Raw genomic sequence first — 56,626 nt, 5'->3', positions numbered from 1 at the left:
GGATATAACTTTAGCCGTACTACTTATAGATTATCCCGTAAAAATATATAATATAGATATGTACACACGTAGATAGTTGTATTCGTTTTGTTCTTAAGCATATCTTAGAATAATGATGCATTTTTTTCTGAAAAATTAATGTGTCATGTTGTGTGTTGATTGTATAATATTACCATAAAACCACGTTGAGGGCCGCACTACACGCGTGCGTGATCATCAATAGAATATGAGTGAAGACAAAGAAATCATTTTTTTTTTGGAAATAATTGAGTGATGTAATTATGGATTTAATAGGTAAATACTAAACATATGTGAAAAGAGAGTGTTGGTTAATTTTAATTTTTGTGTAATTTGATGCAAGATTAACAGTGGAAAATCCGAAAAATGGGGCAACTGAGGTTTTGACTTAAAATATATGGAAGATATGAAATTAATTTGTGCTTCTGAGTTTGGCTTCGGATATCGCGGTGCGCTCCAACACTTTACATTTGGCAGAATAATTGACCGCAACAATTTCGTTTAGCCATCTCAATCACATGGAAATGTAAAGGGATTACACGGTTAAAAATTCACCTTGGAGCAAAAGACTCGTTTTGCAATGACGTTTTAAAGAATGGTTAAGAGAGCTCCAAAATAAGGGAAAATTGTTGAGAAAGTCTTAAACCTTTTATATTTTTGTCAATTCAGTCCTAAACTTTTTAAGTTTGCCGCTTTAGTCCCAAACCTTTTCACCTTTTGTCGATTCAATCCTATTGGCCTGAAACCGCTTACGTGGATGCAGGTTGTTCTACGTGAATAATTTTTTATAATATTTCAATTTATTTTTAATTTTTAAAAAAATTTCCTATTTTTCTGTTTTTTCCTTCTTCTTTTTTTCCTCTGGCATGGTCGCCTTCACCGGCGCTAGGCAAGGGTTGCCCACTTGCCCGACACCGGTGGGGACGGCCCTCTCTCAACTCCAACGAGGGATGCCCTTGCCAAGGGTTTGCGGGGACGGCCCTCCTCGATGCCAACAAGGGCAGCCATGCCAAAGGAAAAAAAGCAGAAGGAAAAAAGAGAAAAAAGTTTTAAAAATTAAAAATATATCAAAATATTATTAAAAATTATACACGTCAACATCGGCGGTACCATGTAGAATGACCGGTGTCCACGTCGGCGATTTTCAGTCCTATGCCAATAGGACTGAAAATGTGAAAAGTTTAAAACTTTTTTGACAATTTTCCTCAAAAAAACACAAGCAAAGGAATGACATATCATTATATAAAATGATTATAATATCCATATAAATGGATTTATTATTGCGTTAATGATTTTTTTATTTTACATATTCACCATTGGATGGGTGAAATGTGTATGTGTTATTTAACCAGTCATTTAAAGGTATAACTCAATGCCGGCGTAGAGCTTCCGAGGCAGGCCAGAGGTCGAGCACTCCAAAGCTGGAGTTGCCCCCAAAGCACAGGGTAAGAACGAGAAGAAAATAGTGGCAACAGCGGTGGGCTGTGGCGTAGCTTGACAAGCGGTGGTGGCCCGGTCCGAAGAGGATTTTGCAGATGGAAACGATGGGGTAGGGCGGCGGTCAAGCATGAGGCGGCTGAGGGGCTAAGAGGAGGAGGAGGAGAGAGAAGGGATTTGCGTGCTAGGGTTTTGAATTAGCAAATATAACAACGGCGACGCATCGCATGAACCCATCAAGAACTCCGTTGTCCCCAAAGCACAAGGTAAAGACGAGAAGAAGATAGTGGCAACAGCGGTGGTGGCACGGTTCGAACCGGATTTTGCAGATGGAAACGATGGGGAAGGGCGTCGGTCAATCATGAGGCGGCTGAGGGCCAAAGAGGAGGAGGAGAGAGAGAAGGGATTTGCCTGCTAGGGTTTTCAATTAGCAAATATAACGGCAACGCATCGCATGAACTCATCAAGAACTCCTTTCATCAAAATAAGATGAACATTCTGGTGCTAAAGAAGACGACGTACGTACGATGACAGCCGTCGCTACAGATACACCTATGTAACTATGTTATGTTAACTCTATCTACACACACTATACGTAAAAAGATCAACAAAAATAAGGCGTTTCCAAAAAAATTTGCCATCTCTATTTTCTTGACGATCGCCGCGAAGAATGCAACTGAGAAGTGAGATCGATGAAGGCCTCCTCTTTACAGGGAATGGTGAGCGCGCCAGGAGGTTGGTCAAACCCGAACTCCTCCTCGGCCCTTCTGAGCAATTCCCGGAACGAGGGGTGGTTCAGGAACGTCACTGGGACCAGGAAACGCCTCCTCTGGACATCCCCGATGTAGACGGCAACGTGCCCGTTCGGCACGTTGGAGCGAGATCGACGGTGGTGGTGGTCGTGATGGTTGTTCCCAGCGAAAAGAGACTGCAACTTCATGGCTTGTTTCGTGTTGGCAATAACGGATGGCAAGCGAAGAAGACCCATGGCTCAACTGATGTAACAATCAATCTCCAAGTTCTGCATGCGCGTACGTGTGGAAAAAGTTTTTTGAAAGGCGACGGTCCGACCTCTTCTCGGTGGTTCTCCTTTCAAGGCTGAAAGTGTGGAGTCCCTAGGTTTTGCATATATAGGAGAAGAGAAGTTCTCCATCATGCCGACGGTGTGCCCGATGAAAAGATCAACGGCAGGGATGAGTGGAGGTCCCACCTCATCAAGAGTCTCACATGGCTTCGCTCGACCGCTCTCTCTCTCTCTCTCTCCCCGAGTCATACGTGATGGACACGCGCAAGTTTCCATGCAAATTGTCAGGCCCAAGTTGTCTGGCCTGGGAAAGGACGGTGGTGGGTCAAAACCGAGGGCCGTGCGCCGGTAATGAAGATGTCTGGTTTTCCGACACGACACACAAGCGGGAGTTCCTGAATGTTGACGATAGATTGTGTTTTTGCGGGCACGATTGGTGTCAGTTCCAGGTTTTGTGCGACACCAATGACGCAGAGTCTCGGACATCTCGTGATTTTCTGCCCCATCTCTCGCTAGCTAGCTGGCTTGCTACGGGCTAGTCCCTACATGCATCCCATGCAGATACAGATGTATCCATATGAATTAGACGAGACCCCGAAGGTGTTGGCTCGAGCAAGTTGTGCATTTTGATGCGAAGATTCATCGTAGGATGTCATGAGAAGCGCTTTCTCTCGACTTGACTTATGTTTCTTTCCCATGAGGAAAAGTGCCATTGCTTTCGATGGGATATTCATGGACCTAGAGATATCATGATATGATCAAGTACTCGGTCACATGTTGGAAACGACAAATGCCCAATTGTCGAAAAAAGGTAGCATTAGTTTAGAGAGAAAGTTTAGCGCAAAACCGTCTTTTTCTAAAAGATTAGACTATCAAAGTGTGATGCATAATATTTTAAGATTTTCTCCCTAGTACGAAGGCCGATTTGATGACGATAGCCTTAATTGTTCAAGCCCGCCGAGCGAGTGGGTGAAAGGACTCCTAGAGCACATCGCACGTTATTAGGAGAAAGAAAATTCATATGTAGAGAATAGATGTGTGGTACGAATAAAGTTGAGTGTGCAGTCTTCTCTAAAATGTTAAAATGTCAAATTAGCACGATATGATATGATGTGAGATATACCTTGAATCTTTAACAATTGTGATTCAATCCCCTTACGGTGATTGAACCAACGTTCGATTTATCCCTATATAAATATAAAGTGTAATATTTGGCCCTTGTTTGACCAAGTCAACCAAGGTGGTGGACTCACCATTAAAAAAAAAGGAAGAAGAAAAAAGTAAAAGAGGGCAGTCGGCCACCCCTTTTAAGATGCACGACAAGAATAGAAAAAGGAAAGGAAGAAAAGAAGAGAAAGGGAAAGGAGAGAGGAAAAAGGGAAAAAGAAAGAAAAAAAGAAGTCACGTGCGTGTCACCCGCCACGAACACCTCCCCGAATTCGTTCCACTACGTGTTGCAACGCTAGGTAAGGGCTCGCACCTCTCGTCGCTCCTATTGAAGTGATTTTTTGGATTTAGGGCAAAATTCGGATTTTTGGGGAAACCGAGCTGCTGTGTCTGATCTCATGGGCAATTGGCTGCGTTTTTGCTTGAAAAAGAAACTTTAGGATGTTATGGACCCGTAGTATTCGACGAATCTTAATTTGACACTACGGTTTGCCCGGAACAAGATTTTTAATTCTGGTGCGCTACAGTACAGCTCGAACTGTAAACTTCGAGGCCTGATTTCGTTAGTTTCCAGTTATCAGCTGAGGTTGGCTATGTTGAGACTTTTGTAGTACGTTGAACAAGCTTCGCGTGGACAGTGGCTTGAAATGGAGTTCGATGGAGGAAGTTATGGCCTTAACGGTTTTGGTGCGCAAGCTGTCCATAGCAGACATCATTGAATTTCTGTTAGGGACAAGTTTCCGTTGGTGCGTAGTCGTTGTTTTGTCACTAATAAGTGTAGTTTAGCTAAGTCGTACGCTAGGATGACTTGTTACTCGATTTGATCCGTTTTTCTATATGTTGGATAGGGATTCGGATGAGTTGGTTCGAGTGACCAACGCAGTTGCATTTTGGCTTTATCGGGTGAGTAGTACTTTTCTTCTTTGAATTTGTAAACTCATGTTTCGAGACTTAAAAAAAAAATAATACTAGATATGTTATGAAATAAGAAAAGAGCATATTTCTCGCATAATCGGATCGAACCTTTACTACCTTTTGTCGTTGACCGACAAAGCTTTGAAAGGTATTGTTTGTAGTAGTTTTGGAAAGAAAATCGTTTGAAATGCCTTGAATAAATGCTTTGCGAAGGGAATATCCGAAAGCTCTATATATATATATACAGTTTATGAAATGCATTTTGTCGATAAATGCTATTATGGAGTTTGTTTGAGTTGTTATGAGATGGTTCTGATTTTGATTAGATTATTGGAGATTGTGCTTTATGTGCCATGCTCATATCGCTATGTTAAGAACCCATTCGGTGGGAGAGGTATCCATACTATTAGGACGTCCTTCTGGACCGCATCACCGGCTAATATAGGTGGTAGATCTAGCTAAGAGGGGTAAACTTGGCCGCCTTTGTCACGGCGCTAAACGTGACCATAGTCTGATATGGAGCATTCTAGTAGTCATTGGAGTGGACCATTGTCTTTTTCTTTGATTGAGATTAATCAATGGATAGACCATTGATATTTGGTTTGAGATTACTCAATGGATTGACCATTGATTGTTGATATATGATTGTAAGTTATTAGTGTTGTTAACCCTATATGTAAAAAGATTTGCTGGAAGTATATTATTTTTTATAAAGGTGCATAGTGATTATTCGATCCGCTTAGAAGAAATGTATTACTCATCGAGCCGTGTTAGCTCACTCCTTTCATCTTACTTGTTTTTCGGGTTCTTCAGTGATGCACAAGTAGGAGAGCGCTTCGTTAGCAAGGGGGACTTTTGATAGGGGATTTTTTTGTATAAGTTTTATGTATAGCTGATGAGCTTCTAAAATCTTTGCTGACTACGCGTATCTTTTTGTTGGTTTATAGAAAGCTCAGTTACAGTAACCGCATGACCTTTTTATATATATCTGAACATATGTGTATGTGTTTGTGTGTGTGTGTATGTATATATATATATATATATATATATATATATCAGGTTAAACGGGTTACATTTTGAGGCTACATCCTTTGAGTGAAAAGATGGCAGTGTCATTACCCTATTCTCGTAGGAATTGGGGTGTGACATAAAGTATCAATATTATTCTTACCTTCATTTAGTAAACTGACTAATAGAGCAAAAAATATAGCAACTTACGAGCTTAATAGTCATCGAGTTCGGTTCTATTGTTAGCAGTTGGGCTTAGCCTCGCTAAATGGTGATTTAACATACATTTTACAAAAGTATTGTCACGACATCTTACATTGAATTCCTATGTAATTTCAATGGATTTTATATTCATGTGGTTTCATCCGTTTAGTGATTTAAATTTGTGGATTGGATTTTCTAACAACTATGATGAATCTAATTACCAAAGCCAACCTTAGAAGAGATGAGCCGATAATTTATTTTCTCTAAGTCATGTAAACCGACCAAAATCCAACCTGTTAGTTGCACGGGTTATGACAATCACCCAAGCTACTTTATACATGCCTTATTTATAATAATTGTGCTTTTTATTTTATCATATTATTATACGCATTGCATGTGTGATGAAATAACATGAAATATAACGGATCTTACAATTTAAATTAAATGCGAGAGCAGAAACTATCAGAGTAATTAAAGATAAAAAAAAATAAAGAATACCAAAGATCTACATGGTTCAATCCGAATGTCGGTATTTAACCACAAGTATTATCTCATAATCTCTCATGAAGAATCCACTAAGATAACTTACAGATAGAAAACGCTAACACTCATCTTGTTTGCTCTAATGTCTAATTAATGAACAGAACTCAATTTTCATATGTTCTTATGTGAACGGCGAACTCAATCTAGAAAACCTTGATTTTCTTTTTTTGTTTTTGTCATTTTAATGCAAGATCAAACTCTACCATTGTTGACGCCTAAATTTTGATTAATCTATTTTTTGCATAAAAATTATAAAAAATCATCTCACATATTTATTTTTAGCGTACATTGCATTGGCATATAATCGGGCAAGCAGAACACTTAATTTAGCATGCGTCTAGACTAGGCACGGGATGGAAAAATACACCGAGAAGATTTGAAACTTCAAGGACTGTATTGCAAATACTTAAAATTTCGGGGATCGTATGTGCAAATACTTGGAACTTCGGGGACTGTATGTGCAAATACCAAAAGAAGATGAAGAAGGGAAGATGATGAAGGGAAGATAATGAAAAGAAGATAAAGAAGGGAAGATGATGAAGGGAAGATAATGAAGGGAAGATGAAAATGGAAGGTGAAGAAATGAAGATGAAGAAGGGAAGATGAAAATGGAAGGTGAAGAAATGAAGATGAAGAAGAGAAGATGAAGATGGAAGGTGAAGAAATGAAGGTGAAGAATGAAGGATGAAGAACTTTGCCTATAAAAGAGAGAGCTCTTGAGAAGAGTTTTAGAAGGGGGAAGTGGAAGAGAATTGAGAGAGAGAGTAGAAGAGAATTGAGAGAGTTTTTTAGGAAGAGTGGAAGAGAATTGAGAGAGTTTTGAGAGAGTTTTTGAGAGGAATTTTTAGAGAGGAAAAAGAGAGTTCTTGAGAAAAATCAGAAGGGAAAATTCGAGAGTGAAGAAAAGTGTTTTAGTCGAGCATCATCTTCGACGAGTCCCGACACATATTTCGCCCCTCGCAACCTAACAAGGCCATTGCTTGCCATTTTCGACGACAGCCGCGTTCTTCCAAACTCCGAGATCTTGAAGGGAACTATAACGTGTATGTGAGTAAGATTTTGTGTAATAGAAGGTAATCCTTTCCATCTCGATCTACAAAAATGTAATCGTTTGGTTTGAATATTTGTTTGTTTATTTTAGACATGCCACGTGTTTCAAATTTTAGCATTATTACATGTTAATTTATTTTTATAAATACTCGTGATTGGCTGCATTTTCTTTCTTTCTAAATCACCCATGGTGTATATCGTACAAAGTTCAATGTTTTACATCCCCATAAAAAAGAAGAAAAAACCAAAAAAATTGCATCTTTGAATTTCAAGCAAAATCCATCAAAATTGCCAAATCAAATATTTTTCATGAAAATGGTACCGAAAGGGCGTTAGAGAAATCCGACGTAACCAAATCCCCGAATTCAAAATCTCCGGTTCGCGGAAATAAGATAGTTTCTCCCGCTATTTTATTTAGGTTTCTAATCAACCTACCGAAAATGATTAGTGGCGACTCCAAATTCAAAACACGTTGCATGTTAATTATTTGAACCTTAAGTTGCGATTTGGTATGGACTTGGGAGAGTCCGAGTTAGGTTAGTTAATTAATTAACCCGATAATCCATTAGCCCGAAAATCAACTTGTCTATTTTTTGAAGGTCGCGACAGCTTGGCGACTCCGCTGGGGATCCAAAGAGGACTTAGGCCGGATAATTTCATGAAAAAGAAATCACTTGATTTGGTAAACTTTGGTTGAATTCTCATTCTTAGGTGTTAAATATTTTTGCAGATTGGGAGTTATAAGGGAAGGAGTGATCGGCTAACCCTTTGTTTTGCAGGCTTGGTGAATTGGAATTGTGATTTAACTTTTGAATCATTGAAGCGGTGTTTGCCTTTAATTGTTGTGCATGATTTATCGTATTTGCACTACATCGCACACAACCAGTGACCGGACCTGGGTCACACTAATAGTTTTAAGATGGTATTTAGATGGTTCTTTAACCTTGGCAGTAAGGTTTCGCTAAAGGTTATCCCATTTGGATCCCGAAAATTTTTCTAAAAAATGGCTCAAGGATCGTTCTCATACACGTGAGGCTACGATGCATGAGAATTGCCCTTGTCGACCGAACCAAGCCGAAGTGATTGGACCCGACTAGTCATGACTATTGTACGCGAGGTTGCGACTAGTCATGATGACTGTGCGCGAGGCTGCGACATGTCGTTTCGTTCATCATTTCACTTTGCAAAAGCCTTTTGGATAGATATAATAAGATTTAAACTCACAATTCATGCGCATGTCTTTGTGATTGGCATTTTCTTCGTATGAGAGGTAATTTCTTGTCTCTTGTACCCTGTTATCTCATTTTTATTTTGGGCCGGTCCATGGTTTAGGTTGATTGTTTAGAAGTTTCATTGTCTTATTTCCAATTTCGCACTTTGCTTCCGCAGCTTTTACAATTCCATCGGTTGTCCTCAATTCTGATTTGGCTTATTCCTGTTGTGCGATTTTTACTAAATTCTACGATCGAGCTTTGAGTAAGTGACAAACATGAAAGTTGTAGACCTATGTTTCAACTAATATCTTACAAAATTTCAGAATTAAATTCATAATTTAATATGGCCCTTCGTTTTTTCAACAACATGCGGTTATAACAGTTTTCTGAACGTGATTGTTTTGGAGAGACACATTAAACTGATTTGATCCGTGCATTTCTAGTCTGATTGGCCAACATAAAAGTTGTTCATCACCTTCTCAACCATAAGCTCGTAAAATTTGGACATGTTTTGATCAACGTACGGATTAATACGAATTTTTTTCGTAAAGCGGACAAACTGAAAATTACATGTTTCAATCCTTTGGCCATAAACACTTTGTTCGTTTGAGTCTAGAGGGATGTCATGGGCCGGCTCGCTATTCTTGCTCCCTATACTCATTTTGGGTTTGTTACTGCGTACAGGTAATTTGTCACGGATCCTCTACACATTACTCGATCGATCGCAAAGAGGATGGCCGACATCAACGCTATCGTCGGTCTTTGCCCTAGACGAGAAACTTGGCTCCTTGATCGAGCGCTTTGAAGGGATGATGTCCCGAAAGATGGAAGAAATTATGGCCGCCTTCACCGCCAAACTTCAATCATCCGCCGCCATCCCGCCGCTTCCTGCTCTAGTTCCTCTTACGGACAATTTCGGTAAAGCCCCGGAAGCTACTCCCTATCCGACAATGCCGGTAGAGGATGTGATCATCACGGGCGTGAGCTCGAGCACGCCGCCCGTAGTCCCAATCCCTCAAGCCAGCCCCGTGGCCCCGGATTGAATGGTTATACGGCCAAGCTATTGGCCCAAATGGAACGAGAGGATCCGAGAGGTCGAGGGGACTCACAACATACCCCGGTCGACACGTCTGTCTTTTCAAAGATCATTGTGCGAGAAAAGTTCAAGATGCCCGACTTCGAAAAGTATGATGGAACTTCCAACCCGGTTCAGCATGTCCGAAGTTGTCACAAATGTCAGATTCATGGTGACAAGATTAATGTCTCTCCGAACGAGTTGCATCAGTTATCCGAACCATGGCCGTTTTCTATGTGGGACATTGATGTTATCAGCCCTATCAATCCTAAAGCATCCAATGGGCATCGATTCATCTTGGTAGCAATTGACTATTTCTCTAAATGAATCGAAGCCGCATCTTATTTAGCGGTCACAAGCACGAAATATCGTGAAATTTATCCGTCGAGATATCATCGCTCGATATGGTTCACCCGAAGCCATAATCACCGACAATGGCTCAAACTTGAACAACAAGCTAATGGACGAATTGTTCAAAGAATTCAAGATCAAGCATCCGAACTCTTCCCCATATCGTCCTCGATGAATGGAGCAAGTAGAAGCCGCCAATAAGAATATTAAGAAAATCTTAGCGAAGACGGCCGAGAATTATCGCGATTGGCATGAGAGGTTGCCATTTGCACTTATGGCGTATCGGACCTCGATCCGGACATCTACGGGGGCAACCCCGTATTCTCTTGTATATGGAATGGAGGCTGTTCTACCGGTTGAAGTGGAAATTCCTTCCCTTACGTATCTTGTCTCAAGCTATCTTGACGGAAGCTGAATGGATCCAGCAGAGAGGGCAAGCCAATTGAATCGATCGATGAAAAGAGAATTAAGGCTATATGTCATGGCCGAGTGTTATCGTGCAGAGGGTTGCTAATTCATTCAACAAAAAAGTTCGGCCTCGATATTTTCGGATCAATGACCTGGTCTTGCGAAAATTGTTGCCAATAGTCCCACTCCCGTAAGGGAAGTTTGCTCCAAACTATGGTGGTCCATATATAGTAAAGAAGGTGCTCCCTGGTGGTGCTTTGATTCGGCCGAGATGGATGGTCGTGTATTTACCAACCCAGTGAATTCGACTCAGTAAAGAAATATTATACTTGATTTACTCGATGTTTTCATAATCGAGTTATAATATTAATACGGATTCACAAGTTGTTCACATTTGGGCATTCGTTTGTTTCATCGCTACCAATTTTTTTCGAGAGATCGTTTCGAATGGGGGGTCTCTCTGGCCCAATTGAATCAGCCATCGGTAGCGTGAGATTTACATATTCACAGAGTAAAAGGGGTTATCTTGCCAAAAAATATGACGACCAAGATGAAATCAGTAAAAACTTGCATTCGTTTCATCCATCGGAGAGCCTTACAAACGGATCATCGGGGTGGGAACGTAAAGCCAAACCGAGCCCTAATGAGCATCACAAAGGAGTTCAACTGACTCTCCATACGGTTGATGCTCCGCCTACACCGATCGCTTCGAGAATCGAGATCCGCCGACTTAAAGAGGAGGAGCTCACATTTCTCTTTAAGCTTGGCCACCCCGTCCTCGTGATACTCGACGCCAGATTCCAAGTCATGGATCAGCATTCTCCCGCGGGCTATATCCAGGGTCAGATCGTCCATCCTTTCTTCCAGCCATGAGCATTGAAATTTCAAAACAATATCGAGCGGATCGCGCTCGAAGATGGTCCGGGACATGGCCAAGCGTTCCACCAAGTTCCCCCTCTCACGAATCGGCGAGTGAGACTTGATCATTACCGTAGTCAAGGGCCTTCTTATAATTGTCGGCTACAAGATCGGCCAACATCAAGTTATCCGTCCGATCCCGATAGCGTGCCCTCACAAGATAGGCCAAAGTAACATCTTGATAAGCATGATTGTAAGCCTCCCGGGAAGTTAGTAAAGAGGGTAGGGAAGATCCTATATTCCTCTTCTAACTTGGTACCTTGAATAGAAACGGTGTCCATATCCGTAAACATGAGACGGATTTCGGTTTCGACCTCCGGATGGTTGGCTATATAAGAGTAGCCCCGGCCTAAGAGATTATAAAGTTTCTCCCATTTGGCCAAAACTTCAGCCGAGAAGATGCGTGCGGGGAGGGAGGCCATTGTTGCTGAAGTTCTTTGAAACAGTGGATGCGAAAGAGTGCTTAGAAGGTTGGAGATGAGGATATGGAAGCGATAATCGTCTCGGCGTTAAATCCTAATTTAAAGGGCAGAAAAAGTCATAGCAATAATTATTGTGGGGGCCGAGTTAATTATCTGCAGGTAAAACTACGGACGTTTCGTCCGTGAATCACGGATCTACCATCTCGAGGCTCACGAAATTCGAAAAGTTGCGAAATGACTTAAAGGTTCCGCCATATTAAAAGAGGGACAAGCATACTTGCAGAAAAAGATTTGAGGGTCCCACCATGTTAGAAGGAAATGAAGAAGACAGAGCGGGAAACACGAAATCTTGGGAGAAGCACCGGCTTAGTGGTTTTCATCCACGTTAAAAGGGAGGCTGCGGAACATGCATGTTTACTCGAAGAATTTGGAGAGAGTAAGCATACGACGGAGAGTAGAGTGAACAAAAGGCGTAAGAAGTATTTCAATCCAACATGTTTGGAGGCTACCAAGACTTACCTGGAGGCAACCAACCTAGACATCCCCGAGAATGAACCGCTGAATTTCGAGGCGGATCCAGCCGAAGCCGTAAAACCCAACTCCCTTGGCGGTGAAGTTCAAGATCTCGATAACAAGCATAACAATAGCAATAGCAGCAGCAGCAGCCGTAGTCAACCCCGAAAAGAAAACATCAAATCAAAGAGCTCGAAGCTGCCTTTAAGGAGTGCCCTTACGTGAACGGGAAACGAAAAAATGAGTTGAGCCGGAAGCTAGGAATGGAGCCCTTGAAGGTCGGGTTTTGGTTTCAAAACAAGCGGGCCCGAGTGAAGGTTCGAAGTGAAAGTCATGAACTTGCGTCTCTAAAGGAAGAAAATGAAGAGCTTCGAGCGAGAGATCAAGAGGTATAGGGATGCTCTTAACATCGCTATTTGCCATGTCTCGCAGCAACCCCATCACCTTTGGTGGCATGTTCCTTGATGAGCCACATCCGAGCATTGAAAATGCTCATTTATCGATTCATCCTCCCGAGCAAGTTCTCGCACAATCGGATTTCGTTGGGGATACATCCCGAAAAGTCGGCCTTGCGGAGGCGTAACCGATGCCCTTCGAGGGAAGTGACATGCATCACTACAATTGGAGTTTCCACGATGTCACGATCGGCCAATTCAACACCGATGAAACTCCGAATCAGAGCCTACATGAAGCTTGAGTTTTTATTATGGGCTTTCAAAATATCACTCTTTTGAGCATTACTAGCTAGCCCTTATGAATTCTCAAGAGAAGTAGAGACATGCGTGAATGAATGTACTGTTTGTTACAAAGTCCCCATGTGAGACATTCTTCCTTTTACGCCTAGAGTTAATCAAGGGGCAAAGAACGATACTATCCGCAAATATCATCATGCTTAAATGCGTGAATTCTTTGTCAGATTTGACCGAACGCCGAAAGGAAAAGCATTAAAAGCCTTCACATAGATAGATGCAAAAAGATTTGAGAAAAAAATAGCTGCCTCGTTATTAGAGAAAGCAAAAAGATTCGAGGAAATAACCGCCTCGGGAGGAAGTGAAAAGATTTGAGGAGGGAAATAACTGTCTCGCTCGTAGGAGGGAGCGAAAAGATTTGAGGAGGGAAGTAACTGCCTCGTTTGTAGAGAAAGTGAAAAGATTTGAGGGCTCCTCCATATCGGAAAAGGAAGAAGATGATAGATGGAGTGAGAGATGAGAGTTATTACGAAACGGATCCAAGGCACTAAGACCGAAAAGGAGAGAAAAAGCTGTCCTCTTTCGTAGAGAAAGCGAAAACCCGTCTGCAAGACTAATAAAAAAAAAGAGAGAGGAAGTTTATAAAGAACTTGAAGTCTCCATACACCTAGCGACCTTCAGAATCCGTCACGAAAGGCCATCATCGCTTTTGTGATTTTCGGGCAATTTGTTTTTGCAAGTCCAAGAACATCTAAAGCTCATTCTCTAGTCGAAACAGCCATTTTCGGTCTACATATGGAAGGTTTTAAAAGAAAAACACGTTCATTCCAAGCGGAAGTATGGGAACCTTCCTATCCCGAGGATCTCACGAGTCATGGCCATTGATGGCAACCCCGTTTCCCTCTCAATCCTCGTTGCTATCTTGAGAAGTTGCATGTACGGGGTTTTTGCTTATGCGAAGGCAACGGATGCCTTAGAAGTGCTGAGGCGAGACAAAGAAGAGTTTGACATCGTCGTCACAGCCGTGGTAGGGATCAATATGGACGGTTTCGAGTCTCTTAAAGATCATTGATTCCGAGTTAGACATACAGGTCATCGTAGTATCGGCAAGTAATGATCGCCAGTTCATAACGAGGGCCACATTGCATGGTGCTCGAGACGTCCTACTGAAGCCGATCTGCGTTCGAATGCTCCAAAACATTTGGCAGCATGCTGTAAGGAAGCAATTACTCGAACAAAAAAACTACGACCAAGCTGATGACGACGATTTTGTCCAAAAGAAAAGGCCCCTTTGGTCCGCCAAGCTTCATTCTATATTCATTGAGGCGGTTCGACGGCTAGGAATCAATTCAAAGACGACCAATGGCTGTACACGAATAATGAATATAGACGGACTCACCATGCAAAGTGTCACGAATCACCTTCAAAGGGTTAGAGATAAGTCGAGGAAGCACGATGCGAGGTTGGGACCAACACGACAGGACCAAAGTTGATTGGAAGATCAATACCGGGAAAATCTACCGAGCAAAAGGTACTCGGCCACTTCCCAATCAAGAATACATGTCATACCAACCTTCCGCTGGTGGTTCTAGCAGCAGACCAGTTGATCATCCCTACAAGTTTCCGAGCAACGGCGGAAGCTCAAGCTCAAGGGGTCAGATCGCTCACGGTGAAAACAAAGTGGGAAATCCGTCGCTAGTATTAGCAAGTAACACTACCCAATTCGAGTATCAATCGAAGATTACTTTGATGATGAGCTCACCACCTTGATCGCCCGGTTCGGAGTGAAGGACCTCCCGAGTTGTGATCCGAAGCAAGTGATTATGGATCCTTGAACAACGATCGTTGGTGTATGATCCAAGACAAAATCGATCGATCATTGGAATGGCCAGCCAAGAGAGGTGGAACCAATCTCGCATGAATACTTCTTTGATTCCATGTATAGTTCCCCCGCGTGGGATATTTTTTTTACTTTCTAGCTGTCTAGAATTTGCCTAGAGATAAAGGGCGAATTTTCTCCTCCCTTATCAAATGCGTGAGTTCCTTGTTAAGCTAGGCCTGTAGAAAATCAATTTGTGGACGACGCCCCTGAACGCCCGTAAAGAGAGATTCCGAATAGCCTTACTTGGGAGAATACGAGTAAAAGGCCAAGCGGACTCAAAGATGGGTAACTCCGTATCGTCCCAATTGGCTCTCAATCATTTCAAACTCGATTTAAGCTTATTTCATTCTCGACGGGAGATTGCCAACTGTTTTGAGAACAATATAGCAAAAAGCGAACCAACCGTGGACGCCAACATCACTACAGCCTAGTGGTTGGGGGAATGACAGTGGTCCGAGGCGTCCCAGGTTCGATCCCGGGATTTGGCATCAATGTACAAAGATTAATAAAACCCTTTTTGCTTCGCAGTTCAATGCCGATTGAAACTCAGCCCGGATGGTTACAAGACCGGAGAGATAACATCCCGGACATACAATCCAATCCAGATGAGTTGATCCTTTCAATTCAAAGTTCACAAGAAATTCGTACAAGGGTAAAGCGGTATCGTTTCAACTCGTTTAGAACGTGAGAACGTACATTGACGCTTTCCCTTTTGATTTTTACGAAGGTCACCGCCTTTCCGGATAGGGAAGTATCCCTTCTCCCGAAAAATTAATGAAATGAGAAATTCCTGGAGCCTTTGACAATCTCATGTCTCAAACTAGATAATGAAGTTTTGCAACTCATTTGCATGAGCAGGGGCAACTCACAATTCACGCCCTTAAGAATTTTCTTACGTGCTTGCACCAAGATAAAAAGTTGCTACATTTTATATGCTCGAAAACACTCATACATTGCATAGTTTGTGCATGACTGTTCCTCGTATTTAATTTACCAACTCTGAATAAGGAACATGAACTACATAAGATACATCAAATGTATGGAATGGGGCATGACAGGATGATGAAAGGCAATCATTTCCCAAACACGTCCAATTTTTTCAGGCGAGATGAATGGTGGCAAAATTCCGCATTCCCCGAGGTAAAGAGTTTTCTCGCGAAAGGTACGATAACCGAAGTGACGGAGGCGTTCATTTCTCTATCTAAACACTACATGTGATCCATTGATTACCCCTTTTGAGCGATGGTTTCATTTCTTTACCCCTGTCAAGAACCACTCCACATCGGGGTCCAGACGGGTTAATTCTAGCAGCAACACGAGGTAAATGGTTAGAAATTTTCTTGCTCGGACTAACATTAATCTTCGGGTGTTTCTTTGCATTTATACTCGAATTTTAGTTCAAGTGCCTTAGGATGATGAAGAGCATTCACTTCTCTATCTATACACTTCATTCTTTGCATAGCCCACTTGAGCCTGCAAATTCATTTCTTAAACCCCTGTTGGTGATCATTTGCTCATTCCAAAGACGAAGATAGCATTTTCCCAAGGATTAGAATTGGAGATGGTCGGGTCAACAGAGAATTCCCGAATGGACTCATTTATTGTATGCTATATTTTTTATGTTTACATAATTTTTCTTTGTAAATGTTTATGTTTGTTGTACTTCCCGGTTCAAAATCATGGGATTGTAAAAAAAAAGGAGAGGCAAACTCAGCTTAAAGGAGAAGGGCCCACTCTCGAAAAAAAAAAAAAAAAAAAAAAAAAAAAAAAAAAACAAAAAAAAAAGCAAAATAAAGAGATGTCGAAGAGCTCTCAAAGAAAAAGGAAAAGAAATCTCTTCTCGAAAAAAAAAAGAAAAAAAAGAAAAATGAGAGTCGGGAGTAAAAAAAAGCAAAGGCTGATCTCATATGAAAATTTCAAGCATAGGAAAAGCAAAGTGCCTACCAAAAGTAAGGCCAATGCACATTCATTTGTAAAGTACTTCTGAATTTTGAATGTACATTTTTGCATGTTAAGTTGTAAATTCCATGTACATGTTTGCATTGTGTCTCTTGCAAATCCTTGACAGACACTTGTTGTGAAGAAGACTCCCCAAGAAGTCGGTTTGCAAAGTGCAATTTTCAGTAGAAAACTACCATCCCTCATTCAATGATGGAATTCTTTCCGAAGACATTTCCGGAAGACCAAGATCGGTGGCTAGTCGACGATGATCACCAACGTCAAGCCCCTTCTCATTTAATTTCGAGCCAAAATGAGCCTTTTCGTTCCTCGGCCCCAATCCTAGCCTACGTTATAACCCTCCAAAGTCTCTTCGATTAGGGCACTTGAGTTAACGTAGAGTTAAATGATTTTAAGCATCACTCGAAGAAGTTCGAGCAAGATTATTTCTCTCTCATTTTTGCGGGGCTCTTGACTTGTAAATCGGAGCGGATGATGAAGAAATTCATTTCAGCGGCCTTGACTCAATTAGAGTCCCCTTTGTAAACCTTTGACCTAGCCCTCATTACGGTCCTAATCAAGACCTCCGGATCGGCTCGATCGTATCAATTGCGAGATTACTTGGATCCTTATCGAATGCGATGATGGAAAGATTGAGTGATTTCTCTTGAATCCTGCAGACAGGATAAATAGCTTTTCTCGAGAGTGAGAGAAAGCCCTTTCGGACCGAAGTCCCCCATTCAGCTCACATTCGAGGTATTCGTCATGTGAGAACCTCTCTGGACAAAATTGGTAATGCAAACTTGACGGAATGGTTGTGCATGAACCATAGTATGAGTGATTGCATTATACTCATTGTTGAATATGTTTGTGTGTGTTACCTCGACATTCTATGATACGTAATACATTCCCGATGTTCGAGTTCCCTCCCAAGGTCTCGAAATTCATCCAAGGATTATTGAATGAGCAAGTTTTGCTGGCAAATGCCTACCAGGTACGATACTGAGCAATCTGTTTCGTTCCTTGATTAATCGTTTGGAGAACCCGGGTAAGTTTTCCGAACCCCTTTTCAAATTAACAACTCTTCGATGATAGTTGTTATGATTCAATTCGAGCAATATGCCCCTTTTGTACTTATCGATTCCATTCAATGGTGCTCCTATCAAACATTGTTCAATTCGGGCAAGATGCCTCTTCCGTCAGTCGTGAAGACATATGCACCGGGCGATCTTGACATCTTATCAAATCATAACGACGTAGCTCTTATGATTTCGGTCTCGAATCACGAAGACATATGCACTGGTGATCTTGACCTTTAGTCGGCTCATAATGACATAGATCTTATGATTTTCGGCTCCTTTATCAAATCATGAAGACATAAGCACCCATATTTTTGATCCAAACCAAATCATAACGACGTAGCTCTTATGATTTTGGTTCCCCCTTTATCGAATCGTGAAGACATATGCACTTGGCGATTTCGACATTTAATCAACTCACAACGACGTAGCTCTTGTGAACTTGATCCCACTTCTTTCGACTCACAACGACGTAGCTCTTGTGATCTCAAACGACACACATATCTTGCGCCTGTCTTGCATTAGGGAGAAGTCTCCGATAACGAGATAGGCCAAATACCTTAAAATCCTTGCATCCGCAAAAAGAAGCTTGGAAATTAAGAGAACCATTAGCTTACGAGAAATTTGGTAAAACAGGTATTCTTGTATGCGATCCATGTGCGGGTTTCTCTAACATGAAAAAGGGAAATTATGACACGTGTTATTTACGAGTCTTGCATATCATGCATCACTTCATTACATAAAAAATGGGATTAAAACTCCCGCCAAAAAGTTCATCCATAATTTGCACTTGTCAAAATTTAGGATTCAATTTTGTCTTTGAGCGGAACCTCTACGAGCCTCCACTCAAAGAGGGGCAGCTGTTGACGCCTAAATTTTGATTAATCTATTTTTTGCATAAAAATTATAAAAAATCATCTCACATATTTATTTTTAGCGTACATTGCATTGGCATATAATCGGGCAAGCAGAACACTTAATTTAGCATGCGTCTAGACTAGGCACGGGATGGAAAAATACACCGAGAAGATTTGAAACTTCAAGGACTGTATTGCAAATACTTAAAATTTCAGGGACCGTATTGCAAATACTTGGAACTTCAGGGACCGTATTGCAAATACCAAAAGAAGATGAAGAAGGGAAGATGATGAAGGGAAGATAATGAAAAGAAGATAAAGAAGGGAAGATGATGAAGGGAAGATAATGAAGGGAAGATGAAAATGGAAGGTGAAGAAATGAAGATGAAGAAGGGAAGATGAAAATGGAAGGTGAAGAAATGAAGATGAAGAAGAGAAGATGAAGATGGAAGGTGAAGAAATGAAGGTGAAGAATGAAGGATGAAGAACTTTGCCTATAAAAGAGAGAGCTCTTGAGAAGAGTTTTAGAAGGGGGAAGTGGAAGAGAATTGAGAGAGAGAGTAGAAGAGAATTGAGAGAGTTTTTTAGGAAGAGTGGAAGAGAATTGAGAGAGTTTTGAGAGAGTTTTTGAGAGGAATTTTTAGAGAGGAAAAAGAGAGTTCTTGAGAAAAATCAGAAGGGAAAATTCGAGAGTGAAGAAAAGTGTTTTAGTCGAGCATCATCTTCGACGAGTCCCGACACATATTTCGCCCCTCGCAACCTAACAAGGCCATTGCTTGCCATTTTCGACGACAGCCGCGTTCTTCCAGCTCCGAGATCTTGAAGGGAACTATAACGTGTATGTGAGTAAGATTTTGTGTAATAGAAGGTAATCCTTTCCATCTCGATCTACAAAAATGTAATCGTTTGGTTTGAATATTTGTTTGTTTATTTTAGACATGCCACGTGTTTCAAATTTTAGCATTATTACATGTTAATTTATTTTTATAAATACTCGTGATTGGCTGCATTTTCTTTCTTTCTAAATCACCCATGGTGTATATCGTACAAAGTTCAATGTTTTACATCCCCATAAAAAAGAAGAAAAAACCAAAAAAATTGCATCTTTGAATTTCAAGCAAAATCCATCAAAATTGCCAAATCAAATATTTTTCATGAAAATGGTACCGAAAGGGCGTTAGAGAAATCCGACGTAACCAAATCCCCGAATTCAAAATCTCCGGTTCGCGGAAATAAGATAGTTTCTCCCGCTATTTTATTTAGGTTTCTAATCAACCTACCGAAAATGATTAGTGGCGACTCCAAATTCAAAACACGTTGCATGTTAATTATTTGAACCTTAAGTTGCGATTTGGTATGGACTTGGGAGAGTCCGAGTTAGGTTAGTTAATTAATTAACCCGATAATCCATTAGCCCGAAAATCAACTTGTCTATTTTTTGAAGGTCGCGACAACCATATAAGGGACTCTACTGAAATTGTTTGGAGACAAAGTTCAAGTTAAAAGACATCCAAGATGCGGCCCAATTTCTGTCCGATTGGATTTTACACTCGAACTCAAATTCGAGACATAATTTAATAACACGACAAAACAAAATTTCAAATAGTAGATCAGATATCGGCATATTTCATGTGGGGGGCTTTTCATCACAATACGAAAGTTGTGCATGGGCCTAGCTTTCGACTTTTATTATGCTCACTCACATCCCTTACAGCTGCTTTTCGTGTGCCAAGCTGTCAGCATCACACTGCATGTCCAGGGACAATTTAAAATGCTTCTGGGTTTTTCTGGGAGCATGTTTTGTAAATTAATTAGAGAGCTTTCTTCATAAGCAAGTATAATTAACTCTAGAAACTAGATAGCAATTCCATCACAAGTTCTCAATAGTGTGATGTAATTAGCATCGTGATGCGACATATTTTCTTAATGTTTCTCCAAACAAGTAGGAGAACTAATTATCACGTTGATTCCAATACCGCTGGGAGCTACTTCAAAAGCCTGCTAGATGCTCTTTAAGGAGAAAAACTAGCTTATAATTGCATTAGCATTTTTATTAACAAGTGCCATGGGACACTAAATGAATGAATATCTCAATGTACCGTCTCTCTCGCGTTATGTTTATCCATAAATTACAAATAAAATTATTATCTATTAAGCATAATTGAGGAACTCAAAATAAGATTACATAAGTATTGGGGTGTGGTTCATTCTTCTCTACAGTGAGGGTTTCAAGAGGGCAACGCCCCCCTGCACACAAGAGGGTTTTTACTATTTGAGCTCATAATTTTTCATTAGTAATTCAGAAAAGGATTCCATTATAATTAGCATCTCGCTTTTGCACTTTACTTAGTTGCTATTGGGCGTTGAATCCTAACCGTTAGTAATAGCACCTATCTCCTGATTGGGTTGTGTTCTTAGATTCACGAGGTCAAAAGATAAAGTAGTCATTCCTGTTGGAAGTATAGAACTTCGTGTAATTCTAATAAACAAAAGTTTCGTCTAGTTTTCATGTACTAAAAGGTCCAAAATGTCATGTGACCAGTTACATTTGTGGCCGGCAGACCACATTTATGTCCATTTATTAATCTCGTCCAATAATTATTTTTCCGTAAAACAATGACGAGTGTCGGTGAATTTCAACCCCATCTCGGAAGTGAAGATCCCGAGAAATGAGATAAAAAAACTTATTAAGGACTTGCTGATTGTGCCCACGGTTCTCCACAAAACTACCTCTTTCTAAGAGATTTTCGAAATAGTCTTTGTGTCGGAGAATATTATAAGAAGAACAACACTATGGTACTGAAGTTATGTATAGTGAGACACGGGATAAGATGCACACATTCATTAAAATTCATTTTATACCTAGCGTTCTCATGTTTTAGGCGATATCGAATCTATATACCTATCGAATATCATGGATTGGTCGAATATTATATGTCGTTAAAATAACATCAAGGCGACTTTGTACTTTTTGTTTCGTGTTTAAAGGGTGCTATAGAACGCATGTGTAGTTAAAACCGCTCTCTCTAATAGCTAATTTTTTTTAGAGGAAGACTATTATGGACCTTTCTTTCTTTTGCTTTTTTGACAGATCAAAACTTAGATTCCCGTTCGTTTCATGAAAAAAAAAAATTATTCTTTAAAATGATAATTGATATTGCTTACAAAGATAAATGAAAAATATTTTTATCTTTCACAAAAATATATAGTCGCAATTAGTTTTTTTTAAAAAATCAAATAATTTAAAAAAAATACCGCAACATGCAAGCTCTCATTCATGTCGGTGCTCCAATGAGTAGTAGCTGCTCAAGATCCGAGAACTCGTCATTCAATGTCCTCTTTCTCATTTGTCCCTGCTATTCGCTTTTAAATCTTTATTATCCAATCCATCTTACAACTGCAACTGAGGTGGCCTCCTCGTTGTTCCTGCGAATGCCCATGCTGCCTGATCAACCATCCCCGACTGTACTTCATGGCGTTTTATCTTTCGTACGCGTTCTTGTCCTTCGAACGAAGATTTAGATTCGGTCATTATTATGTTGTCAGACGCATGTGAACCCTCAGTTCAGTTCCCAAACAAACAGCAAAATGGCCGCATTTTACGCTGTTGCTGTCGGACAATGCGAGTAATTTTATATAACTAGGGTTCCCCACTACCAGTAGAAACAGCTGCAATGGTGCTAACTGCTAGTATACTTAAACTATTTTTGTAACTATAGGTTTTATGTTTCTTTCTTTATAGTTTCAGTCGTATGAATGGCTTTGTTTGAAGCACAGCAATTAAGTTGCTCTAGATCAGACAAATTAGGAAAAATTGTCTAGAAAATTTTGAACACACTGTACTTTTGCCAATTCAGTCCTAAATCTTTTAATTGTAAAAATTGAGTAATAAATCTTTTCACATTTTTTGAATTGATCTCATCCTGTCAATTTTGATCAAAAATCGCTTACGTAAACAAAAATTAATAGTATTTTAATATTTTTCTTTTCCTTTTTCCTTCTTCCTTCGCCAATTGCCGGGCCTCGGCGATGGTTGGTGATCGGCCACAGGCCACGACCAGCGAGGGTTGCACATGCTAGGCTCTGGCAAGGGGCCACGTCACTAGCCTCGAGTGAGGGTCGCCATAGCCAAATCCCGATGAGGGTGACCTCACCTGCGACCCGGAGGGCGACTCTCAATAGTCTTGGCCCGTGGTCGGTTGCCGGCATGGCCAAAACCCCGCAACCAGCAAAGGAAGAAGAAGAAAAAAAAGGTGAAATAAAAAATAAGACAAAATATTAAAATACTATTAAATTTTATCCACGTCGACACCGGTTGTGTCACGTACGACGGCCGGTATCCACATCAGTAATTTCCACCCAAAATTGATAGAATGGACTCAATTGATAAAACGTAGAAAGGTTTAGCATTCAATTGACAATTTTCCCCGTCCAAAGTGAGAAATTCTCCTCTTATTAGTGCTCCACAAGAATTGTCCACCCTTCTAACATGAGCGCTCAACGGGGCAAACAAGCATACTGGGCCAGGAAGTTATAGTTCATGTCTTTGACAAGTGGTAGCACCGCACAAGAAAGCCCTAGAGTTCCTAAAAAAGTTTCATGTTTTCTCTTGCATCCACCAACTGCGAATTCATGATTCACATGTGATATTTATGTTCCTCGTTCTATGACGACTAATGGGTAAGATCTCAAGTACGATGAAACATGTTAGAAGCATGACGGTACCCCTTGTGTATGGAGTTCATCCGCCGACGAAGGACATATGGAAACGAGATATTAATTCAAAGGGTTTTGCTAGCATAACGGTTTTTGCATAAATGTGGGAGTAACCGCATATTGTTGGCAACAAATTTTTGAAAGAATGGACCTCATAATAATTTCAAATTATTTGTTATTCTTGAAGGAGTACTCCATAATAGATTGTTAATCTCACAGTGAATTAAGAACAGCTACATAATCATTTCTCTAATTCAAATTAGCTCTCCCAATAACACTATTCGGGGAGATTGAGCACCCTTCTTGAATACCCAAAAGTGCCATAATGATAGCTCAAATTAATGTATTGCAAACTAAGCGATCGCCTAGAAATATAAATGCATTTCATAGGAAAAAAATGATCCATTTACAGCTTCACCACAAAGGCAATTTACAGACAATTAGCAAAGAGTCGTCAATATGGCAAAATTTGAGAGACTACTCGTGGAAAGTCACTTGCCCTTGGCAAAGGGAAAAAACTACAAGTCACCCACAGCCGTGATAACAAGTCCATCTGCAGCGATCAACAACTCAAGGCAGAAGTTAGACTAGTGAAGTAGTCCTCGCTGCACGGGATGGTGAGCCTGCCGGTCGGGCAATCAAACCCGAACTCCTCCTCGACCATGTCCAACAAGCTCCGGAACAGCGGGTGCTTGAGGTACCATAGGGGGATCACGAACCGCTTCTTCGACTCCCCGACGTAGACCGCGAAGTGGCCCTTCGGCACGTTGGACACGGCCGACATTGCTCGTATTCGGGCTGACAGGGTGCGCTGGAGCTTTTGCTTCGCATGAGCGATTCCCATAAGTTGGATGCCCATCTCTCTTATGATATCTGGAAGGATACTACTAGTCGAAGATTTGAGCGAAACGACTTTGGTTCTCGGATGCTCTTTGTATGGTTTTGGTCCCCGAGCAAAGCACGCGCATATATAGAGAGAGAGGGGGAGGGAGGGAGAGTTTAGCATGTCAAAGTCTTGGATAAAATATTGGTCAATAGAAGGGAGTTTAGGAACACATCAGGTGCAAAGTCCACATGCTTATGCCCTACGTTTTTCAGGACATCATGCCCTACCAACTTGGGGGAAACAAGCAGGAGGTGCTAAAAATAGTTAATTTTTATGTGGGTTGGTTGCCCTTGTGTTTCCTTATTTTTTCCATTTATATTCTCTTGGGGGCTGCATGTTCTTGGCACGACAGCCGCTTCTTTGGTAATGATCGAAAAGCATATGCTGCGAAAGTCATGTGGGATTACCAAAAAGATCAAAGAAGCCTTGAACGTACCCTCGTTTTAGTTCCTTTGCCTTTTTCTGTAGGTGCCCCGCAGCCAAGACCCGACCCCTCTCCCTCAGCTAGCTAGCTCTACGTTGATGGCCGAGTCGTATCCCGAATCATTCAATTTCGATTTTTGGCGTGAGATGTGAGCAGAAGGTGAAGTTGTCGGATTTGTATAGACCTGCAAAGGTCTTGTGTCCATATGTGTGTATATGCACCTCTCTAATTTTTTGTGATTGCCTCTTCACAAGATTTATCAAAATGGGTCATAAACTCATTTCTTAATCAGTATTGGTAGTCCTGGTGGGTTGGGTTGTTACATGGGTCATAAATGGGTTTAGACCCAACTCTATGGGTCTTAAATGGGTTTAATATGGGTGTTAATATGAGTTTGCAACTTACTTAGACCCAACTCACCTCTATGACTCTCTCTCACCATCACTCGTTCTCATGTTCTCTCACTCCGTGTTTTCACATTAATTTGGACAAGAGTTTCCTAAATTTGATGAAATATATAAATGTTTTAGCAATATTGATCCAGTTGTATATGGGCATGTGTCATTAAATTTTTAATGCATGGAAATGGGTCAAATCGGAGTAAAAATGTGTCAATTTAGATCGGACTATTTTCGACCCGACCCGACCCGCCCGCTTCAGCAGGCATGCTCTTCACTACACATGGTGGATAACCTTAAAGAATAAGTTGAAAGCTGGATTAAAGAATATGTCGGCTAAGATGATTGTATTCAATGAAGCAAGTAGGAGATGATAGGATAAGGGAGTCAAAGGAGCAAGGATTGGCCTACCTCGACCGTGCGAAGTTGCTAACTTGTCCATGAACCTTGATGTTTATCCACGAAGCGAAACCACTATAAGGAGAAATGACACAACTTAATTGTATATGAATGAAATAAGCTACAAAACAATGAGATGTGGGTCGATCTTCATATACATCACGGAGGATTTTATTTCCGAGGAGTTATTCCGCCTTCTCACGTCACTTGGAAATTTGGTCTTCGAAAAAGGAAACTTTTTTATTTGAATGATTCCCATCTATCTAAGATAATCATATATTGGCCCACCGTCAAAAAAGCCCTAGATGTATTGTAATCGTGTCGATTTAGTCATAAATCATTTTTTTTTTTACCAATTGAGCCTTAAATACTTTGCATTTGTGTCAATTCAACTCTTCCGGCCAATTTTAGTCGAAACTCACTAGCGTGGCATGATTGGCGTTTGATGAGACAATTCTAATAATATGTTAGTATTTTTCCTTTTTTTTTATTTATCCGACGACCGTATGGAAGAAGAATGGAAGAAAAAAAAAAGAGAAAGAAAAGAAAAAATATTAAATAAATAAATTCAAAAAATATTAAAACACCATTTGGAAACCGCCACATTAGCGTTGGCCACGCCACGTCAGTGGTTTTCGGCCAAAATTGTCCGAGATAAGTTAATTGTCATAAATGCAAAATGTTTCGGATTGAAGTGGCAAAAAAAAAAAAAGGTATAGAACTAAATTTGGCACAATTTCAATAGGTGTAAGAATTTTTTTTGGCAATTATCCCAATTCGCAGCGCATTCCATAATTTTCCATTAACGTTCTTTTTTTTTTCATTTTCTTTGCGCTACACGTGTTCCAAAACCATCCGTTTTTATCGAGATTTCCAGGAAGTAGGCCTTCATTTTTCCGAAATCTCAGAAATTGAAAATAAGAGAAGGCATGTGATGGGAGAATTAGAGAGAGAGAGAGAGAGGAAAAATTGAAGTACTAAAGAATCTTGTAATGACACGTGTATGAAAGTGGGCTAATGGGCTATGAATCTATCTTTGGACAGATTTGGAAGCCCATAAGAGGCCCCATGAGTTCCTCCTCATCCGATGGCTTAAGCCCATAAGGCCGAGACTAACGCACACATGATTGGATTCTGGGTTTCACGAGGCCGACTTATTTCTGGATTAGACCTCGGTGAAGTCTGTTTTGCCTGTGATTTCCAATGTCCAATGTCTGAAAGCCGGTATCACTTGGAGGGAAGTAAGTTGTTCTGTCAACAGAATGATCACCACTGGCACATTGGCTGGCTGAGCATATGTGTTTGATCATCCATTTCTGCATTCTATACTGAACAAGAGCACCTCACCAAATCAATAGTTTTCACTTTCAAAGTCCTCTCAACGCGCGGATATCTGGAGAGTTGTCACTTGGGCATGTATTATGCTTTGTTCATCAGCTCGAGTGAGTGCTGGTTTGTCCCGGACTACGGAAGGTAAGGCCGGGGAGACAGACAACATGGGTGATCATTTGAATGGTGGGCTTATGGAGTCTTGAAGGAAACCGATCTCTACAACACTCTTCATATTCACCATGGCATTTTCACTTTCTTATTCGCAAGCTGTTAGGGACAGTCCAGTGTCCTGTACCATCAGTTTTAGCTACCTCTTTCTGTCATACAACAGATTTCTGTATACATCTGAAGCACTCTGATGGAGATTGAAATGTGCAAAGACTGATCTTATCTCCGTTCGTACTTACGTTCTGTTTGGTTTGAAGAAACAGGACAAATTCCGTCATTCTTGTGTTTAGTGCTAGCATGACTGGAGGAATCACGATCCCATTCCTCATTTCTTATAAACTTACAAAATTAGATACTTAAGAAGTGCAAAAATAAGTATTTTGAAGATTGATGATTACCAGGTAGAGTTAGGAATATCATCATTATTGATCAATATAGTAACCGAGTTCGTGATTTCATTCCATTCTATTTTACCAAACGCAGCATCACATGCCAAAAGATAAAAGAAAGAAAGAAAAGCAACCGAGTAATGTATCTTTAATTCTTGCCGATACCCCACATGTGGAAAATTTGATGGATGTCTCCAGCAAGTCAATGAATTCAAACATATATCTACGAGAGTTGCTTGAGCCAACTGAGGCTTTCATATTTCCTGATGTCCTCATAATTCTAGTAGGACCTCTGTAGAAACCTCTCTCGGAAGAGGTGGGGGCACTATGTTTTCTTCCGGTGCTTACTCTCATTATCTCAACGATGTTTTGGCAGATAGACACCGCCATGTGATCTCTCGTGGTCCTTGTCCCTCTAAGCTTGGCCCTGCATGCTGATTCCTCCACTCATCATTCATTCAAGTCAGCACAACAACGTTCCTATCATCTACTAATCTATATATACATGCACACACTACCCAGCATACCACCAACACAGAATCTCAAACTGCGCTCTCAAAGCTTCCATTTTTCATACTATCTCATTCCCATCCCTTGCAAGAAAAAAGAACACAACGTTTTCTTGAATACAGTTCTAAGACTGATGGCCATTCGCTTTCCCAAGATGGTTTCTGCTAAGAACGTGCTTCGCCGTATTCTTTCATCAACAGAAAATGCAGATGTTCCTAAAGGGCACTTCGCTGTTTATGTAGGAGACAAGCAGAAGAGATTCGTGGTACCAGTTTCTTACCTGAATCACCCTTCCTTCCAAGAGTTGCTTGGTCAGGCTGAGGAGGAGTTTGGATTCGATCATCCTACGGGTGGCCTCACAATCCCTTGCAGAGAAGAAGTCTTTGTTGATCTCACTTGCGGCATGTAGGCTGATTGTTTAGTGTAGAATCGCTTCTCGAAGGACATGATTGCCTCTATAGCATCACTAACAGGGATTATTTTGACCTGAGAAATGTGTAGATTGAAATTTGCTCAAATAGATGTGAAGTTTTGGTCTTCAAAGTCAATATTATGTTTGCGATCATCTTCGTTTGATCATTGATTTGCGTGCTACGGTGGTCATGTTCCTCGTCAATTCACCTTGAGGATTCATGAATGTATGCAGTGGATCCATCATAAAGATGTAAAAACTAAAAATGCCATCTGAAGAGGAAACTGATGCTACATCACATGAATATAAAATTGAGCTCAACAGAGTTGGAAACAAATTTTATGTAAATTTCTTGATACAGATTGGTTTCAATATAGATATAGCTGCATTAAATCTATTTTTCTATTCCCAGTAATAAAAATAAAAATGTCAGCTCTGCTATTACAGTATATCTTGAACATGGTCTTCCATAATCTTCTTAAACTATGCTACATCGTTGAGAGGAGCTTAGACAATTGATGCTTGACAAACTATCGTCTTTCTATTTAGATGCTTGCTGTCGGTGGTTCAAATATCCACCTGCACAAAATAACCAGAGGTGGGGAACACTTCACACGAGCTTCATAGTTATGTCTGTCAACTTGCAAATTGATGAAATGATGCATCAAGAAATCAAGACCTAAACACAGGGAGTGATTCTTTGTATTATGCCCCCATTTGCAGACCCCAGCACATGCCAAGTCTTATTTCAGCTTCTCTAACTACCGGTTGCAATCATATCTTGTCTGCAGCATACTTGCTGCAACCATTTAGTCCTATTTTTCCATATGCTAATAAGTGATAATTTCATGATTTGGTGTAGGCTAAAGTCTACCGTTTATACTAACAGATTATGTGTCTTGTTGCTGCAATGAGCATGAGCAACTCCCACTCATCATATCTGGTCATTTTTCTAACCAGAATAACCAAAAGGTAGATACATACCCATACGTTCTTAAGCAAATCAATATGGATAATAGACAAATATGATTACCGGCTAATTTTATGATTTTTATCCATCTGAAGCGCACAACATTTTTAAAGCGCCATGTATCTTTCAAGCAAGGGAAAAAAGGGGATGCCTTGAAGCCTAGATAGGATTCTAGTTTGGCAGAGAACTGCTTGTAATTAGGGGAGACAAACGGGCAGGCCCCCGGTGCAGTACATTGTACCGAGCCACGCCGGAAAAGCCCGACATATAAGGCATCGTGCAGTGCCCGAGGCCATGATTTCTATCTTTCTTTTAGTGGCCAATATTTGCGGATAAGCATCCCAATCCCTAGGCCCCAATGTGGGAGGGATGTCATTATTCCTGATACAAATGGTTTGTTAGGAGGCCTCTCCAACTAACCAAGAGGCTGTTCACATCAACCACAATCTATTAAGAATTTGAGTGGGACCTGTCAGGATTCTGTCTTCAAGAGATATGGGGTATGATGTTTGCTCCAATATTGAGCTCTAAACTTTGATGAGGTTTGGCAGACATTAACATGTGAACTCCAGGCAGTCATGTCTCTCATTTGGCCCTATATGCTGAAACCTCTCATCACTCATTCAGCTTAGCAGATAAACTCATATGCCATCCACTCACCCTATATATACATTACCAAGCAATTGCTTCTGCAATGATATCAGGTTTCACATTTCTTCCTATTTCCTTCCAGGGAGCGGCCTAGCATCTTTCTCAAAGTCTTTCTCTTGAAGAAGTTTTCAGACACATGATCATGGGGATCCGTTTGCCAGGAAAAAAGTTGCGGCGGTCTCTATCTGGTCACAAAGAAGTGAATTCAGCGCCCTTAGACGTTCCAAAGGGGCATTTCCCAGTTTATGTAGGAGAAAACCAAAAGAAGAGATTCGTCATTCCTCTGTCATGCTTATCTCGGCCTTCGTTCCAGGACCTGCTGAGTCAAGCTGAGGAGGAGTTCGGCTTCAATCATCCAATGGGAGGCCTCACGATTCCGTGCAATGAAGAAGTTTTCCTCAACCTAATAGATGGATAATCAGTCCTGACTAGAGAAATCCTAGATAGATTAGTCGATACACTTGACACAATTTTGTAAACAAATTTTACAAACGGTATTGATTTTTTCCCCTCTTGTTCTAGGGAGTATCGGTTTAAGGAGATAGACAAATGTACAGCTGAAGATGCAATTTCAATCAATAACATAAATGCCTATGAATATGCGGATATCTGGTTTTCCTAGTGATCCATTCGTCCTTTTGGTAATCACTTTGTTGAAAGCAAAGAAATTCAGTCTCTGGATACCTACCACATTACCGATCGATCTTTAGTGTGATTAGTTTGTGCTAGAAGCACTCTTGTTTCGTCCTCTTGGACAATGGTTCGAAGTAAAAAAGTCTACAGGACTTGTTTTTATGTGCCACTGTCCGGAGTTGTGGTAATCATTGTATTTCTTACCACAACCGAAAAGAGAATTGGTGTATGACAAGGAATGGAGACCAAAAGGTCGATTAGATCTATTACAAAACAAGTGAATAAACTGAAGGGCTAAAGAATAGATTGCAAAGTGAAGTCTGCATCTCCATCGAAATTGTTCCCTCGCGAAGTTTACAGGGCTGTTGCATCTAGATTTAGCTGTTACTTTCATTTTTGCCACTCTTAACTGCATATAAGCTATGAACCAGCTGGCTGGATCTTGTAATCTTTCCACAAAAAATCAGCAGACAACAGCAAATTGTAGGCAAATGTTTTGCCTGCCCTCTCGACTTTTCGCTTTTGAAGGCCTGAATCTATTTTTTCGTCTGATCCAGTACATGTTTTCGTATAGACCATTGATTGATTCGGGGCGAAGTACAGAAAATTGAGAAACTAGGACGCAAATTGTGGCCAATGGACAGTATTAGATTAGATCCAACAATTGTTATACCGTCAATACAAGGCTTGTATTATCCGGGGTGTAATATCCCACTTAACTCAACCTCATATTCTTCACAAAACAACCACCCATGATATTAAACCACTGCCAAGCAATGTATCGTTTTCAGGTGACCCTACTACTCATGTGGCGATATTGGCTAATGTCTCAAACATGTTAGTTGGTACAAGTGGTAAGCCGTCCCGCCAAATTTTAACAAGAGGCTCCCACGCCACCGCTCTCTCCAGGAAATTATCATGGCCTGTATTAAATGTTCTGAAGTGGGGCTCTCTTTCTTCAGTTTCATTCCTGAAATGGACGTCGTTAGTTCATTAGCTGGAAAACAATACCATGTGACCTCTCAAGTGTTTATGTTTATTACCAGGGCCATGCATGTTAGATGACTGTTCCTCCACATCTATATAAGTAGAACTTATCGACGAGTTCTACAAGCAACATAGAACTGAACAATTCACATTCTCCAGTCAGAGAGATAGCAATACAGTTAAGGGTCAATCTTGTTGTCTCTTCTCCAAAAGTTCACAAAGAAATATAGTCATGGGAATTTGGTTGACCGTTGTCACTCTCGCTAAGCAGATTCTTCGAGGATCTTAATTCACTGAAAAGCAGGCAGTTCTAATGGCCATAGGTGTGCCCATGGGCTACTTTGCAGTTTATGTTGGAGGATCCCGGAAGCGGAGATATGTAGTTCCAATCTCTCATTGAACCCAGCCTTCATTTCAAGACTTGCTAAGTCAAGCTGAAGAAGAGTTTGGGTTCGATCATCCGATGGGTGGTCTTAGGATTCCTTGTGAAGAAGAAGTTTTCCTCGATCTGACTTTCTCACATGAACAGATCGTGAGACGCACCAAGACAGATCATGGAACACATTAGGTTCTGTTTTGAAAATAGAAGTGACCAGTTTGGTGTAAAATTTTTGGCTGCTTTCAGTTCGGAGAAAAGAAAATGTAGAAATGTACAGTATACTGTCAATGATCATTTAGGATGAGCAGCTTCAGTTTCTTTAAGTATGTTCCACCACGGCATCATTTAGATCTGAGTTGCTTCATCAGTTTTTAATAAATCAAGAAGACAGTATGTGTATTATGTGATGAACGAAAAAGATATAATCTGGACATGAAATTCCTATCGTATAGCAGAAGAGTAAATCGTTCACAATGGGGTCTGCATTTGTTACACTATTGATGAAGTTATCTTGCCTGAGGAAGGAGAAAAATGGCGCCTACTCTGTGTCCGGATTTCCTACTGAAAAAGATGATGCGATTGGAGCTCTTCACATATCCTAAATTCCGACAGCAGAAAATAAAATGTTTTTCTTACGTAAAAAGTCGGTCGCTCGGCATATGCTGAGATGTCATCAACCTGGCTTTTTTTTTTTCCTCCTGAGAAAAGTTGCCTGACAAAATTCCTCTGTTTGTTGAATAATTTTTCAGGTAAAATGTTGAATAATTTTACTCTCAATGCTCGTGAACTTGTCGATTCACTAGAATGTGAATAATTTTTTGGGTCTCATGGAGCAGATCCATTCACATTCATTCAGTAGGTCATGCAAACAAAATATCAGCCAACATGACAATTTGCCCTTGACTTACATTGCAGGCCCCTTATTGACAGCCTTCAAGGGTACGCAATGCGAATAGCATTTATCTACTCGGTAGAGACGGTGGTGCAAAAAATGTCATCCAGAAAGTATTGCCCCTCTTCTGGAGCAGTTTCTCTAGGGAACCAGGGGCTACCACTGTGTAATATTGTCCGCTTTAGGCCCACTGGCCCTCACGGCTTTAAAACAGGTTACAGAGAGTCCCAAGCCTTATCAACTAGCCCAGGACTCCCCCCTCGGCGATGTGGGACAAGAGACATGCCCTTAGCCTCGCCCCTCGGTTGTCCAGGCTAGAAGCGCAACCTCCCCTGCCATCCCTCCCGCAGCCGGGGTCTGGGTCGTCACAATTCCCGTGTCTTTCAGTGAGTCATCTATTAAGGAGAGCCCGCTTGCTAAAAACTAACATTTACCAGGAGCTGAAGCAACTTATATTCATTCGGTGACACAATTGGAATAGCAAAAACTAATTCCTGTCTACATCTGTATCTAGTTTCTGTATGTAATTCAGGAGATAGTGGGCACCAAATTAAGCAGACAAACTTTGCCCAACATTATGCATATCTATTCTCTGCAATAGTGAGCAAAAACATGGTCAGAAATCTTAGAGATGTTCCGGACCCATGTATCAGAGGGCCTCACAGTTACATCAAGATCGACTACTCAACCTGTGCCTTCGAATTTGTAGGTGGTTTTCCATTGGCTTGCGAAGAGAAAGGACACTATGTACCTCAACCGCTAGACACCACACAGATTTTCAGAGGTGGGGAACACTTCACATGAGCTTCATGGTTATGTCTGTCAACTCACAAATTGATGAAATGATGCATCAAGAAATAAAGACCTGCAGCATACTTGCTGCAACCATTTAATGTAATTTTTCCATATGCTAATAAGTGATAATTTCATGACTTGGTATAGGCTAAAGTCTACCATTTATACTAACAGGTCATGTGTCTTGTTGCTGCAATGAGCATGAGCAACTCCCATTCATCATATCTTGTCATTTTTCTAACCAAAATAACCAAAAGGTAGTTCATAAATCCTTACGTTCTTAAGCAAATCAATATGGATAATAGACAAATATGAGTACCGGCTAATTTTATGATTTTTATCCATCTGAAGCCCACTATAGTTCTAAAGTGCCATGTCTCTTGTGAGCAAGGGAAAAAACAGGGGGATGTCTTTAAGCCTAGATAGCATACCAGTTTGGCAGAGGACTGCTTATAATTAGGGGAGACAAACAGGCAGGCGCCCAATGCTGTACATTGTAGCGAGCCGTGCCGGAAAAGCCCAACATGTAAGGCATCGCTCAGTGCCCGAGCCCATGATTCTATCATTCTTTAAGTGGCCAATATTTGCAGATAAGCATCCCAATCCCTAGGCCCCAATGTGGGAGGGTTGTCATTATTCCTGATACAAATGGTTTGTTAGGAGCCCTCTCCAACTAACCAAGAGGCTGTTCACATCACCCACAATCTCTTCAGAATTTGAGTAGGACCTGTGAGGATTTTGTATTCAGGACATGTGGGGCAGTATGTTTGCTTCAGTAATGAACTATAGAGTTTCATGATGTTTGGCAGACATTAACATGTGAACTCCAGGCAGTCATGTCTCTCATTTGGCCCATATGCTGAAACCTATTATCACTCCTTCAGCTTAGCAGATAGACTCACATCCCATCCACTCACCCTATATATACATTACCAAGCCATTGCTTCTGTAATTGTTAGGAGCCCTCTCCAACTAACCAAGAGGCTGTTCACATCAACCACAATCTCTTCAGAATTTGAGTAGGACCTGTGAGGATTTTGTATTCAGGACATGCGGGGCAGTATGTTTGCTTCAGTAATGAACTATAGAGTTTCATGATGTTTGGCAGACATTAACATGTGAACTCCAGGCAGTCATGTCTCTCATTTGGCCCATATGCTGAAACCTATTATCACTCCTTCAGCTTAGCAGATAGACTCACATCCCATCCACTCACCCTATATATACATTACCAAGCCATTGCTTCTGTAACTGTATCAGAATTCACATTTCTTCCTATTTCCTTCCAGGGAGCGGTACAGCATCTTCCTCAAAGTCTTTCCTCTTGAAGAAGTTTTCAGACACATGATCATGGGGATCCGTTTGCCTGGAAAAAAGTTGCGGCGGTCTCTATCTGGTCACAAAGAGGTGAATTCAGCGCCCTTAGACGTTCCAAAGGGGCATTTCCCAGTTTATGTAGGAGAAAACCAAAAGAAGAGATTCGTCATTCCTCTATCATACTTATCTAGGCCTTCGTTCCGGGACCTGCTGAGTCAAGCTGAGGAGGAGTTTGGCTTCGATCATCCAATGGGAGGCCTCACGATTCCGTGCAATGAAGAAGTTTTCCTCAACCTAATTGACAGATGATCAATCCTGACTAGGGAACTCCTAGATAGATTAGTCGATACACCTCACGCAATTTTGTAAACAAGTTTACAACCGGTGTACATGTTTCCCCTCTTGTTTTAGGGACTTCCAGTTTAAGGAGATAGACAGATGTAAAAATTGATGATGCATCTTCGATTAATAACATTAATTCTTATGAACATGAGGATATATGGTTTTCCTAGTGATTGATTGGCCCTTTCTGGTAATCACCTTCAGCTGGAAGCAAAGAAATTCAGTCTCTGGTTACCTACCACATTACCAATTGATCCTTAGTGTGATTAGTCTGTGCTAGAAGCACTCTTGTTTCCTCCTATAGGATTATGTGAACTGACGAAGAAAATAAGTCTGTAAGACTTGTTTTTATATGCCACTGTCCTGAGTTGTGGTAATCATTGTATTTCTTACCACAACCTAAAAGAGAATTGGTGTATGACAAGGAATGGAAACCAAAAGCTCAATTAGATCTGTTATAAATCAAGTTAAAAACTGAAGGGCTAAAGAATAGATTGCAAAGTGAAATCTGCATCTCCTTTGTTGATATTGTTCCCTCGTGAAGGTTACAGGGCTTTTTTCTTTTTTCTTTTTTTGGGCTATCAAGGTCACAGGGCTGTTACATCTAGATTTTGCTGTTACTTTCAAGTTTGCCACTCTTAACTTCATATAAGCTATGAACCAGCTGGCTGGATCTTTGTAATATTTTCCATAGAATCAGCAGATTACTAGTCTGCGACACGACAAAATTGGAGGGAAATGTTTTTCCTACCCTCTCGACTTTTGGCTTTTTTAGGCCTGAATCTCTGTAATTTCCTGTTTTTTTCCCCAGCATTTTAATTTTTGTCTAATCCACTACGTGTTTTCTTATACACCCATTGGTTGATTCGGGGGCGAAGTACGGCAAATTGCGCAACTAGGACACAAATTGTGGCCAACGGACAGAATTTGATTAGATCCAACAATTTTTATACTTTCAATACAGGACTTGTATTACCCAGGGTGTAATACGCCACTTAACCGAACCTTATATTCTTCATAAAACAACTATCCCATGATATTAAACCACTTCCAAGCAATGATCATTTTCAGGTGACCCTACTACTCATGTGGCGATATTGGCTAATGTCTCAAACATGTTAGTTGGTACAAGTGGTAAGCCGTCCCGCCAAATTTTAACAAGAGGCTCCCATGCCACCGCTCTCTCCAGGAAATTATCATGGCCTGTATTAAATGTTCTGAAGTGGGGCTTTCTTTCTTCAGTTTCATTCCTGAAATGGACATCGTTAGTTCATTAGCTGGAAAACAATACCATGTGACCTCTCAAAGTGTTTATGTCTCTTACCTGGGCCATGCATGTTAGATGACTGTTCCTCCACATTTATATAAGTAGAACTTTTCGACGAGTTCTACAAGCAACATAGAACTGAACAATTCACATTCTCCAGTCAGAAAGATCGCAATACAGTTAAGGGTCATGTTTTCTCTTCTCTAAAAGTTCACAAAAAAATACAGTCATGGGAATCTGGTCGCCCGTCGTCGCTCTCGCTAAGCAAATTCTTCGAGGATCTCTACTCACTGAAAAGCAGGCAGTTCCAATGGCCATGGGTGTGCCCAAGGGCTATTTTGCAGTCTATGTTGGAGGAACCCAGAAGCGGAGATATGTAGTCCCAATCTCTCATTTAACCCAGCCTTCGTTTCAAGACTTGCTAAGTCGAGCTGAAGAAGAGTTTGGGTTCGACCATCCGATGGGCCGTCTCAGTATTCCTTGTGAAGAAGTTTTCCTCGATCTGACTTCTCACATGAACAGATCGTGAGACATACCAACAAGACGGAACACATTAGGTTCAGTTTTGTAAATAGAAGTGACACCTTTGTTGTAAAATCTTTGCCTACCTTCACTTCGGAGAAAAGAAAATGTGGAAATGTACAGTATATTGTCCATGATCATTTAGGATGAGCAGCATCAGTTTCTTTGAGTATGTTCCACCATATTTTTTGGCATCTTCTATATCTGAGTTGCTTCATCCGTATTTATTAATTCAAGAAAGTACTATATGTATTATGTGATGAATGAAATAGATACAATCTAGACATGAAACTCCTATCTTATAGCAGAAGAACAAATGGTTCGCAATGGTGGTCCGCATTTGTTACACTGTCGATGAAGTTATCTTGCCAGAGGAAGGAGTTAAATGGTGCCTACTCTGTGTACGAATTTCCTACTGAAAAAGATGATGCGATTGAAGCTCTTCGCATATCATAAACTCTGTTAATCTGTTGGCTTCTGGCCACCGATGATGCTTGTGGACAGCAAATAATGATGAATCTTTTGCACATGTTCCATGGCATACTAACTTATGCAGTTAACGAAAACAGAAAATAAAATGTTTTTCTAACGTAAAAAGGTCAGTCCCTCGATGTAAGCTGAGATGTCATCCATCTGGCTTTTTTTTCTTTTCTCCTGAGAAAAGTTGACTGACAAAATTCCTCTGTTTGTTTAACTGAAGAGGGTGAATGATCTAGAGGTACAGATCTAGATTGGAAAGATTACTTAAGTTAGGAGATTAGGCACTTTCTTTACCAAGTGAGTTGAGGATGACACTTACCCAAATCATGCTTTTTCCAGGCTATTCCATCATATTATCAAGTGTCATTAGTGCCTCCACCAGTTGGGCAGAATTCAGTTGTGACAAATTCTGGTCCGACAGAAGATTTCTCAATAATCATGTGATACTTCAAGTAACCTGCACCGATTAATCTTCAACTTACCCTCCAGCCAGCTTCATTTTAGGCCAATGTGGATCTGCTTCTGCATTTAGACGAGGACAACCTCTAAGTCACAGGCAAATGCGAAAATATATATACAAATAAAGTATGAATAAAACAAAAGAAATGATATGGTTGTGAAATACCAAACTGCTTTGCCGGCCCTTGAGTTTTAATTATTAGTTAATGTTGAATGTTTCCATCTCAGATATTGACAAATTGATGAGAGCGACCTCCGGGGTTATGTCCTTGTAATTTTGGCTTGTTCAACAGATAAGTCAATGATTTTGAAGGCATGGCCAAGGACCAAGCATCCAGAGCTCTGAGTAGAGCTAATTCTGAAAAACTTTTAAGAATTCCTCCCTCTGTTTCAGAGATGATTCTCCATAAATTGCAAGTTCTTTTCTTCTTCTTTTTTGTATCCACCCTTCTCGTCTTTCGGGTGGTCTCTTGCACAAGTTTCTTATGCCAGATGGGGTAGGCCATAGAGTGCACTCTAACAAAAAATGGAAGTCTCAATCAATACCAAAGTCCCTGGTGATGAGTAGGAAGACGGGACCATGTGAACCTTCAGGTGAATATGTCTCTTGCTCAAAGATCTCTCAGCTAGCAAAAACATTTCTTTCTCCATCAAAGAATTTGCCATCTCCTTCATTTTCTCCGGGGAACATGTGGCCATTCTCTGGTTAACTATTATGCATGCCAAGCAGATCCTTGGCCAATCTCTTCTCATTGGCAGAGAAGCGGTCTCAGTCCCAAAAGGCTACCTTGCAGTCTATGTTGGACAGAGACAGAAGAAGAGATATGTAGTGCCGGTATCGTTCTTGAATCAGCCTTTGTTTCGGGACTTGCTCAGAAAGGCAGAGGAAGAATTTGGCTTCGATCATCCTATGGGCGGTCTCACAATTCCTTGCACAGAAGACACATTCATTGCCCTCACTTCGTGGTTGAGTCAATCGTGAGAGGAGATAAACAAGGCAAAAACAAATTTGTGTAATATGAGATGCTAATCCCATGTACAGTCCTTTGATGTATTTCTGTAGCAACCTTATACTAAATGCATCCATTCAAAAGAGATCAATGGAAAATTTGCTCTTTCAGTCATTTGAACTGCAGAAGTGAGAAGTCACTCAATTCCAATTTGCCAAGCACTTAAGGTCAAGCGTTATTGGGCAACGTGTCCGTCTGCAATCAGTTTTCAGCGGATGCAGCCCACATAAATGCAAATCAAACATCACAACAGCTAAAACTTAAGGATTTTACTGTTGGACTATGGATGGTACTGATGTCTATAATCATATCTTCTGATAGAATATTACATTCTTTTAAAGGAGAAGTCATACACAAAAATAAATCTAGACAGAAGATCCTAATGAGGAAGTAAAATGTCCATTAAGGCAGCTGGATTTTGCTCCCTGCGCTCATGAACTTGTCGATTCAGTATAATGGTGAATAATTTTTCGGGTCTGCTTTCACGCAGATCCATTGACATTCATTCAGTAGGTTGTGCAACCAAAATATCAGCCAACATGACAATCTTCCCTTGACTTACATTGCAGGCCTCTTATTGACGGCCTTCATGGGTATGCAATGGGAATAGCATTTATCTGCTCAATAGAGACATAGGTGCAAAAAATTTCATCCAGAAAGTATCGCCACTCCTCTGGACTCGAATTCTTTAGCATGGCACGAAATATTTACAGCGGTTCCCGTATCTTTCAATTAGTCATCTATCGAGGAGAGCCCACTTGCTAAAAGATGACATTTACCATGGGCAGAAGTAACTTATATCCATCCGGTGACACAATTGGAATAACAAAATTTATCTCCTGTCTACAACCGTATCTAATCTGTATATGTAACTCAGGAGACAAACTTTGCCTTACATTATGCATATCTGTTCTCTGCAATAGTAAGCAAAAACATGGTCAGAAATCTTATAGATGTTCCGGACCCATGTATCAGTTGGCCTCACATTCACATCAAGCTCGATTACTCAACCTGCACCACAGAATCTTTAGCTGGTTTTCCAGTGGCATGTGAAGAGAAAGGACATTATGTACATCAACCACTAGACACCACACAAATTTTCAGCCTCTCGTGTTTCCTGATCAGTCAGAAAAACATTCTTTTTTCCTGGCTATTCCGTCATATTTGTATGTGTAATTATTGTCTCCGCACAGTTGGGCAGAATTCTGTTCTGCCAAATTCTGGTCCAATGGAAGATTTCTCAACAATCATGTGATACTTCAAGTAACCTGCACCATTTAGTCTTCAACTTACCCTCTCCAGCCAGCTTCATTTTAGGCCAATGTGGATCTGCTTCTTTATTTAGAAGAGGACAACCTCTAAGTTACAGACAAATGCCAAAATATTGATACAAATAGAGTATGAAAATTAAGAAACAAATTATAAGAAATACCAAACTGTTTTACCGGTCTTTGAGTTCTAAGTATTAGTTAAAATTGGTTTACAAATGTTTCAATCTCAGATATGCCCAATTCATGAGCACAACCTCGGTTTTTTTTTTTTTTTTCGGTCGGAGACCTCAGGTTTATGTCCTAGTAAATGTGGCTTCTTCAACAATTAAGTCAATGAATTTGGAGGCGCTGGCCACAGACCAAGCAATCAGAGCTCTGAGTAGAGCTCATTCTGAAAACTTTTAACAATTCCTTATTCCGTTTCAGAGATGATTCTCCACAAATTGCAAGTTCTTTTCTTTTTTTTTTGTATCCACCCTTCTTGTCTTTCTGGCGGTCCCTTGCATAGGTTTCTTAGGCCGGATGTGGTGGAACCCAGAATGCACTCTAACAAAAAATGAAAGTCTCAATCAATAACAGAGTTTCTGATGATGAGTAGGAAGACAGGACCATGTGAAACGTCAGGTGAATATGTTTCCTGCTCAAACCGGAGACCAAATGCCTCCCACACCACTCGTTCTAACATTCCCATATCTTATATATAGATGCATTTCTTCTTTCACAGTCATTACCAAAGCCCTTGAGGTCTCTCAGCTAGCAAAACATTCTTTTTTTCTTCATCAAAGAATTTGCCATCTTCATTTTCTCCGGGGGGAACATATGGCCATTCACTTGTCAACTATTATGCATGCCAAGCAGATTCTCCGGCGATCTCTTCTCATCAGCAGGGAAGCAGTCTCGGTCCCAAAAGGCTACCTTGCAGTTTATGTTGGAGAAAGACAGAAGAAGAGATATGTAGTGCCAGTATCGTTCTTGAATCAGCCTTTGTTTCAGGACTTGCTCCGCAAGGCCGAGGAAGAATTTGGCTTCGATCATCCTATGGGCGGTATCACAATTCCTTGCACAGAAGACACATTCATTGCCCTCACTTCGCAGTTGAGTCGATCGTGAGAGGAGATAAACAAGGCAAAAACAATTTTTTCTAATATGAGATGCTAATCCCATGTACAGTCCTTTGATGTATTTCTGTAGCAACCTTATACTAAATGTACGTGATCAGTGGAAAATTTGCTCTTTCAGTCATCTGAACTGCAGAAGTGAAGAGTCGCTCCGTTCCAATTTTCCATGCAATGTAGGTCAGGAGTCATTGGGTAACATGTCAGTCTGCAATCAGTTTTCAGCAGATGCAGCCCACATAGATGTGAATAAAACATCGCAACAGCGAAACTTAAAGATTTTACTCTGGACTATAAATGGTACTGATGTCTATAATCCTGTCTTCTGATAGAGGAGACTACAGTATTTTAAAGTAAAAGTCATACACAAAAATAAAATCTAGACAGAAGATCCTAACGCAGAAGTAAAATGTCCATCGAGGCAGCTAGATTTTACTCCCAATGCTCGTGAACTTGTCGATTCACTAGAATGCTGAATGATTTTTTGGTTCTTAAGGAGCAGATTCATTCAGTAGGTCATGCAACCAAACTGCCAGCCAACATGACAAGACTTACATTGCAGGCCTGTTATTGACAGCCTTCAAAGGGGACACAATGGGAGTAGCATGTATCTGCTCAATAGAGACACTGGTGAAAAATATGTCATATAGAAAGTATTGACACTCCTCTGGAGCGGGGTTATCCTCGGAGTCTCTAGCATGGCACAAAAAATTTACAGCGGTTCTAGAGTCTTTCAGTTAGTCATCTATTGAGGAGAGCCCACTTGCTAAAAACTAACATTTACCATGAGCTGAAGTAACTTATATCCATTCGGTGACACCATTGGAATAACAAAAGTTAATTCCCATCCACATCTGTATCTAATCTTTGTATGTTATTCATGAGATAGTGGGCACCATATTAGGCAGACACACTTTACCCTACATTATGCATATCTGTTGTCTGCAATAGTGAGCAAAAACATGGTCAGAAATCTTAGAGATGTTCCGGACCCATGTATCAGTTGGCCTCACATTTACATCAAGGTCGATTACTCGATCTGCACCTTCGAATCTGTAGCTGGTTTTCCATTGGCTTGTGAAGAGAAAGGACATTATGTACCTCAACCACCAGACACCACACAGATTTTCAGCCTCTTGCTTTTCTTGATCAGTCAGAAAAACATAACCATGTGATTTCCTCAATATCAGGCCCTCCCTAGACCCCTCCCGCACTCAAACGCTGCCATATATTAAATTTTGAGAGCATTTAGTTTTCAAACCCTTCTAGATATGCCCTTTACCAGAAGAGAATTTTCTTCAAGAAGCATAAAATTCTTTGTCCTCACCGCTTTTTAAGTTGCACATGCAGAAATCTTTTGCATTTTCTTAGTGATTGTGCAACATCATGGGTATCAGATTGCCCAGTTCTCTACAAGCGAAGAAATTGTTAGTCAAACCATTGTGGTGGTGAGAAAAGCCGCTTCAGCTCCTCTGAATGTGCCAAGAGTTTTCTTCACGATCGATGTTGGAGAAACTCCGAAGCATTTCGGGGTCCCAATAACCTATTTAAGCTAGCCTTCATTCCAGGATTTGCTAAGCAGATCCGAAGAAATATGCCACTTCGATTATCCGACAGGAGGGCTAATGGTTCTTTGTGAAAAGGTTCTTGCTTGACATGGTCAAAGAAAACGAACATTCTGAAAAAATTCCTGATGACAAATTTTCATTTTATGCCCCTGGTGGCTTAATGCCTTTGTTACCTAGCTAGTCATCTCACTTAACTTTGACAACTATGGGAGGATCGGTTTCGTCCTCTTAACAACCGGGAGATCCAATCTTAAGGTGAAAAGCTAAGACTGAGAAAGCCTTTGGAAAGATGCAAACAACTTTAGGTGAATGTGATTTTCCAAATTGCAATACATATTCACGTCATATCTTGCTAATAACGCTTCGGACACGATGACCTACTTCAATACGTTATAAGTCTTCTCTGTAACACTTGGAATTTTCAATCTCCCGTTGCAATAGGGGTAAAATAGCTGTGACAGGACAAAATATACTTTCACAGCAAGACAATCTACTTTTAAAAGATGAATACTCATGTGTTAAGTGATGCCACCATAAATGAAGAAAGGCAGTTGGTTTTTTCTCTCTCCTTTGAGTCTGATGACAAGGTTATATAATTGAAGTGTGGTAATGATCTAGAGGTACAGATCTAGATCGGTAAGGTTATATTGTTTTAGGAGATTAGGCACTTTCTTCGGCATCCAGAAATGGATCATTGCTTTCTTCAGCCTTTTTTTTTCTGGCTTCCCATTACATTCTTAAGTTCAATTATTGTCTCCAAAACAGTTGGGCAGAGCTCTGTTGTGACAAACTGCGGTACAACGGAAGATTTCTCGATAATCATGTGATACTTCAAGTAACCTGCACCAGTTAATCTTCCGCTTACTCTGCAGCCAGCTTCACGTTAGGCCAATGTGGAGCTGCTTCTGCATTTAAAAGAGGACAACCTCTCAGTAACAGAAGAATGCCTTAACATTGCTACAAATAGAGTAAATGCCAGGAGAAAAAAAATTTCATGGAAATGAAGTACCCGGATGCTTTATCGGTCCTTGAGTTTTAGGTATGTTAACAGATATGACTAACTGATGAGCAGGACGTCTGGCTTGTGTCCTATTAGAAGTTTGGCTTCTTCAACAAATAAGTCATAAATCCTGAAAACTTTCTGGTGGTCCCTTGCACAGGTTTCTTATGCTGGACGTGGTAGGGCATAGAGTGCACTCTAACAAAGAACAGAAGTCTCAATCAATGTCAAAGTTCCTGATGATGAGTTGGAAGACAGGACCATGTGAACCTTCAGGTGAATATGTCTCTTGATCAAACCAGAGAACAGATGCCTCACACGCCACTCATTCTAACATTCCCATATCTTATATATAGATGCATTTCTTTTTTCAGAGTCATACCAAGCCCTCGAGATCTCTCAGCTAGAAAAACATTTTCTTTCTTCATCAAAGAATTTGCCATCTCCTTCATTTTCTCCGTATAACATATGGCCATTCACTTGCCGAGTATTATGCATGTGAAGCAGATTCTCCGGCGATCTCTTCTCATCAGCAGAGAAGCCGCCTCAGTCCCAAAAGGCTGCCTTGCAGTCTATGTTGGAGAGAGACAGAAGAAGAGATACGTGGTGCCCATATCGTTCTTGAATCAGCCTTTGTTTCAGGACTTGCTCAGTAAGGCCGAGGAAGAATTTGGCTTCGATCATGCTATGGGCGGTCTCACAATTCCTTGCACAGAAGACACATTCATTGCCCTCACTTCGCGGTTGAGTCAATCGTAAGAGGAGATAAGCAAGCCAAAAACAATTTTGTGTAATATTAGCAAATCCCATGCACATTCCTTTTACGTATTTCTGTAGCAAACTTGTACTGAATGTACCATTCAAAAGAGATCAATGGAAAATTTGCTCTTTCAGTCATCTGAACTGCAGAATTGAGAACTGATTGAATTCCCATTTGCTAAGCAACTTAAGTCAAAAGTTATCGGGAAACATGTCAGTCTGCAATCAATATTCAGCAGATGCAGCCCACACATATGCAAATCAAACATCGCGGTTGCTAAAACTTATGGACTTCACTTTTGGACTATGGACAGTGCTACTGTCTATAATATTATATTCTGATAGACAAGATTGCAGTAACGAAATCTAGACAGAAAATCCCAATGCGATAGTAAAAATTCCATCGAGGTAGCTGGATTTTACTCCAACCCTCCTAGACTTGTTGATTCACTGGAATGCTGAATAATTTTTTCCGGTCTTGTGGAGCAGATTCATTGACATTCATTCAGTAGGTCATGCCACTGAAATGGCAGCCACCTTGACAATTTGCCCTTTACTTACATTGCAGGCCTCGCGGATGGCCTTCAAGGGCATGCAATGAAAGTAGCATTTATCTGCTCAAAAGAGACACTGGCGAAAAAATTGTCATCCAGGAAGTATCGCCACTTCTCTGGAAGCAGGGTTTTCCTTAGATGCTTTAGCATAGCATGAAAATTTCACAGTAGTTCCCGCATGTTTCAGTCAGCCATCTATCACGGAGAGCCCACTTGCTAAAACCAAACAGTCACCATGAGCTGAAGTAACTTATATCCATGCGGTGACCCAATTGGAATAAAATAGGAATAGTTCCTATCAACATCTCTATCTAATATTTGTATGTGGTTCAGGAGATAGTGGGCACCAAATTAAGCAGACAAACTTCGGCCTACATTATGCATGTCTGTGTTCTCTGTAATAGTGAGCAAAAACAAGGTCAGAAATCTTAGAGATGTTTCGGACCCATGTATTGGTTGGCCTCTCATTTTCATCGAGATCGGTTACTTGACCTGCACCTGCAAAACTTTAGCTGGTTTCCCATTGGCTTGTGAAGAGACCGGACACAATGTACCTCAACCACTGGACACCACACAGATTTCAAGCCTCGTGTGTCTTGATCCGTCAGAAAAACATAACCATGTGATTTGCTCAATATCATGCCCTCCCTAGACCCCAGCACTTAACCATCTATTAAATTTCAAGAGCATTTAGTATTCAAACTGTTCTACATTAAACCTTCACCAGAAGAGAATTTCATCAAGAAGCAGAAAGCTTTTTGCCTTCACCTCCTTTCAGGTCACACGCAGAAATCTTTCGCATTTTCCTAGTCCTTGCGCAAAATCATGGGTATCAGATTGCCCGGTTCTCTACCAGCAAAGAAGTTTTTCAGTCAAACCCTTATGGCGGCGAGAAAAGCCGCTTCAGCTCCGCTGGATGTGCCAAAAGGTTACTTCACGGTCTATGTTGGAGAAACTCAGAAGCGTTTCGTGGTCCCAATATCCTATTTAAGCCATCCTCCATTCCAGGGTTTGCTAAGCAGATCTGAAGAAGAATACGGCTTTGATCATCCGACGGGGGGGCTAACAATTCCTTGCGACGAGGAGACTTTCATCAGCATCACTTCTTGCTTATCATGGACATAGAAAAACGAAGATCCTGAAACGATTCCTGATGACAAATCTTTTAACTTTGCCTCTGGCGGCTTAACGCCTCTGTTGGCTATCTAGTTTGTCTTACTTAACTTTGACGACTATAGGAGGATCTGTTCCGTCCTCTTAAGAACTAGGAGATCCTATCAAGGTGAAAAGCTAAGACTGAGAGTATTTTACTCTCACTTGGCTTGACCGTAATGTGCAATTTTGCTTCTGATTGACCATAATGTACAGTATTCTCCTGTTGATCATGTTGTACATTTTGTGTTACGTGTAGCCCGGTACTTCCAAAAGAGAGCATATAAAAGTTTCTCTTTCGTCGTAGGCCAAACGGTCTTGCACATATAAATTCACTTGAATGAACCGTTAAACCGTGCTAATAGCATTACCCATGTCCAACCAAAGTTCATGGAGTGTTAACGCGATCGGTCGCTTCTTGCATCATTCCCCACGGACCAAGACCCTGACATCGATCAAGAAATGGCATGCCCACCTGCTCACAACGGGGTTACTTCTCTTGTCCCCAAGCATCCAAGCCAAACTCATCTTCTCATACGCTGCATGCGTTCCAAGAACCAACCTTCAAATATTGACTAAGTTGTGCAAGTTCTTGATCCCCAACAGAGACCCAGTACCCTTCAATATTCTGATATCTCAGTTTGCTCGAAATGGGTTTGCCCCATATGCACTAAAGACCTTCTCTTTCATGCATTTCAATGGTGTTCTTTTAGATTCATATGCTCTATGCAGCACTTTGACGGCTTCGTCCGACGATGAGGGTGTTATTTTCGGTAAACAGATGCATGCCCTCATCTTGAGGTTAGGTTGGTCGTCCAGTGTTTTTGTTAATGGTGCTCTGATCGATTTGTATGCAAAATCATCATTGGTTGATGATGCGGCACAGCTGTTTGATGAAATTCCTGTAAAGAACACTGTTTGTGCCAATGCTCTACTGTCTGGTTATATCGATGCTAAGATGTGGTCAGAGGGGCTCAAAGTGGCTAGAAACATGCCTCTCTTGAATTTACATCAGGATCATTTCACATTGTCAGCGATGTTAAGGGCATCCACTGGACTGTCTGCAGTTGAGTTGGGAAGGCAGGTTCATGGCTGCCTTGTTCGCACAGTTTACGATTCTGAGAACGATTTGTTTTTGCAGAGTTCACTGATTGAAATGTATGGTAAATGTGGCTTAGTAGAAAAGGCTTGTCAAGTATTTGCTTTGGCTGGAAATGGAGGAGAGGGAAAGAATGACCTTGTTCTTTGGACTTCCATGTTGGATGCTTACGGAACAAATGGTTGTTATGGCAAGGTGATAGGATTGTATAAAGAAATGCTGATAAAAGGGATCAAGCCAGATGAGGTAGCCTTTGTGACTGTTATTGCAGCTTGTGCTCGAACTGGTAAAGTGGCACTTGGGATTGAATTTTTCGAATCAATTCGAAATGAGTACAACGTGAAGCCTACCCAAGAGCACTACAGTTGTCTGGTGGATCTTCTTTCTAGGGCAGGTGAGTTGGATAGAGCATGGAAGCTTCTTGACGAGATGCTTCAGAAGGGGTTTGGCGGTACTGATTCGATGTGGGGGGCTCTTCTCAACGCTTGCTTGGACAGTGGGAACGTTGAACTGGGAAAATTGGCTGCTCAAAGAGCACTTGAGTGGGATCCTCAAAATGCTGGAATTTATATATTGCTATCAAACTTATATGCTAGATTTGGCATGTGGGATCAGATTGGATCGTTGAGGGGATTAATGAAAGAAAAAAGGTTGAAGAAAGATACTGGATGTAGTTGGATTGAGGTCACAAATTAAATTGGGTTCGATTTGGATAAACTATGAAGAAGTGGTTTCTACTTCTGCTTGGAGTATGACCATGCTTAATTAAGCGTAGTTCAAATGGCTTTCTTGCAGAACAGCTTGAAATTGGAGGCATAGATGCACGTACAATATACAGAGATGGACTGCATTTCAAAGAGAAAGCTGATAGGAGAACCTGGCGTATGACTTTGGAATTAGACAACATTCTTAAAAGTCAAATGTCTTTGACAAGGTTGACATGAATCGTAAGACTAGAGGTAGTCAAATGGAATAGTCGGAGAATTAGATTCTAATCTCAATTTGTTTGAAGGTGCTTGAAAAGGATTTGCATACTGATGTTGCAGCTAGTTGTCCCGTATAGGTGCTTTGCATAGTAAATATTGCCAATGAAAAGGAAAAAAGGTGGCAAAATGACGTAAGCCTCGGCACTACTTTTAGAAGAAGATAAGCTATGACAACACGCAGCTGCTTGTGAGGTAGTCAGGACTATTATCACACTTTTGATTATTTGTGACTAGTAATTATAAACATGCTACATATATGGTTTATGACTCATCTCTTGTAGTAAGAACTACACTCAAGAAACACTTACAGTTTTTGCCTCTTGTTCTGTAAAACTACTCCCATAGGACCCCAAAAGAGATGCATATTGTATCGCCCATTCCTTCCGTCCATTGTTAGGATGTGATAATTACTGACTTCTCCTGGATTGAGCTCTTTACCTTGTCTTTGCATTTTCTAGTAGCTCTTCAATTTTCTATGCTTCTGTTGAAAAATCATAAGTTTCATCGCCAGCTTTACGGGTAGTGCTTTGAAAGCCAAAATGGACTTTGAGCAGGAGAACAACCTCCACCCCACTCTTATTTCTGGCTTTGTACTACACCATAATTGTTCTGAACCATAGACCACTCAAGGCCATTATCAATGTTGCAGGCTCAGTCTGTCAAATTGAGATTTCAAGTTGAACGAGTCTTCACCAACGGCAAAATGACTGTCAATGAGCCTGCGACAACCTTGACAAAGTGCCACGGGGGGTTACCAGATGCTAAACCATCTGCTTCCTCATACTACAACCACGGTAACAACAATACTAATGTTGATAATTTAACCTCCCAAAGAGTTATCATCCTTCATTTACTTGGAATAACATAGAAGTTGGAGAACAATGCAACTTGGTGATAAAATAATAGAGTTTTGATGTCTGATTTTTGCTGAGCATTTCACGTCGAAAATTATTTAACTCTTTGTATGTTAGTAGACCGTAAATGCAGTGGTCTCATTATAAAATGTCAACTAGAAGAATTTACATGTGTAATTATTATCCTGAATCTAGTATAGATGAGAAGATAATATCTATTTTTGAAATAGCAAATACTGTTTTGCCTTGAACTAGTAATAGAACTAAGCATAGTTACTTTTTGGCAGTAAGTCCATAATTAACCATTGCTCGACAGTGCTACTCTGCCAGTGGACCATAAGAATTGCCATATTTTCATGGCACACTTGTGATTCCTTTTCCTTCATAAAATAAGGAGGGAAAGGAAATTTTATGTTGATCTTTGAATCACTTATTAGGCTTTAATACTCGTGATTTTGTTCATGGAAGATAATCGAGCAGGATACAGTCATGAATGTCATTTTGTCCCATGACACCTATAGTTTATTGAGTAAACCTTTTGGTGTATGTGGACCTCTTGCTGCTCCAGCTTGAATATTTCGGGCTCAACAACTCTGCTCTGAATGGATGTTTGCTTTTGGAATCCTAACATACCCTGTAGCAGCATCGCCAATGGGAAATGCTACAGTTTTTCTTCAGTGATAACCCCCCAAATCTGTTTAGGTATCTTCTGGTTCGGGGTCTACATTTGAAATAAAGCAATTTTAGCTTGCAGTTCAAGCTTTGACAATGGAGTGTATATTTTTGCCTCCATTTGATTTATTATTGTTTAACAGTGAAATTTACTTTCAGTTTGAAAATTGTCCAGCAGATAGCTTATGGATGGCTCTCCTCTTACCTTTTAAAATAAAACGAGGCACTGCTTTTTTGCATTTTCCATATTTCACAAATTTAATGCAGCTTATCGTACCCCACATTCTCAATAGGGTACTTTTGTACTTCAATTCTTTTCTAGCCATATGGAGAGCAGGAAAGGCAACTTGAACTGATTTCGACACAATTGGAACTTAAAACAGCCGCCGACTAATGTCGATTTCATTCATGCAACAAGTGTGTTTCCATACTACCATAATTGCTTATCCACAATCGAAAATTGCAACTTAGCATAGCATCCTAAATCGCAAGCTGGTTTTTATTTTTTTTTTATAAATATCAAGAGAGAAAGGACGTTTCAAAACTCTAGCTTATGAAATCACTGAGATGTTGACGAAAATTCACTCCATGATTTTTTAGGCGCCCTTTTGCAGGAACTTTAAGTTGGAAAGGCTAAATTGAGAAATGAAAATGGGTTCAAATCAAGCCACTCTCGCCTTTGGACAGGTCACCGACAGTCTTTAGTTTCTAGTGTGTTTGAAGGTAGGATGTCAATCACTTAGAATAACCACTTCTCCAAGCAGGTGATGTATTATGTGTGCACAGGGAATTCTCATGAAAATTAGAAAGCATGGATGGAAGTATGATGTAGTTGTTTGCTTGCATCTCGCTTTTTTCATGAAATGATTTTTCAGTTTACTCCTCGGATTACAGGTGGAATTTCAATTGTTGTTTGTATGTCCTTATTTTGTGCGACATTTCTCACTCCTTGTATAAAATGATTCTCCAGCTTTGGCCAATGTTCCTTCAATTTCAAGTGATTACTTCCTACTTTGAAATGTTCAAACGGGTACCGGCCGGTGCAGGTGAATTGCCGATTTATGCTCTTTCCTCGCTTAAAGGGAGCTACCCAGAGGTACCATGTGCAGAACACATTACCCCCATCTGGCTTTCAGATGCTCATGTGGATCAGTATTCATTCGTAATCTTATTGTAGAATCTTTTGTCAAGTACTTGACCTTACAATGGTGTCCTTGAGATGAGGGTCTAGTCCATGTCAATAAAGTTGAGGACCCTTTTGAAGGTACTTCTGTTAGTCATTTTTGATGTTCTGAGGAAAAAATAAAAAAGACAGGAAATGGTGAAGGGGTCATCCACTCTGGTTTTAGTAACCTGTCCAAGTACTGTCATGGTCATTTCATCATAATTCCAATTTGTCACTCATCTTGGGTTCGGTTTTTTTAGTCATTAGTCCACACGAACCTCCAGGTTTGGCTCGTGAGACCTGGATCGATAGTCTTCTCCTGCTCACAGCGAGGTAATTATCACCTTGCCCCCTTGCATTTTAAAAGTTCTTGATTTCCTGCTTCCCAGTTTTAGCACCGTGACTCCTTGCCAAGTGAAGCAAAGCCCTCGAACTCATGCATTTACGACGCGTTCAAAGTTGAGATGGTTACTCATAAGTTGTTTTCAAGTAGATGGAATGATCTCATCCTCTCAGAGGACATTACTTTGTTGTCCGGATATGGAGGTTTTGGGGGCAAGGTAACATGGCCTTCATGTGCCAAACGCAGCCTCAGTCAGAATCAACTCCAAAAGGAAGAAAAGAATCGTGCTTGTCCTTGGCTATGGTCCTGCGGATCACCGCATGTCACTGGAGTGAGAATGGTGGGCCTATGTACTTGGTTTTGTTGTACCAAAGCAATCTCATTCACAGAACATGAAGGCCTTCATACTCTCTCTCTCTCTCTCTCTCTCTCTCTCTCTCTCTCTCTCTCTCATGACAGACCTTTTCCATGAATTGCAGTTGAATCTGAGTTCTTATGTGACAAATTCTAAATTCTTCTTCTTTTTTGAGTAATTTTTAGCTGGCAAGTTCAGACACAGGGAGGAAAAGTCAGTGTGTCTTAGAGATGCTGGTCATTTCACCAACTTCCTCTGTTGAATGTTGTCTGGGCCTTGAGGCATGTGGGGACTCGTTATGTGCTGTACTGGGCATCCCTTGAGCCTGCCTCTGGAGAGAAACAAAATTACAAGGCACAAAATGGCTGGAATTCGACGGCATCATTCAAAGCCATTTCACATATACTGCACCTCGCTTTGTCGCCATAGAACATCGATAGACATAAATCTTCTTGAAGCCTGAAACTGGTTGAAGATATCAGTGGTTCATATTCAAAATTTTAAAGTATTTTATTTACTTTCGTCCCATTTAATCATTTTTTTTTCGTTCGACCGTCGGCGGTGTCATTCAAGCAACCATGCAGGACCACATATCTAAAAACAATGAAGAGATTATTTTCCTTTCTTTCCATGCTGTCCGAATTCTTATCTCAGCACATTGTAGCACTGGATGATCAGATATATAGGGGACATATGTTGTTGAGTCCAGAATCTATTGAGCAGAGTATTATGCAACAACATTATTTATCTCATCCGTGAGCTACGCATCGTTTGTTGTTTCAGCGAAGCACGTAATCGGCAAGTTAAGACTATAACGCAATCGTTATTATAGGTAATTTTGTTCTTCCTGATATGGCGAACTCGATCGAGGAAGACCAACTTGTTCCAGAGTCTAGTCGTGGCAAATTTTGAATCGAGCCCTCTGATGTGTGAACTTAGAGTTCGAGCGCGCGCATGTGAACGTGGCTCGACGACGATGATCTTAATCATAGGGGTGGGTATGATTTCAAGATAGAACCAGGAACCGGATAACTGGATCATGACTGGTTGAACCGGTGGGAACCAATTTGGTTCCAGGATATGTATGATAGGTTACAGGTTTCAAAAATTGGAGAACCGGTTTCGACCTTTAGGTTTCATGACCTGGAACAAATCTTTATATTTTTCTTGTTTTATGTCTTCGCGCGATTATATAGTATTGCATGGTGTCCGATGATGAATATTTAATCTAGAATCACTAGTCTAAGCTTCCATTTCCAGCGATATTCATGAATGAGACTTTTACATTGTTAATATTTCATCTTCTTGTTGTGTCTAAATAGGAATTGTGATCAGTGAATTGTAGCAGCAAATGGTAGTCATTAAAAGTGATGATTCACTATAATCGTTCAATTGAGAATACAGGTATAGATCCTAAAAACGATTTTGGAACTTGTAACGGGTAGGTTCTAGGTTTTAGGGTATGCATGGTACGTTTTAGATTCCAAAATTGGAGAACTGATTTCGATGGGTGAGTATCAAGTTCCAAGTGAAACCTGAACTGACTCTGAACAAGCTCATCTCTACTTAGTTCCATCTCCAGTTGCCAACTTGACAATAAATAGAGAAAAAGTCCTTTTTTTCCCCCTTCAAAATGCAATTTGCGGTGTGCATTCACATGCAAATCTGAACGGGGCAAAGGCAAGCAATTTGTCTGATCTGCAGGTCTGTTACAAGTAAAATTTTCTCACGCCCTAATTACGGTCATGAATCTTTTGATTTTCAGACTTGAATGAAAATAGACATTGATTTTTCTTTCTATAAATATCCACTGGACATCTTTGGAAGAACAAGAACTATATGAGATCGTGTGGGTCGTCGTCGTTTCGGGGAGTCACGAGTGACATAGTCATGTCATAATTATCAAAGCACGCATCTGCATAAAGGAATCGCCCCTGATTTCAGATGGAGAGTTTCAGGATTGCATTATTTATTTGAAATAGCCATATCATAACTGTGGGGCTGTGCTATCACCCTACTTTGGTTACATCTTAGGAGAAGAATACCGTACGATACAGGGATAAGTACAACCATAACTTTCATACGGCATTCACTTGAGTATCATAACTTTTTTTCGATCACTTAAGTATCATAATTTCTAAAAAAATGTTCACTTAAGTGTCATAACTTTCAATCGATCACTTGAATGCCAATTTGTTTATTGAAACATTTACCCAAGTGCCGCAAATCCGACATGGCATAGCACTTGTGGTGAACGTTTTTAAAAAAGTTATGGCACTCAAATAATCGATTGAATTGGACCAAAAAAAATGATCGATTGAAATATTATACGACACTGAAATGATCGAGAAAAAGTAATGGCACTTAAGCGAGTGCTGTATATAAGTTATAGTGCTCAAGTGATCGAAAAAAAAATTATGACACTCAAGTGAGCGCCGTATGAAAGTTATAGCACTTGTGATGTATATTTGGCAATCCTTTGACTACTTCTGGAATGAATCTCTACATATGATCTTCTACTGAAGCAAAAATGCAAAATAAAAAAAAAAAAAAAAGCTTCACACCTGTCGCATTTTCTACTAATCAAATGCATACCAAGATTGCTTTGATTACCTGTAGGCGTAGGCTGTGGCAATGTCAGTTTTGCATGAGACACTTAAAAATTTAGGCCAAAGTGATCTCCCAAGTTGGAAGTTAGCGGGGAAAGGAACAAAAAAAAAATCCTAAATTTATTACATTGGCCCCAGGTGATGGCGTCACGGCCTCACCCGGCTCCCGCAAGGGCCGCGAAGCCCTAGCCTGGCTAGATCTAGCGAGGGCGTTGCGGCACTCGTTGGCACCAGGCGAGGGTTGCCAACCCCAATTAAAAAAAAAAAGAAATGCAAGAAAAAAGAAGGAAAAAAGGAAAAGATCAAAAAAATTATTTAAAATATTAAATAGTATTAAAAATATTCACGTCAACGCCAACCGTGCTACGTAGGACCATCGACATCCACATCAACGATTTCCAATCAAAATTGACTAGATTGACTTAATCGACACAAATATAAAAAGGTTTAGAACTCAATTAGCATCAATGCAAAAGGTTTAGAACTCAATTAGCATCAATGTAATAGGTTTAAGACTTTTTTGACACTTTTTCCCGAAGTTAACGGCATTTGAAAGTTCGGACCAAAATTGTCCCCCCCCAAAAAGATGCCCTTTCTAGTTTCTAGTAAAGAAATCCGGGTATTCGACTAGAAAACTTTGGTACGTACCAACGTAACCAAAGTAGCGACGGCTATTCCCAATAAACATAGGAAACTCTAATCTGCTGGCTACCAAAAATAAAAAGAAAAAATGAAAGTGATCGGAGAAGGAAAGGGGAGTTCGTGTTGCCCTTAGGAGGGGCCAACATAGAAGAAGCAAAACCCAAATGGGCTTCGCCCCCACCATGTCCTTCCACACTTAAAACACAAACCCCGTCAATCCCGTGCCCATGTCCTCCGTCCATCTATCACGTAACATGCCGCCGTGATATCATAAACCGATCGAGCTTTCGCCATATAATTTAATGTGATTTCCACATGATAATTGAGAAGAGAAGATGAGTTCATCTATTTCATAACGTAGCGTCACCGAGTCACGCCTCAAAAGGCCTTCCTTTTATCCTTGCCATTCTCGTAACTTAAGTCTCATAAATACCCCCACCCCCAATCCAATCACCTCCTCTTCACTCCTCGCTCGCACCACCTTCCTTCGTTCTTTACCCGCTCCTCGACAGCTCTCTATCCTCATCATTAATGGCTCACAAGAAATCCCACAAGCTGCCTCAGCCCGCGGTCCTCAAGCAGATCCTCAGGCGGTGCTCGAGCCTCGGCAGGAGGCCGAACAACGGCTTCGACGAGGGCGGCCTCCCCCTCGACGTGCCCAAGGGACACTTTGCGGTCTACGTCGGCGAGAACAGAGCCCGGCACATCGTGCCGATCTCCCTCTTGACGCGCCCCGAGTTCCAATGCCTCCTCCGGCGGGCCGAGGAGGAGTTCGGGTTCGACCACGACATGGGCCTCACGATCCCATGCGAAGAAGTGGTCTTCCGGTCTCTCACGTCGATGATCAGATGACGGAGCGGGAGACGGGCCAAGAAAGGAGCAGCAACACGTACATTGATGCGTTGTTTGCGTCTTCTTCTTTTCCCCTACGTCTCTCTCTCTCTCTCTGGTCTTAATTCGTTGTGAATCTTGATCTTTCTGATTTCTTTTTTTGGGTTATTTTTTAGCCTTATGGGTTCTTATTTCTGACGACTGTAACCCGAATGTATTTTGCGAGGAGGATTTCCTGGGGTTAATCATGTAAAGGAGGAAGTTCGTGGTTTTCCTCATGAAGGTGGATTATGTTGCCCCTTATGAGAGAAGTTGACGTTAAAGATTCATGTAATTGCCACGGTCATTTTCCAATGAAAAGTTATTTTCACTTGGGTCACTCGGATTTTGGCTTCATATCGTATGGTTGACGTGATTTTGAGGTATATCATGCACTCGAAATTCAGGAAAAATTATCCAAAAAATCATAAATCTATTATACGGTAGGACAACCAATTTAGTCTTAAACATTTCAATTATGCCAATATAACCTTAGATTATTTCACAAACAAAATTTCTATTTTTCTTTCCCTCGACCGGCCTCAGGCGAAGGCCATGTACC

At 40.8% G+C, this 56,626-nt stretch overlaps 9 protein-coding genes across 12 annotated transcripts; 7 read left to right on the top strand and 2 right to left on the bottom strand.

Annotated features, from left to right (window-relative positions):
* Positions 1–2,098: 2,098 nt before the first annotated feature.
* LOC115731844 (auxin-responsive protein SAUR23-like) lies at positions 2,099–2,443 on the bottom strand. Its single transcript, XM_030662515.1, has one exon. It carries the CDS (start codon positions 2,441–2,443, stop codon positions 2,099–2,101), a length of 345 nt encoding a protein of 114 aa, XP_030518375.1.
* Positions 2,444–23,800: 21,357 nt separating this feature from the next.
* LOC115735693 (indole-3-acetic acid-induced protein ARG7) lies at positions 23,801–24,347 on the bottom strand. The gene has a single exon (XM_030667073.2). It carries the CDS (start codon positions 24,285–24,287, stop codon positions 23,991–23,993), a length of 297 nt encoding a protein of 98 aa, XP_030522933.1. The 5' UTR covers positions 24,288–24,347; the 3' UTR covers positions 23,801–23,990.
* Positions 24,348–27,751: 3,404 nt separating this feature from the next.
* On the top strand, positions 27,752–28,479 carry LOC115735690 (auxin-induced protein X15-like). Its single transcript, XM_030667071.2, has one exon. It carries the CDS (start codon positions 27,930–27,932, stop codon positions 28,341–28,343), a length of 414 nt encoding a protein of 137 aa, XP_030522931.1. The 5' UTR covers positions 27,752–27,929; the 3' UTR covers positions 28,344–28,479.
* A 6,402-nt stretch (positions 28,480–34,881) lies between these two features.
* LOC115735696 (indole-3-acetic acid-induced protein ARG7-like) lies at positions 34,882–35,482 on the top strand. Its single transcript, XM_030667077.2, has one exon. The coding sequence runs from the start codon at positions 34,998–35,000 to the stop codon at positions 35,277–35,279; it is 282 nt and encodes a 93-aa protein (XP_030522937.1). The 5' UTR covers positions 34,882–34,997; the 3' UTR covers positions 35,280–35,482.
* A 3,110-nt stretch (positions 35,483–38,592) lies between these two features.
* LOC115735697 (auxin-responsive protein SAUR21-like) lies at positions 38,593–39,164 on the top strand. The gene has a single exon (XM_030667078.2). The coding sequence runs from the start codon at positions 38,756–38,758 to the stop codon at positions 39,020–39,022; it is 267 nt and encodes an 88-aa protein (XP_030522938.1). The 5' UTR covers positions 38,593–38,755; the 3' UTR covers positions 39,023–39,164.
* Positions 39,165–40,930: 1,766 nt separating this feature from the next.
* LOC115735695 (auxin-responsive protein SAUR21-like) lies at positions 40,931–44,798 on the top strand. Its single transcript, XM_030667075.2, has 2 exons — positions 40,931–40,945; positions 44,381–44,798. Exon 2 carries the CDS (start codon positions 44,473–44,475, stop codon positions 44,761–44,763), a length of 291 nt encoding a protein of 96 aa, XP_030522935.1. The 5' UTR covers positions 40,931–40,945; positions 44,381–44,472; the 3' UTR covers positions 44,764–44,798.
* LOC115735694 (auxin-responsive protein SAUR21-like) lies at positions 41,041–41,532 on the top strand. Its single transcript, XM_030667074.2, has one exon. The coding sequence runs from the start codon at positions 41,141–41,143 to the stop codon at positions 41,429–41,431; it is 291 nt and encodes a 96-aa protein (XP_030522934.1). The 5' UTR covers positions 41,041–41,140; the 3' UTR covers positions 41,432–41,532.
* Positions 44,799–46,460: 1,662 nt separating the features above from the next.
* On the top strand, positions 46,461–51,995 carry LOC115735687 (pentatricopeptide repeat-containing protein At1g50270-like). 4 transcript variants are annotated; one of them, XM_048272850.1, is made up of 5 exons: positions 46,461–48,502; positions 49,204–49,348; positions 50,695–51,344; positions 51,513–51,578; positions 51,739–51,995. In XM_048272850.1, exon 1 carries the CDS (start codon positions 46,843–46,845, stop codon positions 48,262–48,264), a length of 1,422 nt encoding a protein of 473 aa, XP_048128807.1. In that variant the 5' UTR covers positions 46,461–46,842; the 3' UTR covers positions 48,265–48,502; positions 49,204–49,348; positions 50,695–51,344; positions 51,513–51,578; positions 51,739–51,995. The 4 variants fall into 4 exon arrangements, with proteins under 4 accessions (XP_048128807.1, XP_048128806.1, XP_048128805.1 ...); XM_048272849.1 differs by having other exon boundaries at positions 51,513–51,995; XM_048272848.1 differs by having other exon boundaries at positions 50,695–51,578.
* Positions 51,996–55,617: 3,622 nt separating this feature from the next.
* Positions 55,618–56,404, top strand: LOC115735691 (auxin-responsive protein SAUR50-like). The gene has a single exon (XM_030667072.2). The coding sequence runs from the start codon at positions 55,726–55,728 to the stop codon at positions 56,044–56,046; it is 321 nt and encodes a 106-aa protein (XP_030522932.1). The 5' UTR covers positions 55,618–55,725; the 3' UTR covers positions 56,047–56,404.
* Positions 56,405–56,626: the final 222 nt, after the last annotated feature.

Source organism: Rhodamnia argentea, chromosome 11, assembly GCF_020921035.1.
Source record: "Rhodamnia argentea isolate NSW1041297 chromosome 11, ASM2092103v1, whole genome shotgun sequence".
NCBI lineage: Eukaryota > Viridiplantae > Streptophyta > Magnoliopsida > Myrtales > Myrtaceae > Rhodamnia > Rhodamnia argentea.
The sequence above is the reverse complement of the archived record's forward strand: the minus strand, read 5'-3'. Positions and strand labels throughout refer to the sequence as shown.

Bases quoted from the DNA above. Each gene is read 5' to 3' on its own strand.
- LOC115735694 (XM_030667074.2), top strand. From the start codon at position 41,141: ATGGCCATTCACTTGTCAACTATTATGCATGCCAAGCAGATTCTCCGG.
- LOC115735691 (XM_030667072.2), top strand. From the start codon at position 55,726: ATGGCTCACAAGAAATCCCACAAGCTGCCTCAGCCCGCGGTCCTCAAG.
- LOC115735690 (XM_030667071.2), top strand. From the start codon at position 27,930: ATGCACACACTACCCAGCATACCACCAACACAGAATCTCAAACTGCGC.
- LOC115731844 (XM_030662515.1), bottom strand. From the start codon at position 2,443: ATGGGTCTTCTTCGCTTGCCATCCGTTATTGCCAACACGAAACAAGCC.
- LOC115735696 (XM_030667077.2), top strand. From the start codon at position 34,998: ATGATCATGGGGATCCGTTTGCCTGGAAAAAAGTTGCGGCGGTCTCTA.
- LOC115735687 (XM_048272850.1), top strand. From the start codon at position 46,843: ATGTCCAACCAAAGTTCATGGAGTGTTAACGCGATCGGTCGCTTCTTG.
- LOC115735693 (XM_030667073.2), bottom strand. From the start codon at position 24,287: ATGGGCATCCAACTTATGGGAATCGCTCATGCGAAGCAAAAGCTCCAG.
- LOC115735695 (XM_030667075.2), top strand. From the start codon at position 44,473: ATGGCCATTCACTTGCCGAGTATTATGCATGTGAAGCAGATTCTCCGG.
- LOC115735697 (XM_030667078.2), top strand. From the start codon at position 38,756: ATGCATGCCAAGCAGATCCTTGGCCAATCTCTTCTCATTGGCAGAGAA.